Source organism: Helicoverpa armigera, chromosome 10 (genome assembly GCF_030705265.1).
Source record: "Helicoverpa armigera isolate CAAS_96S chromosome 10, ASM3070526v1, whole genome shotgun sequence".
NCBI lineage: Eukaryota > Metazoa > Arthropoda > Insecta > Lepidoptera > Noctuidae > Helicoverpa > Helicoverpa armigera.
The window spans coordinates 5,124,749-5,188,212 of record NC_087129.1 but is presented as its reverse complement, the minus strand read 5'-3'; the positions used below and the strand labels follow the sequence as shown (position 1 = coordinate 5,188,212).

Sequence of the window (63,464 nt, the reverse complement as noted above, 5' to 3'; positions counted from 1 at the left end):
ATAAGTATTGTGTAATCAAGAAAAAGCCACTGAAAAGTGACAATACATGGACAATGGACATACATATTTTTACTGATGAATACCAAAAATACCTATGTTTTTATTTTAATGTCAAATATTATTGAATGTCTCATCATTTTTACTGATGTCTTAGCGTTAATGCAGTGATAAAAAGTGCGTGTCTTCAAACTTTTTCCCATTTTTGTCTTGCCTGCTGCCCTTCCCATATTTCAATATATGTACAATAGTTACATCTAAGGGTTGTAATGTTTATACATTTTAAAACTTACAACAATTACGATGTTAGCAATGCCTAGCAAAATATAGTCACCTTTACAAGTCAGTTGATGAGGTATTCGCTACTGACGATGAGTGAAAAGATTATGAGTATGCGCAAGCGACGCGAACAGATGACCGCTTCTCACGTCTTTGAATCTTTTAAAGACATTAACCGTACCACAAACATTTTTAAACGCCTGTTGAACACTTGTCTCAAAAATGACAGATTATGAAGTTAGAACAAGGTCCGTTTTGCATCCAAATTTTTTAAAGACAAGTGTTCAACAGACGTTTAAATTGTTGTAAGGCCATAATTGTTTAAATTTATCACAAGACAACATTTCTAGCAAGTAACAGCTAGAAATGTTGTTAGCTATCACATCCTGTAATAGTGTAATTTTGGCAGATGTCGTTACTTCATATGTAGTCTTTGTAAACTCGACGATACAATAATGACCGTATTTTTAACGCTGTTTGTTACTTTAATACGCAATTTGAACTGAAGCTGGAATTTCAATAAAATTGTTCAATATATCTGCGTTTTTTTATTAAGCATGTTTTATTTACTATCCTATGTTTCTAGCGCTGGACTTTTCTATTTCGAGAAATAGGTAACTGAAACTTCTTAAAGGACCAAGTAGATTCGATCGAATATTTCAGGTAGGTAATTTCAGTATTGGTAATTTGGGTTCTTCTAATAGTTGTTTTTTTTTAAAACGTTTGAAAATAAAATTATGTTCTATGAGCGAGTAGTTTAAGTAGGAGTAGCAGTAATTTTCATCAATACGATCAACATAAAACATCCATCACAGATTCAAAGCACCCAGTTCTCGGACATCCGCTACGACCATAAATCTAGTACACGAGAACATTTGTTACAAGTCATTAATAAACCCTAATGCGAACCACATGGTATTTACTCGTAATAACTATCCGCTCACTTATCTCTAATGCCTTGGTAAATACGTTTATTCTTCTTGGCATTCCACCATCTTCAACTGCTGGCTCCATACGTAGGTACATTTGTATTTCTCTCCAATTTTATGCTCTGAAATATCCCTATATTTGTATTGTATTACAGTCTATCGAGTAAACATTCCGTTCTATATCGAACAGTGTCGATAGCTCGATATTTTATACAATGTCCGAAATAAAACATCTTGTTAGTAATATTCTTTATAGAGCGCTCAGTGTTGAGATACTAAAGAACACTTGTGTTTTATCGCTATTATAATTCATAATGAATGTTTAGCGTTTTTTGTAGCGTTAGCTCATAAAGCAACATAACCGAAGTAGTTACTTTTATTTATAATAATCCTATTGAGTATTTAAAACTTCAATTTTCTGATTCCATGAAATTCTATTATGCGAATATTATGAAAGCATAACAAAGATATGGAATATAAAGTGAGTTACATCCTTGGATCTTTGGTAGGAGGAATAGTAATTTTATAAAGTCAACAAAATGTTAAACGTACCCGGCGCCGACAGAAAGCTGATGTCGGTCGCCAAATGAAATATTTATAGATTACATTTATTGTACCTGTAGACAAAACAAAACAGGATTATATGCATTCCTCTTTATACCAGAAATATTTGTCTCTCGAAAGCAAATATTTTCTTGTCTAACAAATTACCTGTCCGACTATTCACACTAGAATTTTGATAATTAACTTCATTGTTTTTAATTTAGTAATCACTCTTCCATCCTGTGTTCTAATTCCGTATAATGCGACTGTCGAACAGTGAGTCAGTGAGTCACTTCCTTGTCGGTGCTTCATTCAAGTCGTTCCAATATTGATTTCCCGAATATATCGACACCGAAACTAGCGCTTACGCACTCACGATTACTGAGAATAGAAAATAAATCATATTAGAATTATTGACTGCAGGAAGCCTCTGAGTAATAATGGGAAATACACCAACTTTATGATGTACTTCTTGAATTTATCGGAACTGTTTTAACTTTGTTATTTATTGGCAATAATATTAATGATTTCGTATTAGATCTATTTCATTGGAGTATTAAAAGCTGAATGTATTTTTGTGATGGATACAAACGCACTGAGTGTTAAGGCGAAAAAGTGCTCCATCACATTTTTATTTGGACGATGACTAAATATTCTGTAATTGGAGTTTCATTTATATTTATACGCATTGTCAGAATTCTGAACATGAGTCAGTTTGGTCTCTCTGAACTAAATTAATGTTGGTGTATCCTACCAGTATTTTTAACGTCGACTTGACATCTTTTGTGGAAACTAAAGAATGATTCGCTAGACGGGATTGACGAAGCGTTGAGTGTAGCGTTACATGGAACATTTGGCGTACAAATACATTTTTCTACAGACTCGCAACAATAGACTTTGAACTCTTTCCTCGTGAAAAATAGAACAAGTTTCCTGCGCAGCAATAAAATTAAAGTATCGGTGTACTTTGACTCAATGGAAGCCAGCGCCAAACGACAATGGACGATTCGTCTGAAAGGAATTTTCAGAATACTTTGAATTTTTGAATAATCTTCAAGTTTGAGAAGTTTTGACTTTGACAAATTGTAGTTCTATACTTAGATATTTTTATTTAACCAAGGACGATGTTGTTGCTATTTAGCTTCGTTTCTTTCCTTTCAGTTATTAGTTGGTTGAATTTGTCTTCAGCTATCTTCCGCACCATAAAGAATTTGACAAATGGGATTCGTCCATTTACTAAATCCACGGTGCCTTTAGTTCCTGCAGGGCCAGGGGTGCGACACAATTTGTCATAAGCACAATACTCGCATTCAGATTTGATGTTACGATTCGTCGCCGCACCCTTGCGATTTGCTTGCTTTATGACCCCATTCAGAAAATGTGTCAATTTGTGTTATCCCATGACACTTTTGATGTATTTGGATCATTTACATTCATGGAGTGATTCTCGGCGCTCATATACTTTTGTATAAATCTTCAGAAGTACAGGTGTAACATCAAAGTGTTTGCGCTGGCAGCAAGCGTTTAACATCATTCAGATAACAATAACATTGAAATTAACTACTTCTTTTGATAACTTTTGAAAGGAAATGTCTTTAATTATTCAGTGGAACCTCACAAATACGTGCACTGTTAAGACAACTTTTAATTTTTAAAATAACTTTTTTAAAACACTCTAAATACTAAAAGAGTTTCAAAGTTTTACACACAAAACATATCCGTTGTAAAATCACTGCATGTTATATTAATGTTGTTTAATGTAAACTATTATTACAAACGTTTTAGAAAAAGCAATAAGTATTCCGTGTAAAAAACTCATTGTCAAGCTATTTTATGGTTGCTACAATATGGTTGAGCATATATTTTTAATTGCTTTAGATAATGGCTTAACCTGTAATTACATTCATGGGTCAGTAATTATACACTTACTGGTAAGTCATAATGAGGCAATTCATTTTTCAATAGTTTTATTTTATGTACAGGTTGACTTCAATTGAAAAATATAAATATATGCACTTTACAGGGAAATCTCGACGTTCAGCAAATTCGGTGAATTGCTCTCAGCGACTTTAAAAATACATTGGGTGAGCCAGAATAAGAATTTGTGATTTTACAAATAATGCACTGTTGTAAAGGAAAATATATTATTTTCATACTATTTCTAGGACTGAGTAAGTAGTAGTTAGGTACCTATTTTTAATGTAGCAATATATTGTTTCAATGTGGTCGTTCTCTAGGTATTGATTAAAAACCTGCTTTTAAACACCTTTTATTAACTATAATAACATGTTTATGCTTCTGATTGGAGTAATTACTTAATATCGAACATAAGCGGATATATAGAAGGTTAATCGATTCCTCGTGTATATTTTACAAATTTTTTGCTTGAAGTAGGTACTGAAAAACAGTTTAAACAGACAATAATTAATAGGCATGCTGCTGCAGTTCGAAAAATGTTTGAAAAGAATAAACATTTTCTTAAAATTAATAGGTTTGACTTTGGACAGTGCTGATAGTAATAGAACTATGGTGCAACGTTTGAGAAGGCACTGGAGGTGTTCAGTACACATGCTGTCGCTAGACATTGCCGTTTTTGGTGAAACCATATGGTTGATTATAGGTCTAGTCCTTGGCGCCAGTCTATGGGAAATTACTTACTTACTCCCCTGCCTCACGCTTTGTCTACTGGGAAATTTCAAAGTTTACTACTTTATCCGTCACTTGCAACATGTAAACGAAGCGGCCATGATATTAAGGAACTTGCAAAGTAATGGAAAGCATAATGAAGAAATTGAACGCGAAATGAACAACTGGCTGACTTTTCTATCATCAGTAACTAAGCTACTTCTAACGTTGACTACTCTGGGAGTTCTTGCGTTTGCACTTGGACCCTTTTTGATCACTGGTTCTTACTATTTGAGTACAGGTGAAATTAAACTCGTTTTGCCTTTTCTTATATGGTATCCCTTTGATGAGTTTGATATAAGAATCTGGCCAGTTGTGTATCTGCATCAACTATGGGCTGGTAAGTGCCTTTTATTATTCATCATAAAAAATACAATATTGATACCTACTGAACGTGAGTTACTTGTGTTTAATTTGGAAGCTCTTACAATAATAATCATTTTTCAAGCGTAAGTACGGGAAGTTGTATAAAAATAAACAGATTGAAATAATGTAGGGATTTGGAAAATATGTAGATTTGGAATGATATTTACACGTCTTTTGCGGTGATTGCATTTCGATCGTGTGATCAGTGGTTTATATGAGCTGCCATAATGGTGGATTTATAGCAAAACCGCGACCTCATATAAATCGTTCTTACGGCTTTGTTATTGGCAACCGTTCGACATGGAGAGTTGAAATGATATCGCGCTCATGGAACTTTGATAATTTTGCATCATTATGATATAGTAATATTATTTACCTACTGAAATTAACAGTCGCAGTTAAGGGATGATTACACATAAACATTCAGCTATGTTATTTAGATGACTAAATCTACGAGAATAATGAGTAGGTACGTTAAAAATAAATAATGTTTATTTTTAGCCTGGGTATGCGTTTTCTCCGTTTACGGACCGGATTGTTTCTTCTTTACTTGTTGTACATTTATTCACATTCAATTTCGGATTCTACAAGACAATTTAAAGGAGATAGTCAAAGTGGATGCAAGGAATCGACCAGATGTTACAACTAAAACATTTAAGGCGGAGTTGGTGCAACTTGTTAACGATCATCGAGAACTGATACGGTAGGTATACATAGAGAGAATCTTGTAGTCACTTTCATATACTTAGTAGTCATCATCATCCTCCGAGCCTTTTCCCAAACTATGTTGGGGTCGGCTTCCAGTCTAACTGGATTCAGCTGAGTACCAGTGCTTTACAAGAAGCTGCCTATCTGACCTCCACAACCCAGTTACCCGGGCAACCCAATACCCCTTGGTTAGACTGGTGTCAGACTTACTGGCTTCTGACTACCCGTAACGACTGCCAAGGATATTCAAGGACAGCTTGTAGTACTATATATACATAGCTAGTATACTTAGTAGTAAGGTAGATAATTAGATATTGTAATCATACTTTGACCACACTGTGAAAGCTTGTTATTCCATCATCAGACACCTTGTATACTGTAGAGTCATGCACTTAAAATGTTCTCACTGCACTCTTTGTGCAGTAAGAATGCATTTAAGAATATCTTCTGATACCTAAATAAATCGGTTTAAAATTATCTGCATGTTGACAGTAAAAATTGGTACTTTCGGTTCGTCCGGACATTTATTTAAATCTTCATTTTTTTGAGTCTCTGTGGAACATTGCCAAATGGAGTCAGAACTTCGTCGCCGCTTTTGCTAATTTATTTATTTTGACCCAAACTTTTTCATGGATCCACTTTTTTATTTTTCCGCTAGTTCATTATTAGTTTTACGATTCACTATTAGCTAAATATGAAAATGTCCAAACAATTTTTCAGATGCGTGAATTTATTGGAGATCACATATTCTCGATCAACTTTATTTAACGTTGTCACTAGTTCCCTGATCATTTGTGCTACTGGATTTAATTTGATGGTAAAACTTGAAGCATTTACATTCATTTCCATACTGTTACCTACACGTTATTTTAGAACGCATTTTCTTCTAGGTTATCGAAAACCTAGCTGTAATGGCGCCTTTCACCTCGTTCCTCACATTTGGTTTGCTCCAAGTGTTCTTCTATTGTTACTACGGCGATTACGTGATGAGATCTGTAAGTGCACGTAACTTATATCTCTTTTTGTTCTAGTTTCTGTTCTAACGTTTTGTTATTTCCAGAGCATTGGAGTAGGCGATGCTGTTTACAACAGTCGCTGGTACGAAACAGGAGCGCCTGAGAGAAAATATCTTTTGATTGTTTTACTTCGGTTAGTGAAACATTATTAGGAAATTGTAGATATAAATATTTGGAAGTTAAAATAATGGTTAGAATGTTTTTATGCATAGTTTTATGGATATTATCAACTTAACAGTAATTTACTAGATACCAGTAGCTAACGAGCCACATAAACATTCAGCTATGTAATTAACTTTTATGGGACATTAGACTAACAGTTATTGTCTTTTATTCACTAAACTGAAAATATATAGAGCGTAGTATTATATTTGATGCTATGTTTTTCTTTATGATTCTATTTTCAATTTATTTCAGGTCTCAAAAGCCATGCAGGTTATCAGCTTACGGGTTCACCGATATTAATTTAACAGCATTTACTCGGGTAAGATATTTACATAAGAAAGCGTATTCGCCGGCTATGAAATTGTTATTATTTTCAAAGATGGTAAAATTATTGTTTCACTTTCAGATATTGAGTACTTCTTGGTCTTACTTTGCTCTACTCAGACAGATGTACCACAAATAATCGTTGAGCACAACAAAGAAGAAATAAAATATATTGAATCCAGTTTATTCACCAAAAAAGGTTTAACTAAATTGTAAAAAGGAAATAAACCACTACAAGACCAATGTACTAGAGAAAAAAAAACCCACAATATAGCTCTTGCAGCTAAAATAATCAAAGATATACACAGCAATGAACTAAAATAATAATTAACACTAAAAAACACAAACAATTTCTTCTAATTATTAACACTTTTATACACGTTCGGAAGTACTCATCAATCTCTCGCGACCCGTATTTAACGTCGGCTTAAATTATATATTGCATGCTGTTTCCCCCATACAGACGAGCTCGTGTGTAATTATCCACGAAGCTGTTATTTACAATTTTAAAAGCACTTCCACACGTTTTTAATAACTTGTGTACAGCATGATTTATTTGAATAAAGTGTTTTATAATGTTATCTGTTGCAAATCTCGCGAGCAAACAAAGTTTTTGTTTAAAAAAGTAGAATTAGAAATGCAAACATTAATGAAGTAGAAATTCTTCATTTTAATAAAATTTTAAGCTATATGTGATACAAGGCCTTAAATGTAGGCGTAATTGAACACACTCGCACATAATAATAATAACTAAAGCCCTATGTATATTTACTCTAGTTCCTTCAGATCGTAAGAAATTAAAGAATACTACACGGTAAATGAAAACACCTTTTAATGTTAATTTATGCCTTCAACACTAAAGACACAAAAGAACTTGAAACTGTAAGCAAAATAGCGAAAAGTTTTTGCCACGGAGGTTGAAGGGTTGAAGTGCCTGAATTATCATAAAAGACAGAGTCCTCAAAAATGCTCGAGCAATTTGATAGATGTTTAAAAAGTGTAAACCTTTATTTAAAGTTTCTCGGTTTGCATCTGGAGAGTAAAGACACGAACAGAACTTTTGTCGAACGTTCTCGAAGCCACCGACTTTATTTCGCACACCTTTTCTCTTTGAACCTTGAGGTTGTCGCCCAAGTGCTCTGGGTTTTAGAAGCCGTCATCACAGGAAAAAGTTTTGTGGAAATAACACGTTTGATACCCTGCCTTATTCTTTGCTTAATAAGTAACTTTAAAACTTTATCGCTGTTATACTACGGTCGACATAACAATGAATTCATTGTTACTATGAGAAGTTTGTTGTTGAACCAAATGCAAGTTGAAGAAAAGGAACATCGCTTCAGAAAGAACTTAATTGACAAACATGTTTTGATACTAACAAGTATTTCAAAAAAGATAAGTTACGTGATTGTATTGGGTTTGTTAATGTTCGCTTTGGCCCCTGCCTTTATTATTATACCGCATTATTTTAAAACCGATGAAGTTAAGTTGGAAATGCCGTTCATAGCTTATTATCCGTTCAATGAATTTGATTTACGGATTTATCCTTGGGTATACTTCCATCAAGTATACTCAGGTACGTATATGTTACTTTTAATTAGGTACGTTCTGTTTCTCCTACGTTGAGTGTATTTTAAAGTTTTATTGGATTCTGATATAAAAACAATTGAATGAAAAATAGATTGTAATAGTAACACATTTTGTATTTCAAAAAACCTTTTATAGCACACATATCGACTTTATTTTTTTTTTATCTTTTAGCAGTAATTGCCATGATCATGGTATACGGACCCGACTGCTTTTTCTTCACTTGCTGTACCTTTATTCACATACAGTTTTCACTACTAAATAACGACATGGAGAGAATTGTCACTGAAGAAACACCTAGATACGATAAAACAAAATTCAAAAAGCTTGCTGTTCGCCACATTGAATTGATGCGGTGGGTATCACTACGTTTTGAGAATACTTAACCTAAATATGTAATTTCGTCGCCCACCACAGCTGACGATCTGTGCAAAAGTGATGATCGAAAGCGCTTATATACGCAATCACCTGTAGAAAAAAAGACCACATTTGTGAAAAATGCGTGTGACCCGTGACCTAAGATGAACCAGGGAAGGTTGAAGACCGAAAATTCTGACGTGACCCGTGACCTAAGATGAACCAAGGAAGGTTTCTAGACTAAAGCCTACCCCAAAAGGGATGTTATGTTCGTAATATACATATCTATATGTTTCAGGTGTGTCAATTTGCTCGAGAAGATATTTTCAAAATCGATATTATTCAACGCATTGACTAGTTCAGTTATTATATGTGTTACTGGATTTAACGTTTTGGTAACAGTTTTTCTTAATTCTTTTAACTGTTGTTTTAACTTTATAACAAGTTAACATTTTGTTTTTTATACAGGTGGTTGATAATATTGTGATGATGGCATCTTTCACAGCGTTTTTAATTTTCGGCTTGATGCAAATATTCTTGTATTGCTATTATGGCGATACTATAATGAGATCTGTAAGTAGCTGAACTATTTATCCCTAACCAAGATATTCAACCTAAGATATAGATAACCACACATAATACTTATCTCATACATTAGTGAAGACGAGAATGTTCCTTCGATAAAACATGGAGCTTATGGTAAGTTGTACGGGGATACGGCTACCTTATGATTTTTTATTCAAAGCTCAATCAATTCTGATTTCTTAGCGATATTCTTGTTATTTCGATGGCAATAAAGATAATAATGTGTGTATTATTAATTTTCAGAGCATGGAAGTAAGCACCTCCATTTATAACAGTCTATGGTACAATATACCTGCAGCAGACAGGAAGGGATTTCTCATAGCTATCATCAGGTACTAAGTAAATTCTATTTTTTAGTTTTAATTACCTAGCATTTTTACTGAACTTGTTTTACGTTATTTTCCAGAGCTCAAAAACCCTGTGCATTAACGGCGAACGGATTTTTCAAAATGAATTTGTCGGCTTTTGCCAGTGTATGTAAACCTTTTTAATTATTCATTCATTTTGTCAGATTTGGTACTTTATAAAAAGGTATGTTTGTTTTTCCAGATATTGAGTAAGTCGTGGTCTTACTTCGCTCTTCTGAAAACTATGTATCACCCTGAATGAGAAGATTTACTATGCTTAGCAAGTTTTAATTAAACACTTAAGATTTATAGCGCACGTATACAGCACTATTTGTAATTAGATGAAGTAAATAAATGTTTCAGATAGTCTTCTCGTGTTTTATATGATGGTCTTGTTTGTGATTCAAGTTTAAGAGTATTCTTAAAACTTCTATAGAACAGTTTCCCGTCTGAAAAGCGTGAAGTCATAAACTTGTTCAGCTAAAGCATAGTTAATCGTTCAAAGAGTCTAACATTTTGATATTAAATTACCAGAACGATAACCTTTCCAAGTCGAAGCAGGAAGATGATACTCAAATATTATCGTTTCGTACTATTCCATTGTTTTGCCGTCCGTATACTTTTCGGCCTCGAGAGAATAATACGTTTCTCCTTGTTTCATTTTTAATATAATTTAGGCGGAGCATTCTTTAGATATACATTTCGAAACGTATTCCCGATGTTGCGGAACAAGGTATTCTCAATTCTTATGTAGGTCATGAATGCGGTAGTAGTTACCGATGCGCCAAATAGCAAAGAATCCTAAAGTAGGCACGCCGTCTCTTCTGACAGACAGTAGTAAAATAATGCTAAAATAAAACTGGCCAAATGGCCATTGTGAAAAGCAGTAAAATCTTTGATTTATCGACAGCCATCAACAGATGTCTAAGCCCTCGTAAACAGTTTAAAGAATAGTTTTAGCCTAAAGGAAAGTGTCGTCCAAGAATTTTATGGGGGATCATAAGCTCCTGAACATTCTTCAATTATCTAATCAAATTAGCTTTTTGACAACATCATTGCATATAAACAGAGTACTGTTTCTCCGACTTTTAATATTATGAAATGACAGGGCTTCAAAGATTAGGATGAGCTTTTTGTGCCGTTATTATTTTCTTCACATGAAAAATATTATTAGATTACGTTCACTGTCTTGTATTGGTGAAGTCCGTAACAATTTTTTTTTCGCAAAACAAATGCATATAAAAACATCCAGTTTGTATTCAGCAATTTCATGATGATCGTGTTTCGTTACATATCTCATCGTGTTTCGTTTTCATCATTCCAGCCGTGTGATGTGCGTCGATTAACTCGCATGGTGATAGATAGGTGCGTCCGAGTAATTAACAAGGGCGTGACTAAATTGCCGTAATTGTCACCGAGTACACACGAGTGACGGGATTTGTAATTAAACCACATGTCCGGATACGGTTGTACAGTGGACTGTTGTTTTTGTTTTATTAATAGCGCGTGTATAGTGCAGCGAGGCTTGAGTGTTTTTAATGGCAGAGTTTTATTACGGATTATCATTACCAAAAAGAACAAAATCACCAGAACGGGTATTGATTATACAAAGAATCTTTCAATCGTAGGTATATTACAGGTTTATAAAGCATTTAGTCTACTGTGATTTGTAATTCTCCAAGTTAAAAAGCTTGCCTTTCCGCTAGCCCGATAGAACAGTAATTTAAATCCTATGAATATCTGAATACAGAACTAACTGCAAACTTAATTTATTCTAATTTTTCTCAGAAATTCTGTTCATACCGGAAGAAATTCTGTACGAACCATTTTAAAAGCGAGCAGTTTTAACGATTCACATTCAGCATTGCTCGGAACATTCAGTTTAATTAAAATAAATATTCGCATAAACAACACGTTTGCAAACTTGTCGTAAAATGATAAAAAAACGTTGGCGAAGTTAATTAAAAATTTATGGGCGACCCGTGTTTGTTGTCGTAAACACATGTGTTGTGACTAAAAGAAAGATTTAATATAACGTTGGAGCCGGCGTGAATGCCATTCTACGTATCAGCGCTTAACCAAATGTGGTCGATTTGAATCCTTAAATAAGTCTATTTCTGTGCGCGGTACTAATAAAAAGAGCCCATGTGCTCACAAATGTTGTGTATTTTGACCCCAACTTTATTCACAAAAACCGTATCAAAAGATAATTTGCAATATGTGCCAGGGTCGAGGCATTAACACTTCAGCCTTACTATAGAAAAAGGTTGCCCTCACAAAAAACATAAGTTATTAAAGACCGCTCAGGGAAAGTTTGTTTTTTATTCTACGCTCCGAAAAATTATTGCCGGCTGAACAATTTCACATTTTGCGCGCCCTTTTATTGGCAGACAAATAAGCATTCGATGCGCGAACTACAAGCGGCAAGTGACGTCATAAACAAAGCTAAGATATCTCACATATGAAATAAAATAAACTGACGTCACATTGGGAGTTCTCAGCTTCGAATCCCGTCGAATCCCTGCTCAGTATCATCCCGTTGCGTAAACTCAGCTATCTTCGAGATGTTCTTGTAAACATTCGCTTATACAAATAATGGCTGTAATATCATCAAGTATCGATTGCTACATTTAGGTAGTGTTTTTGTAGTGGTTTTCAAAGTATTTTATGTTTCAATGCTAAAAGGAAAATTATGTTTCTCATTGCTCCACATTTATAACGTAAAACAGTTTCAGAAGTTTGAAATTGCATTCTCGTGGGGAATTCAATTGAAATTGGTATTCTAAATGGATCTAAGTTTAACCAATATGATTTTGCATATTCGTGTTTTCATTGTTCTCAATAGACTAACAAAATATTATGCTGTTGCTGGAGTGTCCCTGATTAAATGAAGCAGGATTCGACCTCGTGACCTTTCGATCGGCAGTCAACACCCCATTCGGCTTAGTCGTTCGACTAGGGAATTGTTATTGCCTATATTATTGCAACAACAATTGCGTGCTCCTAATACGAAAAGAAAAGTTTAAGTATAATAATTATAACATTAACCAATGAAAAGTCAAAGAAGTTAGGGTCATATCGCCCTGAGGTAGGTACCAAACTACGTAGGTACATAAAATTTAAGTTATAAAAGGAATATTTTTCATAAATTAGTCTATTGTAGCATTCATAAGATTTTAGTACATATCCAAACTTTATCAAGTAATAAATTGTTCAAATACGTATATCCCGGAGTATCTAATACTGAAATACGCAGAGCTGCCAGCGGCATGAAAATTAGTTTTTATTAGGTACAAAGTCTGGAAGCCACATGGTTTCAGTTACAGGAGTGTATTAAAACCTTGATTATAAGACTTAATTTAACATTTTGGTCGTCTCCCCGTCTTGGTTTGCAATGTAATTTTCTTGTACATTTTATATTATGGTAACAGCGGGTGTCAAAGCAAAAGTTTCCAATTTAATTATGAACTTGTAAACGCTGACAACTATCATGCTAAGATTGTGGGAACTTTGTTAGTAGCTTAGTTAAAGTTTCTCTATTACGTGGCCGCACAGGGTGCTTCGTTGTTATGAGTTTTCCTTAATATGTGGAGAGGAAAAACTATGTTTCGTATGGGTAAGTTTTTGTTCCTTTTGTAACATTATGAACTACATATTTTTGGTCAAGTATTAATTAATGTGAGTGAAGACTTACAAAAATGTATCGAACTATTCAGAAGGCTGGTATTACGGCTAAAAAGGCTCTCAAGGCAGTCTGTGGTTTATATTTTAATCTATCTTGTTGGCTGGTTCTCTATTTACAAAGATGAAATTAAATTCAGTAATATCACGTCCCACACATAAACTGAAAACATCCCTCTAATCAGTCCTAATGCGTCCTCCGTCAGTCAATCCTTATAATTAAGTTTATATTTGTGTTTTATGATTCAAGTAATGCATATATTATACGAAATAAACTGTTACTGTGTACACAGTTTATTTAGTTAATTTGTAACCAGATTACCGTAAAATATTTTATGAAAGATCTCATTATTACCTACGGTTAATTTTCAAAAAATAAAACTCGATATTCACATTGCATAACAAGGCTAGAATAAAATAATACTGAAGAAGAAATGGATGGATTGTGGCAAAAAGGAGGTGGATACTGAGATCACGACGTCGTAGAGATTTATTGAAGAAAAATACATGTTGCGCTGACCCCGAATAAATTGAGATGAGAATATCCTGCCCCTTTTCCTCTTCGTGTGACAAAAGAGGTTATATAACATGATGATCATGATAGGTACTGATCGCAACGAGTTATGGATTCACGATGTATTATATGTAAATTGAAATTTACTAACCGACTTCCAAGAGAGGTTCGCAGTTTGACCTGTAGTTATTTGTTCGCGATTATCTCACATTTAGCAGAACCCATGTTGATGCGGTTTTCAGAATAGTTTTGCTAGATTAAGGAGAAGATCTTAAGTAATATTATTAAAGTCAGATTTATATTTTTAAAAATAGTTTTTATTTATAGGCGAGTAAACATTAAACTGTGTGAAACTCAATTAAAATAAACACAACAAGAAATAACAAGTAACTTTGGCATTTTCCAACAATCACCAGTATAGTTGATAAAACATAAAGCCAACTGGTTAAAGTTATTAAGCATAATATTTTGGGTTTGGACTCTGTCTACACATTTTGTCTGGACTGTATTTTATAGACATACTAGCCGGCTGCCAAGTTATTTGTAGGGTGAAGGTCAACGTTTAGCCTAACTATGTTAGGACTAATCTCACGGAATGATCTAAGAAACAAACAAGACTTGCTTAAGTGTGGAAATTGATTAGCTAGCCCAATCGAGTAAGTATTTCATAAACATGCGAAGGTCGTGTTATATGTAAGTTTATTGTTTAGAATGAAAAGGAGTTGTTTTTATAGCTTTTCATATTTTTGGTAAAAAAATAAAGAACGCAAAGCTCCTTTGAATAAAATAAATCTGAAAAATATACCGAGGTGATAAAAACATTTTACTTAAAAGGCTTGAATTGCGTTAATAAAATGTTTTAATGAATACTAAAATAAACATTATTTAAATAATGACTTTTAACCGAGAAAGTTTCCAATGGTTGTCTACATTTATCATTTCAGACAGAACATTAAATGAGGTCGCTGTAATATTATACGGTATTCTTCAGCGAAATAAATGAAATATTGTTTTACTTCGTCTTTAATTTAAGAAACAGAAGAAATAACCCGATATTTAGGTACAAGTATGATGATCATTTTGATAAGCATCTTAGTATTAGCTTTTTCCTGAAGACATACATAACATAGCAGTAACATAAATTTTATATCATACAGTAGCATACCTAAGTTATTTTCCCTAAGAAATAACATGCACCTATATTAAGCTTAGTACCTACTAGCGTTTTACAGTTTCTTTTTCTGTAGGTGCCAGAAAGTTGAATGGCTCGTGCAAATGCTTTTAGTACCTCATGCAGGCGGTATCGTGACATAGAACATTATAAAATATTAAGTAATACCTACATACTTAGTAGGAAGTATGATATCGAAAAACATGTACCTAATAGTTTTTTACTCACTGCTCGCATGTTCCTGTAATATTTTTACTAGCAACATAACTGTTTGCGTTTTTGCTATGCTGATATAAAATGTTTCATTCAATGTTGGTGAAACAAGTAAAAAATAAATACTTTAAACTACTTTACCATTCAAATTAGTAGCATAAGTAAATTTAAGACCGTTTAAGATTTATATTTTTAAATGGCCTTCTGCTACTCATATCTATTAAACTTGGTACAGTATACAGACGAATGCATTACCAATAACGATATTTCATAGCTCAATTTTTAGTTTTCACTAAAAATGTAGGTATTTGTATGCAGTTCTCCCTGAAGACGACATTTACATGTTGCTGTACACCGTTTAGCTCCAAATGTTTCGCATTTGTTTGTCAAAGGAAATTTCATTTCCTCTCGCGACCTCTCCTCTTTGAGATGAGAAATACCTATCTTGTTTTCATAAAATGGGAACTCATATTTTTACATATTTGAAAATCTTTGTAATCTTTTAAACAAAGGCATACCCAGACACATATTTGATTAGGTTGTTCGTTACTTTTGCTTTGAAAGGCACTGAGGTCTTGTTTAAGATATTTTTACAGATTTTTTAAACTAATCTATGGATGTGACTCAAATGTGACCAGGATTATTTTGCACACTCACGACCAATTGCTTACTACCGCAAAACCGTCCTCAACGTATGAATACATATGAGTTTTCCTTTTCTTTCAATTTCAAAATTCAGTAAAGATAACACGTTCTTCCATATAAAAAGAGATATGAAAATGTTCAAAATCGAATAACGGTGACTGGCGATATATAGAGGTATCAAAACAATATTGCTTATCATGTTTCCAATTTTCTTGAAATAAATAGTTGTGGCGTCCGAGCGTTGAACTTTAACCTGACGCCAGTAAAAGCGTGGTTATAAAATCCCCACATCGTTTAAGTTCATAATAAAACACTTGAAATATCCGCATAGTAAAACCATTAATCAAAAGGTGATTGTGTGCGTGAAAATTAACTTTCGTACCGTCAGTTTCGTATAAAAGAACACTGTATTTTCGGTTGGCTCGTCATGTAACTTACGATGGGCAATAATGACAGCGAAAAATGAATTTTGCACCCAAACAAAGAAATACGCACCTTTTTCAATGGACTAGGTACTGGTAAACGACTCAACCTCTATGTATTTTCAGTGGGAACGTTACTACCAAAAAAGCTTTCCGGCATGATATCCTTTGCGATTTTATTAATACTAAATATACCCTCCCTTTATGGCTCTATTATACCATAATTTGAAAATACCAAATACCGTTTATTTGCCATTTTGCGTTCATAATTTTGCACTGAATAGCAATTTTGTCGCTGTGCTAAAGCTTCAAAGTTTAGAAAGCTTTTCGCTGTAACGGATGTTTATGAAATAGTGTTATGAAAAGCAAGCTCCCTTTAATTATACGAGTACACGCTACTATGCAGTATGTATCGTGGTTAAACGATTTTACACTCAATGACCGTTTATTTATGAGTCAATATTACAGAGCAGGATAAATACAATCCTTTGGTCTGTGATGGGCTGTGGAAAAATAAAAACATATGTGAGAAACAAAATAAGCAATGTAGGTATGGGCTTAAACATTTACTTCTAATTGGTCAATGAATACTCCGTTCAGTACCTTTATTTCATCTCTAATAGATACTTCGTAATGAACCCAAAACCATTATTAGTATCTATTTTCTTCTTCGTGATTTAGTTCTACACGATGTTAACATGTAACCACATATCACGGGATAATGGTCTGTTCTGTCGTGACATGTACCTATTAATCTTCATCCCCTACAATATTATCTAATTGCAAGGACATTCGTCTTTTCCTGAAATATAATGTTGGCCGAACCTACTTGTGTGTGTGGTTTATCTGTGTGGTCACTCTACTTAATACGCGCATTCGTTGGAGTGGTCACGTAACATTTTTACTTATTATTGTTGATACAAATTGTACTTTGGACTGTACATGCTATATATATTTTCTTAGGCTAGTTTTTTTTAAAGCTTCGTGATCATTGAAGTCGTGAATATGGTCTGGATGTGCAAAATGATTGATGACATTAATTCCCCAAAAAATATGTATGCTTTTCAACTTTTTCAACTATACTCTCTGTACCTCTGTAAGACGGGTCTTAAAAGTTTCTTTTGTAAATAAAATACGTATAATAGTTTACAATGTACGTTAGAGTGCTTGGAAACTTTCGAAATAAATTTTAGTCTCGCGTCTTTGTTTCAGTTTTATTGCGGTTACTTCTCGTGTTAACATTTATGGGGTAACCCAAATGTAACCTACATTAGGGGCTAAGCTCTTTTCAGTCATTCTTGCGAAATCTCCGAGCAGCTTATACTTTTATTTGGTTTTCGGAGAAGATATCTTATCACTACATTGTAAAATAAAGTCGCTTTTTCTGTCCCTTGTACGCTTAAATCTTCAAAACAACGGTTTTCATTCGATTTTTTTTAAAGATAGAGTGATTAAAGAGGAAGATTTATATACATTCAGTAGTGGGGGAATAGTGCTATCCCGTGCGAAGCCGGAGCAGGTCGCTAGCAATATTATATGTATAGGTATCATAAGTTAAGCCTCAAAGGAGGAAGAGTCTATTGATAAAGCGAGCACGTTTACACAACTTAGATTATAAGCCAGGAGTCATTTGCATTATATAGGGTGCGGTATTGCAGCCGATAACACAATTAATCGTTTATCCTGCCGTAAATTGAACTGGGTTTGTAATGTTAATGGAATATTTGAACTGTGAATAGAAATCTGTGAACCCGTTAAATTGAAATGTTATAATTACATGTCGGAATAGGAACCCAATTTTTGTGTCATTGTTCAGATTGATGGCATTGAGTGAACATGAACATGTCATTCAATTAAATGATTCGGCAGTGTTGTTCGATGTCTCATTCATATGTTGTAGTGGAGCTTTTATGAAAATACAGCTGGTTTTAATTACAGTGTGTAACACCGTTTGTTCGTCTTTGTGTAAGCCTTCCTTTACGAGAACGTGAGGCCATGTTATTACAAATTCAAACTACCATATTGTGAGGTTTCTTTGTTGTATAAATTAATTTCATGGCTACACGTAGATAAAGACAAGTTCAATGTTATGAATTCTAAAGTTATGATATCAACTATTCAAAACTGATTGCAGAAATCTTTCTTTTATTTTTTGTAAACTAGATTTATAATTGAAGTGTTTTAGATCATTTTATTTCTCAGAAAGAAATGGGACTAATGCAATTAATTTGTGAAAATGCCTACTGCAATTCCAAGCAACCAGCCATCAAACCTAACTGCAAATCTTGTTACGAAAATGCTAGGAATACATTTTGTGGTGCGGGATTTCTAAGTGTACCTACTCTAATCTGGTCTGACGATTGGCATAAAAAGGATTTCTGTATAAAACATACATGAGGGATTGAAGGATAGATGGTGGCTGTTCTCTTAGGAATTGCAAAAGATACGTCTCTTCAGACAACGAGTCACGTGTTGATAGGACTCGGTATTAGTATCGGGAAAGGGTTTGCTTGTTGTCTACGTTTTGTTGTATAAATCAGAGGACTATTTCGACTGGGTAACATCATTGAGAGTGACGTGTTTGTATAGGAACTTTTCGTGACGCAGAAGACGTGAGTCTTTTTCAGATATATGTGATTATTTCAGTAATAATGCAAATAAATACTGAAATCGCAGTCTGAGTAGAGTAGTAAATAAATTATTTACTATCGATATTTATTGTAATAAAAAGCAAATAGTTACCATTAAACGAACTAAAATATAGTTCGACCTTTGACACTAGAGTGTCCATAAAACAGGACATGAAATAAAACATGAGTTCGTTTCTTACGTAACTATCGTATATGTCCACTGCATGGACGGTAATTCACACAAAAGTTCCAACATCGAAAATTTATGTGCGTCTTCCTGCCAACACAATATAACGTTCCTCCACTGTCCTCGTTTCAGAGCTTAACGACTCGTATCGTATTCCAGAAACCAATTTAGCGAAAAAACGTCAACCAATATACAAATCTATATAAATGATAATCCAGTAATATGTATGGAAATTGTAATATTCCAACTTGTCAAATCAAAGCTGAAAAAAAAGTTCTTGAAATTGCCCGCATCTATCTATCCCTCTTGAAACTTTATTCGCGAAATTCGATTGAACGGTTTGAATAGGCTTACCCTAAAGTTCTTATTTATTCATGAATGAATGATGAGAAAAACTTTCACTACATTAATCAGACTAATGATAAATTATAACTTTTATTGCTGAAGCCATGGACGGAATAAGCGAATCTTAAAAATATACCTAAGTAAACGTAAAGATATTTTAATTGATAATGGTAGCTTATATCAAGATAAAGTTCAGGTACCTATTATGTACAATTGTAATACAAAGAGAGCGTACAATATACAAAAGGTAAGTAATAGTTGTGTACTCAAATGTCAATCAAGGTAATAAAGTCATTCGTTATAACAGGTCGTAACACAACATCCTGTTGGGCGTAGTTTTGTTGCTCCTCTTACATAATTAAACCCAAGTTGAGCACTTACAGAAAATCCCAGTGACGTCTGATATCCAGACCAGTCTTGTGTATGACGTCAAGAGTTTTTTATCTATAAATGAAGAATGCATAATAAATAAGTATAGCTGAATGTAATGTACATATTATTCAACCAGCCGTTTCCCGAGATTTCACTTGCGTTACGTGTTACACACCCCTCACTCGGATAAAATCTATCTAACACAGATACATTTTTTTAATCCGAGCTGATTTCCCGAGATCATCGTATTTAATCAAACAAACAACAAACTCTTTTGTTTTATAGCAGTAGCTTATGAATTTTGTACTTTATTCGTTTATGCAAAACCCTGAAACATTTACATATATCCAACTGATTAACAGTCTTGCATATTCGAGGTAACTAACTATCAGATAACGTCTTAGCATACGTGAAATAGCTTTTATTCTTGTAGCACATGTAGTAGAACATTTATTGTTTTCTAACTTCGTATTGTTCAAACTAATTTTATTAAAGGCAATTCGCTAGACACTGAAATGTTGCTCGGAGTAATTCTAGCATTAGCATTAAATTATTAGTTCTCCAAGCAATCGTCTGTGTTTGACAATCGCAAACACTGCGATCGGGCAAACAGAATGAATTAAAGCTGGATATCTCTTTGTGCAGGTACTTAGTTCACTAGAGAACTAAGCTGAAGCCAAGCTTAGTAAGACTATCTTTAGTGCAAGTATATTCGCTTCCCCTTACCGTAGCTAGAGTGGCCATAATGGCTGGCAATAAGCACGGTAATTGTCACTTTATCCGGGACATTACCACGCAAACTTGGGGGTCGTGTCACAATAAACTGACACGTGGGAATGAAATCCGATGAAACTGTTCCTTGTTCTTGACTTACTTGGGTGTACTTATGTAAATAGGTTCATGTATAAGTAATAAAAAGTGTTTTCTATTATAGATTTTTTTAAAATTATATTATAACTACCTATCATAATTTCATATTTATATAATCGCTAAGCTTTGTCGTCTATAATCGTATGTATAAATGAACTAGTTTGTGTAAAAAATATGATACCATATTGCGGTGTGAGATCAAATAATGGATAGATCTGCAAGACAAACCATTAAAGCTATTCAACTCTTGGCAGCTTCTAAGAGAACATTACGCTATATTATCCTCGTGCGACCTATATTCTGATTCCTGAACTGACAGGATAAAGACATAAATAGCTCAGCTTATGTACTAACAGCTTTAGAGGTTTAATTTACGTCAGTGGCTCGCAATGCAGTTGTGGTTTTTGTATTAGCTGGCCGACACGCCACGCGCGCTTCGTGTCGGCTTTCAGTACTGTGTCACTGGCCGACTGAAAACTTTATACTCGTAAATGGTTACATGTTTTATTGTTTGGACTGAATTTATAATGGAAACACTTTCTGGCCGGGATTGTTGCATAAGAGATTGAGTGAAATTATTTATTTTCATCATTGAGTTGTATTAACAGATGGAAAATACATACAATTAGACCCAAAGTTAGTTTCGTGATTCATGTGAATGTGGACGGACATTCACTGCAAAAATTGGCTTTGTCAGTCACTGGAGAGCGCACCAGCGAAGCTCTCAAAATTAAGCGCAGATCCAAGTCACTGTGGCCGAAATCGGCCAGGATCATATAATATCCTGTATAATATACATTGAAACTTAACGTTAACTTTCCTAGACGGTGATGGAAATCTGTTATTTTTCTAACTTTATTTAAGCGTTTAGTTCTTTTTAAAAATAAATAAAGACAAAATATGAACAGAGTTCGTAAGAGGATCTTGTACATCTAACTTAAGTCTTGTTGATGGAACTTCATTTGAAACAAGTGAAGCGTGTGTGTTCTTATTACCTGTCATCGATGGGATTAGGATAGCAGCCGGGCGGGATACCGTGTCCCGACATTTTGTACGGATAACGCGGGATGAGTGGCGTGACGTGCAATATTATAAGAAAATAGCATTCCAGTTTCTACTCAAAACAGCACTGATCTCATAAAAAATAAGTAATTCGTGAATTATGTTGTTAAATATTTTCAACTAGAAATTTAAATGCCTTAATGATGTGGTAAAAAAATTGATCACATTTTCCAGCATAGTTGGTCTACAGCTGCACGTATTCAGTCTACGCCACAGATCAGACTATCTTTCGAATCTTTCTTTCAGTTCCTAGTTGAAAAGCTGACCTACTTCATATTTTAAAGATTCAGTGGCCTGATATTTGGTAGCGAATAGCTGATTGCTATGTAAATGAATAAATTAAAAATAGGTAAGCAAAATCCTGCAGTTACGTGAAAATTACCGCTGCATCATTAGACATTCATGTAAAAGATCAAACAGAAACTCTTCTCGCTTATGAGAAGTGTATACAAGAAGATTGATGTCCCGAGTGATTTAGAAAATGATAATGAAGACAAATTGCAACGCCTTGGGACAGTACTGGTACACTGGTACACTGGTACAAAAGTGAAGGTGACAAATTATGACAACATTCCGCGCAAAATAAGGTTCCACGAAATGTAGACTTAACGCTTTAATTATGTCTACGCGTTTTATCTTTGCGTTAGTCAAAATTAAACAGACGGGGAGGATTTTGTATAGATATTCGAGTACGTAAATCTGAAGTTAACAATATACTTACATAAATTTATGTACTGCAGGTTTAAATTGGAATGGATTAAAAAACCAATTTTGAAAACTTGCAACGTGCTATTTTTCATTATGTACACAATATGGCAATGTGAAACGTATGATAAACTTACAGGTCGTAAAGTAGTCAATAAACCACTACTCAGTTTACGAAGTCAACGTCTATTTATTTAAATTTAGTCTCATTTGTAAGTACTTAGGTCCATTCAATCTTATTAATCCAGGCTTTGGCAAGACTTAATTAGGTTTCAGTTGCGTTAATTTCAGGCTGACTTTAAGTAACAATTCTGTAATACTCAGTCTTATTATGTCTGTCTCAGTCTCAGTCTGATATCAAAAATACACTTAATTAAAAAGAAAAGAAGAATAAAAAGTTTTTAAGAATCATGATATCGAAAAGACGATACTTTTGTTGAAGTTATTTAAAATGCTTATTATTCCAAAGACATTCGCTTTTAATTTAGGACGTCAATATCAATTTGGAATTTATTTGAGTGACGGTAATTCAATTACTTGCAAAAAGTCTTTCGTTTGAACATTTTCGAATATTATTTTATTGATCTCTTAGAGTATACGCTTTCGCAGTAGACACCCTAGAATCGAGACGCGGTGGGCCCTAGATGAGATAGAGGGACGCATGCTATCAGGACTGGTGGGCTTATTCGAAGGATCGAGAAGTATAGACAAAAGATGGGGAGCAAGACGGGGCCTTTTCCAGAAAATTATCGAATAGAATCTCATTTCAGCAACCTTCATCATTTTGAATTAGACAGTGCCTGACGTATGTCACAATGGCGCATCAAGTGAGACATGCATTATAAGTTTTCTCAGTGAAAAATAGATAACTTTTACTACTCAAATGTTCAATTTTGATGATTTTTTAATGAAAATTTATATTCTAGCTTGCGAGTTGTGTAATTCCGATAAAGTAACGGTCGCGCCCGAGGACTATAATTAGGACGATATTATATAGTGTTGTAGAACATTTTAACTGCGTATCTGTGATACCTTTAGTAATTTCTTATAGACTTCAAATGAACCATATGAAGTAAATAGAATCGCTTGAAACATGTGTGTAATGCAAAAAGATATGGAGTTTAATTTAGTGACAACATTCATCATAATACGCTAAATTAAGAGGGTGAACAAGAATGCCGCTTTCCGCGAATTTTCGACGAGGTAAGTAACATTCGTTACCCGTGTAGCCATAACAGTAACCCTCTCGTCTTCACGTCTTTGAGGCGGTAAATGAAAAGTCGTACGGGTTTTGTTCTCATGAGCGTATTAGAAAGGTTTTTACTTTATGAGCCACGAACTCTTATGCTCATTCATTTAGAAGACGTGGGTGTAATTAGAAATGTTTTTTGTGTATTTACATGATCTAGAAACGTCAGTGTAGAGTTAAAATTGCAGGAAAGTCTACGTACAATTAGAATTATAAATAAAATTCAAAGATGATTTATCAGTAAGCTCGTCTAACTCTTGTTAAGTAAACTCGGCAGCTGTTGTTACAAGAACTAGATTAGTCGCAGACAAAATTGCTCAAGTAAGGACAAAAGCCACTTCAATAAATCTAGCTTAATGTGGCTAAGATTATCCTAACTTAGTCGTGGTTTTCTAGTTCAATAGTCAAAAGGTCTTCTAGCAAGGATAAAAAGTATTACAACAGACTGTTAATGCTCATTCTGTCGTATAAATAATATATTTTTTTATTCAAACCACTCTATAAACAGAATTTATCTAACTTCGCCCTTTTGATCGAAAAATATTTTTTATTCAATTTAATATTTTTTATGTGTTTATATGAAATTGGCAGTCTCGTTTGGTTTGCAGAAATGCTGTTGGCAATAAAGAATGCGAAGAAGAATAAAGAGAATCGTGACGATGAAAGGACTGATGGTGAAGAAGCTGCCCCCAGCAGTACTGCTAGCAAACCTGAAGTTTCACCAGCTATCACGACAATCGTTCCAAAGACTTCTGAAAAACTTGAAATAAAGTCTAGTGAACCTACAACTACTAAAAGTACTCATAGTCGGGATAGTAAACGTTAAACACCCGAGCCCAGATGATGACCCTAAAATGAATAATAGGTTTTTGTGTGATTTTAGTATGCAATTAAATTGCATTTATTAACTTATACAAGAATATTAGATGTATAATGATTAGCTAATCGGACGGCCGCTATGGTTGCAGAATTCGTATAATTAAATACTACGATATATATTATTTGTACGCAAGTTTTTTGTTTGATTTTTGACACACCTAAACTTTACTTCTTAGTAAATATCTCCCTGGAAAAATAGACAAGGTCTATATCAGCGCTTTTCTTCATTAGGCTTTACAAACAATTTGCTACTTTACCCCAAACTTTTGTAGCCTATTTTTGGCCTCACAAATTAGCCAATCATTATTTTGTTTGCCAGTGATCTGTTTCGACTGTAAATCGTAATGGCGGTGATTAGAGAGACAAGGGTACAATTGATCGGACTAGTTTGCCGGCTCGTGTGGCGCGACTCGCGACTCTCTGGCGCCAGACTAGAACGTCCCCTAAAAGGTTAAGTTCAAACATACTGCCTATTTCATCGTCGTCGTCACAGGCTAAAAACGTCCTCTGCTGGTTTTAAGCCTCCGCCAAACAGTGGACCCCATAGTGGGATATCTTTTAGCGTCGGAGATGCTGCTATCCATCTTCGAGCAAGGTATTAGAATATCCGACTTGGTGCTGTATGATGGTTGTAAGCGAACAGTCGAACCTCCCTGAATGGTGGCGTTTTTCATCAGAGTTACGTATTAGAAGTATTTCTTAGTGTAGTTCCGTCTTCACTGCTCAAAGCCATATTAACTAAGTACAGGACATCGTTATCATCTAAGCGAAATTCCCTATTTTTTTCTAGCCACAAGACTGTTATTTACGAAAGATGTGTGACGACGGCCTAACATCTGTAATTTGTTTCATTTGGGTCAGGGGTCGTGTGTCTCCAGCCGTGATAATGTTACCCCGTTTCAAGGTTGTATCCAATGTACATTCAATCAACTAGCAATAGCAAATACTGTGCTTAACCTATGAGGAGACCGTACACCCTTAATATACCTAAGTGCGAAAATAACTGTCTGTCTATCCGTCGTGTTTTCTCGCCAAAATTACAGAACTGGTAAATTCTATTTAGAAGATATAGAGTCCAAGAAAGAACATTTGCTAGTTTTTATCCGGGTTCAGGAAGAAGTTTTCTCGAGACGTGGATGGAACTGCGGGGAACAGCTGGTACGCTTTCATAAAATGTATGAAAAGGGATAGAAAGCGCTCTCAACAGAAATTTTGATGCCAAACTTATAAAAACTGTGAAACCACTGATGAGTCTATCCATATGAGTTCAAACACTACCTCCAGCTGATTTTGTTGTTTCCCTGGAAAGGAAAGTTCTGTCAGATATTTTTTCGTCAGTAATATCGACGCCTCCCACGCAAAAGGTCGGAACACATTTTTTTACAAAAATCGTTTTTTTGCACCATTACAATCATCTTAAATATTATTACGTATTACTAAAATCCAAATTTTGATATCTTCTATAAATAGTGAGTTTTTTAATGGATAATGGTCTTAACACTTAGACTCTTCCGCGCATAAAGTCGCGCGGATAGTTCCGACTGTATGCTCCGATCGATAGGAGCGAGGACGGCCAATCAGAGCGCAGTACCGACGTCGTATGTCAATCGTCGTATTCTAGCCGTCCCACGCAAAACGTCGAAACGTTTATGTTACGACTTTATGCGCTGTAATCATACGTGTAATGTGGTCAGTTACGACTTTATACTACTTAATAATTTATTTCTAGGAGTCGTAACTTATTCTTAAGACCATATGCGAGGTTTAAATATAACAATGAATAAACGTATAAGGACGTATCATAGACATACGGCTGTATGCTCCGTTAAAAAAATAAGATACGATTCTCTGCTTTTCAATTATAGTTGAAAAATCATTAAAATTAACGTACAAACTGCTTCGTTGGTCTAGGGGCCGCGAGTATGACTGCCCGCCACAAGGTATTGGGTTTGATTCCCGTATCGGGCAATATATTATTGGGTTTTTCAATTTCGAAATTCTCATAACACGGAGTCTGGAATAGTGCCTAATGTTCGACAACAGGCGTAACAATGTGATCAATAACTGAGTGGACGGTAATATTCTGTCTCTTACCTTTCTAACCTATGCTTACCCCTTTGGGGAATAAAAGTCGTGATGTTATGTTTGAATTATGTTAATTTTCTAAGTCTATCTATGTATTTGTAACATGTGTAAAGGACAATGCTATTCTTTGTATAGTAGTCGGGCTCAAGTGTTGCCCACAGTAACTGCATGGTGTATTATTATGTTCCATAGGCTTATATTAGGTCCCAGACCAAAGCATTTCGAAATCAACCCCAGGAGTCCTGAGATAAACTGGATTCAATCTTATTCAATATTCTAAAAAATATGCTTACAAACGAAGTCTTAACTATTCCACTTTTATTACCTTAATTGAATTATATTAATTGATAAATACGAGTAATAGTATACGACAACTTTTTTTTAACCGACTTCCCAACATGAATCCGTCGTTTACCAACCGATTTAAACAAATATTTTATGGTTTGAAAAGGTTTACTTCTTAAGTGGTTCCTTTGTCATCCGGTCTAGATATCGAAACATCGGGTGTAATTCTCGAAAATTATAGACACATATAGAGGAAAACTTCTCATTCGGGTATATGTCTTAGATACCACAAAACAGAGGAGGTTAAGGTCTGACCTGAAGATGAAGACGACGGAGAAACGAGGGAACTCCTCAACGGTGTCTACTATCTAGCTCGTATTCTAGAGAAAGTTCTTGATAAGATTTTTCCAGTAGATAGCCCATAGCGCAGGGGTCTTGTAGATTTCAACCGAGAATTCGAATATATTGCGGTAATTGCCTTTTTTTCAGGAAATCAGGGTCAGTTTTTATTAGAAACTAATGCTTTTAGAATTTATTTTAAAATCACAGTAAAAAAAATATTTTTACAGTACTGGATCCTGACAGCCAGATCCTGATATGAATGATAATGAATATGAACAAGACTTATTTGTCAGAAAAGTCTTGTCAGATTAATTTGTCAGGACCTCAGGGAGCGATTTTAAAAATATTTGGATTTCATGTTAAAGTAAAGTAAAGATCCTATTTAACCACTCCCATTTACTGGGAAAAGGGCTCAGACTTTGTAAATTGATTGTTCATGTGGAATATTACAACGTTATCATGGGACCTTCGGGACCAATATCAAAAATATTTTTATTTCGTTTTATGAGTGAAGTAAAGAATCTATTTTGACCACTCCCACTACTGGGCAGCTGCCCAAGAATTTGTAGTGACTATGTAAGGAGAACATTTGAATCGGTTTTCCTCGGGGCCCCTGGCACCGATTTCAAAAATATTTTAATTTCGTGTTTATAGTTAAGTAAATAACCGATCTCAACTATTCCCACTACTGGGTAAATGGCACAAGCTTTATAAAGTGACTGTTCATGTGGAATATTAGAAACACGCTGTATTTATTTTTCCTCCACTTTCTAATGCTTTTTTCTTACTATTTGACTTCATTTCTGTAGCTTTAAACTTGTTATTTATATGGATTTCGACAGTTTGCACGTCGCATATAGTCGTAATTCAAAACTTACGTCGTTATTCGTGTTGTTTAAATCAAGTTTATGAACGCATACCGTCGTAACAAGAAGATACGACCTTTTTCAATCAAGTATAAGGTCGTAAGTAAGAAAAACGGGTTTTTTTCGGTAACTACAATTCTTTTTAATATCCAGCACCTGGGAATAAATTATTTAATTGTTAATTGACAGCATAATGCAAAAATCTCTGTTGAAAATCTTTCAGAATCAATTTTATTATCACCGTATACAAAAAGCGCTCTCCTGTAAAAACTATTTTTTAGCCTTACGACCTTATGCGTAGGAGGCGTCGATATGTTTGCTTATTTATGTAATAATAAATTAAAGGCATTAAATAAAGTTAACGGTCAGGTCAGAGAATGAAAGAAAACTGTTATAATATTTAAAGGTGTTGTTAATACTCTTTTTTCGAATTTAATTTTATCGTTAATAGATGACATTGTGTCATGCTTTGATATCAGTGTTGAAAATTTTTCATTGTTAATTAGTTAAGATTTGTGCATTAATTTGTTAAGTAAATTCGAGTCTAAGTGAATGTATGCTTAAGTAAATTTGTGGCTTAAGTGAATCCGTTTGTTAAGTGTATGTGTAAGCGATAATCCTAGTAATGGCGACAGAAATTCTTTTGGGGGTAGAGAAGCGTCGTCCTTTACCTAAGCTGGTATCCACCTATACCAGAGTTAGCTTAGACCATGCTAGGATCCGAGCTGTTCGTGCCGAGAGGATTTTAGATCGTATATCTTTACGAAGGTAGGTATATTTCTTAGAAATATACTTATGTCCAAGAGATCCTGAGTAATATTGATAATATTATATTTTACATCAAAATAATATTTTCCTTGTTTGCTTAAACGCGTTTATCTCATGAGGTGTTTGTGCGACATATTTTAATTAAAAATAGGTTTCAAACTGTTAAGTGAGTATTAACCGAAATAAGATTCTGTTAAGAATTGCATTGATAAAAACGATAAATAAATAAATTATTTAAAAATAAAAAATTACAACAAAGACACTCCGAGGACACAATCATGTTAACACCTAAGAAAAATTACAACTTATATGATGAAATTGCTTTGATCACCTAAGGAAAAACAAGACACTGGGCTGCATCAAAGAATTTCATAATTACAATACTTATACCTAATTTGTGAGGCGAGTATGTTAACAACGGCAAATTGTGAATGTGTGTAGTATTGCCTTATGACGACGATGGATCATGTAGAACGTAATGAGACCAATTGCAACACATACGTGCAATGTACGTGATGTTGGTATCGTTATAGTGCATACAGACTGCCATTACTGTTGTGGTAAGAGAAATTAGATTTAACTTGTTATATTTTTATTCTTAGTTCTTAATAGGTTGGTTGAAAATAATTTTATCTAAATGAGAGGTTTTCTGTTCGATACCCAGGCCAAGTTCGACATGTTTCCCGACACTAGATCTAACATTCGATCTGGATCTTTTGACAATATTTGACAATATTTGACAATATTTAAGATATTATATTTTAACTGTACCTGAGAGACTGGAGTATGCAGATGGCCGTGAAACAGATTTAGTGGTTGTTTCAAATGTTGGCCTTTCAAATTGACCCACTGAGGATAAGAGGGTTAGCCACAGTTTGTACACAAAATAATGGGAGGGCGGCGATTGTGGCTACCTCGAAGTACCGTGTTAGCTTGTTATCATCAACCATTATGAGAAATGTTGCCATCTGACTGTTTATTTCATGTAGGCTTATCCGACCCTCCAGTCACAGTGAATTATTAGGATACAGGGGGTCAGACACTGCCGAATCTAACATAAAATTTAACGAGACCACTCATAAAAACTAACAAGGTCCATGTATTACTGGTCTTTATTGTATAATATTTAGGGTCTCCGAAAAGGTTTGTTTATTGAACTTTATGGTGAGTTATCACTATTTTGATTTTGTAAGCATGTCTGCGATTTACTACATAGATTCCACATAGCATCCATTATGAGTAGCTATAGCAATTTAAAAAGTTTATAATTAATTACGTAAGTACTACATGCCAAAACAATCATGATACAGATCTTTCAACAGTGACAACTGAGTTTATGTCACGTATTTCAAAATTTAAAAAGTAAAAATATCCTGTCATATTTGACAAAATGTATATTCTCAATGAAAAATTAACATATTTTTAATCAATCATCAATTATATTATATTTTATTGTAATCAAATAATTTTATTTGAGTGAAATCAATAAATCATGATGTCTCAGACTGAAATTCCCAAGAAACGCGCCTTGCCAAGGTTGATGGCATGTATGACCAAAAACAGTTTGGACAATTTTCGTAGCAAAGCTCTGTTCTCTTTAGCCATTCTCGATTCCAACGGCATACGAAGGTATTGTTTGTTACTTTTACTGAAGTTGTTTATTTTGTTGACGGTCTAAAACTATCGGATCTCTAGCTACTCATTTTATTGTAGTGTTGAAAAGTATTGCAATATTTCTTTCAAACTACATGATAGACTTTCATCAGAAGTTGAGTGACCATTACAATATTTTGTATGCGTGATTGTAAAACTAATATCTATACTGTATTGTTTTTTTTTTAATATTATGTGAATACCACAGAAGGTTAAATGATAAGTCTTCAATGTTTTTCGACCTTGTTTTAGGCGAAAATTTCCTTTATACGAGTGCCTAATTTTGGAACTCAAAGAAGCTGGCTATTCAGATTCTTCGGGATATCTGCAAGATTTGATCTACGATAATAAACAGCTGGTCAGCCAGGACGATATAGGAATTGTAGTGGACCTCAGGAAAAGGGACGATTATCTTGAACATATATGTGACGTTCTGCAAAAGGCTGAAAAACAACGCGACAGGGGTAAGTACCGGTTTATGCTTATCAAAAAGTAATGGGGAGCTTTTGCAAGTACCTGCTTCGTTCAGGTGTCGACTAAAGGCTTTGTGGTGCTTTCTATGAAAAAAAAAAGAGTCATGACATCTACATATCACACCGTTCTCATGTCTGCTTTAAAATTTCAGATGTGTAGCAACTGGGCATCTCCTTAGGGCACTTTTTGTAAGCAATAACAAATCACTGAAACTGCTTTGTACTTCGAACAGCACTTCTCTGGAGAACTATTATATTTAACATAATTTATTTAAGATAATGTTATGGTTAATTTATGATGCAGGTAATATAAAGCAGGAGTGCGAACATATACTCGGACTCGCAATGTTCTATGCAGAAAAGGAAAAAGGTATCTTGTGGCTTGCTGAAAAATTCTATCAATTAGCTATTGCTGTGTCTAGCAAGTATCTCGTCGATGGCGGTCGACTGAAAGCTGTCTGCAAATATCACTACGGAAAGTTTCTTTTGGATAAATGTAAGTTTTTAAAACGACATTTCTATACGAAAAAAAAGTAGTAGAGAAACTATGTAGTAGATTCCCCTTCTACATAATAATGTGTCACTGTTAAATTGTTTTTTTTTTGCGAACTATTCTAGTTCCTGGAGCAGATCCAGAGGAACCATTTATGTTGCTGACAGAAGTTCGAGACTCTGCTATCGGAAAGGTTGGATGACTTTCATACTTCCAAAATAATTGTGTAATATTGCCTACTATTTGGTCCTTATGGTTTGCGATATTACAGAATTGGCTCTTGTACGAACCGAAAGAGGAAGGAGAAGAGGCTCCACCAGATACCGTGTTTGGGTCCACTGCCCTTCAGTTGCATAGAGTACTTCTCAACAAAGCAAGAGCGGTGAGGAAGGAGGACACTCCTAAAGCAGAAAGGTTGGCACGCTTGGCTGAGAGGAGAGCTAAAGATGGTCAGTCAATCTTCGATTATTATCGAATTGATTGTTTATAAGCTTAGTTGCGATATATTGGGTATACCAGTTCAGTGCACAAAAATTGGGTTATTGCAAGTTTTGATTCGCTCGGTTTTTTCAGGCTTATTTCGATCTGCAAATTATGTAAATTGATACGCGGCTAAGAACAAAGTTTTCTGTTATGGAAACAGAAACGGTAGGAAAAGTAGTATGACTGTAAATATTTACTTTTAACATAGGTATTCCGAATTCCTTTTTTTCAACAATATTATCATTATTTAAAAATTAATTCCGTAATGTAAATTCTGTATTCATATTTTAAAATATTTTAGCCGGTGAGACTGGCAAAACAGCAGAGGCGATAATTGAGATTGGCATTTGTCAGCTCATGATGAACAATTTGAACAATGCTCAGAAAACTTTTGAGAGGGCGTTCAAAATACATGAGCGGAGCCAAAACGTAGAAGGGCTTTGCGAAGCTAGAATGCACCTGGCTGCAGTTATGCAACGGTAGGAACCTTGACTTGTGTTTTGCTAAACTATATATAGTAGTTAAGTTATTACATCGTATTGAATTATATGGTGTCGACTCATTATTTACCTGTCAGAGTATTTTCGGTTAGTTATTACATCAAGTAATAACTGCTCGAGGAAATCAGTATCATATTTGTGCCTTAATAATATTATTATTTGCGACTAAAAATGTCACTTACTTTTTTTTTTTGTTTTTCAATATTTACACCTATATAGGTATAACTTGATATCTTTTACTAGTAGCAGTGGTAGTAAAAAAATGAGCCATTATTCACATAGCATGTGGACGTAAATGCATGTGAAAATATTCCGTCGCCGATACTTGGAACCAGAATATTCCACGATTCATAAAAACCCATAGACGCGTATATTGATTACATTTGCAAGCCTGTTTATATTGAATCTACGGTAATTAAACTAGTTTAACTGTCATCATGTATGCATTCAAATTATAATAATCAAGAAAATCATATAATGCGATATAATTAAGCTTCTGAATGTAATAGAATTAGCACTTATAAATGCATTCATACGTAGAACAACGTAAATGTTAGTATACATTAATTTTATTTAGATATTTAGCTTTATTTGAATATTTACAATTTCTTAATAGTTAAGTTTTTTGATAGTTGATTGGTGGTGCCTGTAGGATGAATTTCTAAGATAGAATCTACTAAAGAATGACAGAATTTAGGAAATTCTCAATAACTCGACCAAAATCTCGGTGGCTTGAGCATAAATGATTATCTTGTTCATACAGATTGGGAGAACATGAAGCTGCAGCTAAATTGCTGACGGAGATGGGAGCCATTGCCATGGAGCATGGCCTGAGGCGGCAGCTTGGCCGGGCCTTGCACTTACTTGGCGAGCTACATCTGAGGAGGGAGCGCCCGGAGTTGGGCACACAACACTTGGCTGAGGCGTTTCTTTGCTTCATGGGATTTAGGTTTCAGGCAGTATGTTCTGATGCATCTAAGAAGCACATTTTTTTGAAAATTTTGTTTGTGTATACTTAACGCTAATAAGTCCCATATTCATGATAAACTATTGTTTAGCAACATTGCTGATGAGCAACAAGAATGTTGCTGGAAACAAGTGCTTGGTCTTTTGTTATCAACTCTGCAACATGTAGTACTTTCAACAATTCGCAAACATATTGGTACAAGTGTGTTTATAAACAAAAGTTTACCATGAATACGGCTTTAGGCTTTTATAAATGCTCAACAAATGGGAACACTTTGTTAAAACAGATGCAAAGTGAAGACATAGTAGGTTTAGATGAGGTCCAGGATGAAGACTTTGATGCTATATACGTGGGTGAAACGAAAGAAATGTACGAAGAGGAAGCTGAACAAGCAAGACTTATGTGTGCCATTTCTGCAGGTAAACCTTTACAATATTTTTCGTCAGGATCCAAACTGTCGCGTAGATAAATCTCAAGATCATATTTCACGCATTAGACAAAGGTCGTTTGTTTTATTGACAAAAATGTTGTAACGTCCAGGTCAAGAACTAATGGCTTCCTACTTCAATTTGCTGAGGGAAGCCGGAGACTGTGCGGTGGCTAAAATGAAAACGATTGAATGGAAACTGTCGCACGCGCGCTGGTGGGTCAAGCGACGTCATCACGATTTCCTGCCGTGTATGTGCCCCGCACATAGGCGGACTCCGCTAGATGTACTGTGGTACGTATCGTTTTATTATTCACTAATGCATAAGACTATGATGTTACGTTTTGAAATATAGTTAGATATTATGCTACTTTCAAAATTATTTTCGCTTCTCTCGTGTTTTGTTCGATAAATAATAATCGTTTAAGCAGGATTGTAGATATGGCATTGTATCCTATAGGTAAATTACTATGCCTCATACTTAGATATTTTTTCTCTTTATTTATTTCTAGGATTCAAGTGGAGTGCAAGAAGTCGCTAGTGCACGTTTCTATGTTTGACTTCTCCAACGAAGCACTTGGTAGAACATCCACAATTCACGATATCCGTAAACTTCATAGCAGCTACCTTCGTACCATCGACAGCAAAGCAGACATGCAATAGTAGTCTGTATTTCCTACATACTCTTCAAAACCTTACCTTCTTACCGATATATAGATTTTTATAATAATTTAGGTTAATTTACAAATAAAATACTAGATTATATTCATTACAAAGTTTATTTGTTGGTCTCATTCATCGTACAACGTACAACTACAAAAGGGTATAATTTAAATGTCTATTTACAAAGTACTTAAACTTACAGATTTTTTAAATATTATTGAGCAAAACATGCAAATAGTTGCAACCGACATCAATACCTTCCCGTGTGTAAAAGGTCTGCCACCGAAATAACATCTTTCTTGACATTAACAATATGTAACAAAATTATTTTAAACTGTGCTATCTGCACAGTTTTATCAAATGCGAGAGCCAAGCGTCCATATTTACATAGAAATTATAATTAAATTTAGGAATCATGTAATTATTTAGCAGGCTTTGGTTGGTTTGCGCGGGGAAAGGCGCACCTTGAATCCTTCGGCACGCTTGAGGATGATGTCGGCTTGCAGCTTGAAGTCCTCCTCCTTCAGGTCAGAGTGGACGCGGAAGTTCCTCAGAATGGTGGACAGGATGATCTTCAGCTTCAACATGGCGTACTTACGGCCTGCACAAGAAAATATAAATTAGAACCAGAAATCACAACATTTTTACTGATTGATATAATTCCACTATGTATTGTACTCACCGACGCAACTCCTGGGCCCGGCGGAGAAGGGCACGAAGGCATAGTAGTGACGATTGGCAGATCGCTCAGGCAGGAAGTTGTCGGGGTCGAATTTGGTTGGGTTGGGGTAAACGTCCTCACGACGGTGCAGTTTGTACGTTGCTACTACGACGGTGGTACCAGCTGGCACTTGCTTGCCGTTGGAAGCTGTACAAGAGAAATATAAGGTTATAACAAGATGTCTTAATATGTATCAAAAGTAATTACCTAAATAGTAAATAGTACGTACGCAGAGTGATGTCCTGCTTAATTTGACGAGCAATGATTGGCACTGGGGGGAACATCCTAAGGGTTTCCATGAGACACCTTTCGAGGTATTTCATTTCCAAAGTGTCCTGGAAGGTGGCGGGGCGGTCTGAGTCACCGAAGATTTTGTCCAACTCGTCAATAACTTTGTCTTGAATGTCCTGGTGGACTCCCATCATGGAGAGGAAGAAGCTGCTTCCAGCGGCAGTAGTGTCGTGACCCTGAATAAAACATTGTGGTTAATGTATTATTATATATTCTACGGATGAAATCATGATTGTTATCCGTATTTATTTAGAATATTTACCTCAAACATAATGGTGTCTACTTGTTCCTTGATTTCCTCATCAGAAATAACAACACCGCTCTGTGAACTCTCGAGCAGCAGGTCAAGGAAAGCCAAACGCTTCTTCTGGCCAACATCCGCGTCATCAACGTCCAAATCGTCCTTAAGACCAGCAGACTGACCGAAAGACAGACCCTCAACAGATGTGGTTTTGGTGGCTTCGTCAGCGGTTCCGGCGTTGTAGTCGGCCAAGATGGTGGGCCTCTTTCCAGAGTTGAATTCTTCCTTCTTCCTTCGGATAACCTTAAATTTTAAGGAGCATTATTAATACAAGTGCAAGTAGCAAGCATAGTCATTTATATGCTGTTCATTATAATGCTAGTTTATTCCGTTGCCTTTGATGGCTGCATCAATAACAAGTTCCCAGTAATCGAATAGGTCACCGAGTCTAGGGCAACTAGATAATTTGAATTATGACTATTTACCCGGCATTAATGTATGAAGGAATTTACCTTCTTGGTCAGACCGTGGATGATGTCAAGGAGCTTGGTCTGCTTCTTAGCGTAGTCAGTGAGTTTGAAGAGAAGGTCGGGCCTGAGCCAGATCTTGGTGTGTCTCAAGTGCAGGATGTCGCACATCTTCATCACAGCCATAGCGTATTCGAATCCACTTTGGTCCTGGGTGGATTTGCTGACACCCATAGCGGTTTCTATAATAATAAATTAAAGTTATGATAAAAATTGGCGCCATAAAAAACAATTTTATGTTACGTGGTGGGCTGTTAAAATGCGGTTGAAGCATAAATCATGCTCATTTAAAACTCATGTTATAGTTATCATTATGTATGCGGTGAGTAATAAAAGCTGACTGAAAATTACCGCAAATATGTGATTTGAATGCAGATTTGTTAGCGTTCGATCAGATTGCATAAGGATAATGGATAAGAGGAATCGCCCATTACGTTTTATTAAATACACATTCAAATTCGTCGGTGATTCAGAACATTTGGATAGTCTAGCAATAAAAGAAAGAGTTTTTGACCTCCATTGAATTCAAAACGATTGCGTAAGGAGGATAGCAATAAAGGAACGTAACGACTGTGGCCGGGAATGGCGAATATTGGCCATTAGCGCGTGAGCACGTGGGGGGTCGAAACTGACACCCAGTAGTACTACGTGCGCGGTGTACCAGTGCCGAGTGGTACCACGCACGTACCAATGATTCAATCATACTACCATCAACACTCACTGTCAACATTTGTCTTTATGAAATAATGACCTGGGCCCGCTGCTCTTGATAGCAATTGAAATCTTGAAACAAGGTGCATAATATGTTGTAGCATTGAGATTTAAATTGTTGTGTAATATGAATGGTAACAACATTTAGTAATTTTCCCGGTAATATTCTCGGATCGTTGTTTAATGTAAATAAAAATGCTTATAAAAATTAGAGGCTACCCGTCTTATGTCCTATGTTTGCTTGTAAGGCTCTACAGGGTAAATTGTTCTTAATCGAGTTTCCAGTTCCGTTTCCACTTAAGGAAAAACTTGTACTTTTATACTGCAAGTTTAAGCTGTTCTGCACTGCTCGGTATAAATTGTTCCAAGCTATATAATTACACCCATAAACAACACGGATGCAATACATGCTACTATTTAGTGTTCTATTTATCTCAACTAATGACTATTATTATAACACGCAATAAGACTATTGCTAAGCTACGTGATAAGTGTGCATTTGCGTAGTTTGAAAATATAGGAATTAAGTTGCGCGGACGTACTTCTTAAAACCGTATAATGCGATCATGCAATAGTTTATGGATGCAGTGACGGTATCTTAAGTATTGTGTATCGAGTGCTTTTGTATAGAGAGCCGAGTCTATACGTAGGTAATCTTCGTCTCGTAGATTTCGCAAACGATTTAATAGGTTCTCGGGGCATTTGCTTCAAGAACACGGTCTGTTGTCCATGTGAGGGCCGCCGTGTTGTCACAGCGTGGCTGGCTACGTGACATTACATACAAATTGCTCTTTATCCTGCTTTATTTTTGTGCAAACACCTTGAGATTTAAGACCATTTCCACTTAACGCGTTCAGTCTAGTTTCGGGGTGTTTTTTTTGTTCAAGTTAGGTCTTTATGTTTTCGTATGAGCATGTTTTACGTGCATTTGTTTGCGTACGAGTTTGTTTTGCTATCTTTAATCATATTTTATATCCCCTTCACATTTTATCTTTGAAATGCGAATCTAGGCAAATGAACTGCCGATGGTACCTACTAGATTGTAAATTGAAGGTCGTTTGTGAATAGCCAACCAACCGTTTACATTAGTCTGTGGGTGCAGGAATGTTTAGAATTTTGGAGCCTTCGATCGATTGTGTCCAAAAAACCCAATGACTAAAGTGTTATTTTAATCAAGTTGAGAGAGAACTAATTGAATTATCTTAAGGTATTTGAAAATATTTGGTTCATGCTCAGATTCAGGTAATGTTTAAGAGCGTGTACGTCAGCCGCGCGCCATTTGGCCTAAAATTGTACTTTTCAAACCACTGTTTCTCAGTAACTACTTATCCTATAACTATGTTAATTTTTAATAACGCAAGGTAATTTCACTGTCTATATAGTTAATTGAACAAAAAATTCGATTTGTGTAGTTTAAATACTTAAATCCCCCGTAACGTAATATATGTTTTATAAAATTCCCGTTCAGCGTCTATTTCGAAGCTCAAATTGATGTGAAAACAGTGACAAATCTTATCATATATATTTTTTTAATCATGGACAAAACCCCCCTGAATATAGTTAATTGAAAACATTTTTTAATTCAGGTCCCTATCTTTGAGAAAAAAATATTTTAACAATGTCAAATATTGTGAATTTCAAATGCGTTTTTCACCTGCCTGTCTTACTTAATTTAATATATCAATTATTTATTATATTAATATAACTCTTTCTTTAAAATATAAACTTTATTTCATAATTTAATCTTTCGTTATTATTTTTTTATAAATTATTTAAAACCTACTATAAAACGCTGCACGCGAGTCAACTCAAACCAGACCGCCGCGCGGCTTCACAGGGAGAGGACGTGTCGCTCCGTAGCATCGCGTAGGGTGAATGACCTTTGCCGTGGATACCGAGAATAGTGGATATTTTGAGCGCGACCGATACATCTTGATACGTTGGTGAGTATATTTTTTTTATAGTTTAGTTTTTTTTTTATGTTTAATTTTTTGTGTTTGATTAAGGCACAAAATACAACAGAAGTCAATCTCATGTATGTACTTCACTTTTCATGCCTAAACTCGGCGGTCGCGCTAGGGCTGTCAACTGTTTTATGCGCATAAAACTAACGTGGTAGTGGTACTCGTATCTAATTATTTGATTTATTGTTGAGAGTAAAACAGGAAAAATGAAATATAAACCAATAATAATAAAATATTTAATGTGGCATAGGTACAAGAGGTTATTAAACACTTTCAACGGAAATTCGTTTGAACGAGATACAGAACTTTTTCAGAAACCGCAATTTATAATTTTGTTATTCATACATATATACCATAAAACACAATGTAAAACAAAGTACCTCTTTAGTTGCGAAAAAAAAAAATTGTATGTAATGCGTTGGTACAGTCCCTGATCTAAGCTTGCTTCTACCTACAGAAACCTTGATGTGCGAGTTTTATTTCGTCTACCTTACAACATACTCTCGCCATGATCACAAACATTATCAACTCCTACTAGTAATAATCTTTGAGGGTAAGTTGGGAGGTTGGGCCAGAGGCCGCCGGGGCGCTTACCTACCCACCTAACTGTACCTACCTACTGCGTTTATTAAACGAACCATCGAAATATGAGAAAATAAGTAGGTACATACTATAGGTAATACGGCAGGCTAAAAAATGTTTATTGTTGTATTAAAACAACCGTCCACTGAACAATTATAATACGACTTTTTTGTTGCTCCATTATTAGTACTTTTTCTTTTGTTATTAAAATTAAAAATATTACAGTCAAATTGCATTTTTACATTATGGGTATCATATGAATTTTGGGTTTGCTGAGAATAAAAAACTCTAATACTTAAATAATCTAAATATATTAAAAGTAAAAAATGATTTTGCAGACTAGAAACAGCTGACAAACATTTAAATTATATTTCAGACGTAATGGGAAATAAAACCCAGTACTATAAGGGAAACAAACGAAAACACAAAAATTTATCAAGTATGGAAAAAGCAAGGGCTAAAAGGTTTGTTTATCTTATTCTTATAGTCAACCCAGTGCATACCCTTGTGAAAGGACATATCGTATTAGATTAATATATTTTTGAACCAACGACATGTGTGATCTAAGAAAATATATGTACAAATTGGCTTCGACTGGTAGCGGGATATTCAAATAAAAGATGTTTTTTGATGTATTTTTGTTACCTAAGTTAACATCAAGTATGGGACATAAATCGCGGTATTAAGTACCTCGGAATATTTTTTATTCCTTCCGATTTATTCAATTTCTTATTATTATTATAAAATATAACATTATTATGTTCAAAGCATGTTTCTTTGGTATTATTTTATTTTCTTTTATTACTAACTATTTAATTATTAACGTTTGCTTTCAAATAAAAAGTTTGGTGTGCTTACTTCCGCTTTGTGGTTTAAATTCAGGCTTTGTAACAAAACATCAAGAGCTGAAGACATAACAGAAACAGATGAGTGCTCAAAACAAAATGAAGAACAGGTACTTTGAATTTTATTGTAAAAGGCGATTTACACACGACACTCTGCATTGTTGTAAAACTAGAACAACATTAGCCCCGCTTCACCAACGGCAGTGACCGAGGTGCCTTGTATGAATCAGCTTGCTATTCCATCACCGAGTAATTGAATCCATTGCTTTTTTCAGAATGTTTTATTGGGTGCATCTGAAGAAAGTTTTGATATATCAGGTTTGGTAAGTTATCTACCTATATAGGTTATCAAACTAATATACTAATTTTAGTCAAGCTTTATTTAAAATTGCAATTAATTTGCAAAGCCTATAATCGCCCTGAATATTTTTTAATTTTAGGGTTTAATTGCAGGTTATCGAAGCAGCAAATCCAGTCCCACTAAAAACCATTTTTAGAGGCCGTAGAATTATTGATTTCCAGTATTTTTTTGACCAAATTAAAATAATTAATAATCATAACAGAGCAATGGGCTGTAACATAGATAATATGGAAGTCTTGAAGGAGCACAAGTTGGGTTTGGAATCGACATTTGTCATGAAATGCAACATGTGCAATTTAGAACTCCAACTGTTCAGCTCAGATACTTCAAATTGTAACATGAGAGTAAATCATGGTGCTGTGACCGGAGCAATGATGATTGGGTGTGGAAGATCTAATTTAAATGAATTATTAGCTTCCGTAGATCTACCTATACTGGAACAAAAAGTGTATGCTGATTGTCATGATGAAGTAGCAACATGGTGGAAAGCTGCAGCTGAAGAAAGTATGCAAGTGGCTGCGAAGGAAGAAGCTGATGAAGCTATTGCATGTGGTGAGGTCAAAGACGGTATTCCCATTATTACTGTTGTTGCGGACTGCTGTTGGTCAAAAAGATCCTACAAAACCAACTACTCAGCTCCGTCGGGCGTCGCTGCTATTATTGGGTACAGAACAGGGAAAGTTGTTTACATGGACGTAAAAAATAAATATTGTGTCGTTTGTTCCCGGGCAGCGGTCAAAGGTGTGCCCGTTATAAAACACGAGTGTTACAAAAATCATTCTGGATCTTCGACCAGCATGGAACAGAGTGTGATTGTCGAAGGGTTTAAAACTTCTGTTGCGAGGCAAAATGTTATCTACGGTACACTGATCGCAGACGGCGACGCGAGCACTTTTAAAAAAGTTCTCGAAAGCAGGCCATATCCGAACTATCAAGTGAACAAGATCGAGTGCACCAACCATCTTCTCCGGAATTACTGTGGAAAAATCTTCATGCTGAGCAAAGATACCTCAATCCCTCTACATGAACGTAAATTGCTCACCAACGATCGGCAAAAAAGGCTTCGCACGGCAGTCAAATGCGCAATACGATTTCGCAAAGCTCAGAATTTGTCTAGCTCTGATAAGATAATCAAGTTGAAAAATGATATTTTGAACAGCCCATTACATATCTTTGGAGAACATAATGCTTGTGACTCGTATTATTGTAGAGGAAGGACAGGAGAAGAAAACTTGGTTCCTAAAGTCCGGTCTTTGATGACTAAAATTATGACTCACACTGCACAGATCGCGTTCCACTCCAAAAGCTTACTCCATAACGTCACTAACAACAGGGCTGAGCAATTTAACAGTATCGTTGCAAAGTTGGTTGGTGGCAAGCGCATAAATTTTTCGCTTAAAAATTCATATACAGCTCGATGTCATGCAGCAGTTGTCTCTTTCAATTCCGCAAGACCTCAGTACAACATTTATAAATCAAAATTTGACAAGAGTCCAGGTATGTGTATTTAACATAATTTTACCCTGCTATAACACAACAAGGAATTACCTCCTGTATGTTTTCTTTCCAGGTATGTCACTGAAACGAATCGAAATGGCCCGTCTTAGAAGGATACAAAAGGGTAAAATGATTCGCCGCCCTAGAAGAAGATTACATTTTTACGCTGAAAAATGTGACTACGGCGAAGAATGTCAAAGACCAGACATGTCTGCGGATGATTATGAGACTGCGAAAAATATGTTTCTTCAAAACCTTAAGGAGCAGGTAAATTCCAGAATTGTCGCGAACATAATATATTATGTATATGAAAATAAGATTAAATAGACTCATGTACAATGTTTTTCAAGGTCAACAATAGAGAGGAGGTGGAGAGAGACACTATACTTCAGGCGGAAAGCCCACTTTGGCTTGAATTGCGCAGATGTCTGCTCACAGCATCATCGTTCGGCAAAGTGTGCAAACGAAAATCAAGTACAAGTTCTGCTGCCCTTGTCAAAAGTCATTTGTACTGTTACTCTCTTGCCAATGTGAGAAGTATAAAGCACGGAATGGACAATGAGGAAGTTGCCATCCGGCAGCTTGAAAGTCAACTAAATATCAAAATTGACAAATGTGGCCTATTCATTGACGAAGAATTCTTTTTTCTCGGTGCTTCACCTGATGGCATTTTTGAGGAAGGACTTGTAGAAATAAAATGTCCTATATCAGCATTTGAAATGCATGCTGATGATGCCATCAACCAAAAAAAAATTAAGTTTTGGAATTCCAACGGGACTGTCAATCGTCGCCACGAGTGGTTTTACCAAATACAAGGACAGCTACATATAACTAAGAAGAACGTATGTTTGTTAGCTGTCTGGACTGGGAAAGAATTTCCCTTGAAAGTAGAAAAAATCACTCGTGACGACGAATTTTGGCAAGGCCAAATGCAAACTCGTCTCGTAAATTACTATAACCTGTGTCTGCTGCCCGAAATAGTAGACCCACGCAAATCCAGGTCAATGGCACTAAGAGACACTAGGTACTAATTTTTAAGATTCCGAACTTTTTTATTTAATTTTTTACATAATTTCAAAATAAATGTATACATTTAAATAAACGTGGTTTCATTAAAAAATAAAAACTGTGTCATTTATTTACTCAATTTTTGTAACAATTTATAAATAAATAAATAAGTGCACTCGAAAGGACTAAAATTGGTTGCTACTCGCACGCACACAACCAAGATGCTTATGTACCGCATTTCTTGCGTTGAATTACCTATACTTGACATCGCGCGCCGAACGTACACGGTCTTAACAACTTATTTTCATGCTTTCACATATTTTAGTCATCCATAGATTTACACTATTTTCTCGCTAATAACTATTTACTAAATAATATATTTTTTGCTGTACTAATTTCACTCGAAAGGATCAAAATGGTTTGTGTGACTATACGTGAAGTATGATAGGCACGCACACAGCCGCGACGCTAGTCTGCGTGATTTGTTGCGTTGAATTACCTAAAGTTGAGATCGCGCGCCGAGCGTATACGCTCTTAAAGGTCGTTCTGTATTACATTGATTGTAACTTAAGTTACCTACATTCCTCCGAAGATACACTTGAATCAAGTAGGACTACATGGTCAGTGAGAAGATTTAAAATATTCTTATTATAATTATTCGGCGCACGCGCATTTGTCTATTGGTAACTAAAACTGAATGATTCTACGCATGTTTAGTAGCACGTAGGCAAGTAACATTGAAAGCAAAAGAAATGTAATTTTACTATTTTGAATATTTTATTCAAAATACCTACTTGTTATTCGTCAAATCATGTAATTAATTGTGTTTGTTGAATACAATAGACTTTTTTTAAATTTGAATAAGTACAAATAATTTGCTGTATTTTTCCGCCTCATTTCCATTTATTATTTATTGAAATTAAGCTTTTCAATGTTAGACGTATCAATTCCTATTGTCCCCTGTGACAAGGCAAATTTAATCATCATTGTTCAATAACAATTACCTATGCGCTGCGGTCAAAACTGTCATGATTACGTACGTTACGTTTTTACTGCGTAGATAAGAAAAGTTAGGGGAGAAAGGTTAGTGTTAGAGGTAGACTTACCAAGCAAAATCTCGACGGTGCACTCGCTCATGTAGTCGTGGCAATCGAACTCTCCGGCTTCCTTCTTCAGCTTGTTGACGACAGCCCTGGAGTTGGCGTTGAACAGGTCGATGAAACTCTTCAGCACGTTCAAGTGGAAAGTGGGAGCGATCAGTTTGCGGTGAGACCTCCATTTCTGGCCTAAAAATATAAGACAACATCGTCAGATCGCTAACAAGACTCAGATATTCAAAGTATCTAATCGATGCGAAAATAATTACAACTTTATAATTATAGTCCTTTATAGCGGCTTTTAAGTATTTCCTGAACTAAGTTTATGGCTATGTTTTGTTCTTGTTTATGGAGTGGATCTAAATACACCACCTTATAAGTAGACTAGACGCTGCCTCCGGATTTTTGGAGTTAGATAAAATCTTTCCTCAATGAAAACTTAGCCAATTGATATTCTGGAATCGTCTACAAACTTTATTACGGTCTGACGTCAGAAAGCCGGACCGCGACGGTAATGGCTATTGTGTCGCACATTATTATTTTTATTTATTCTGGGTCATTTTTAACAGGTTATGTTTGGTACTCATGACTATTTTCAACCTCAGGGTTTTTTACTTCCTTACGTATATTTTATGATGAAGTGAACTCACCAGTACTGATGAGGAGACCGTTTCCGAGCCAGGGTTGGAAGAACCTGTATTCTTCAGCCTTGTCGATGTGGGTGTGGCTGCTGAGGATCAGCTCAACGTCACGAGGGTCGTACAAGAACACCAGGAGACGAGGTCCGATCCATAGTTTGACAACAGATTCCTTGTCGAATGGAACAGACTTCTCGATGACGTTTCTGAAGATGTCTGTGGAAAGAATTAATATATTCCATTATTTCGTCGTTAATCCCATTCACAGAATATTTTTTTTTATGGTACAACTTTATGATGCACTATAAGACTGTATTTGGAAGAAGCAATCTAACATGACCACAACTTACCATGAGAGCCACCGGTGAACTCAAGTGCGTTTCCGAGGAGGGGAAGACCAGGTGGTCCCTGGAGTTTCTCTGCAAGCTCATACATGTGCCTCCTGGACATACGCCAGTACGCGTACCAGAGGATCAGAGCTGGTACTAGGAGTACGTAGAACAGGCTGGTGGCAGCCCAGGTGCTGGATTGCACCACACTTTCGGCGGCTGCTATGCTCATATTGGCACGATTTTACGTCTGCAGAAAGAAATTAAAGGTTTACTATGATAAATCACATAAAATTACATTTTGAGATTAACTTTGCAGAGGCAGGTCACAAATGCCAAGTTGTGAAATACCCTTAAGCAAAAGCCAGTGGCAAATTCTAAATACACTTTCTACAAATCGATATGAGAATACATTTTTTCATGATTTATCGGAGATGAGAGATTGTTATCTAATTTCTAAGTAATATGTGTTTTAATCAGTATTAGATTAAACAATCCACGACCAAACAATAGTAAACGACATGTCCGGTGTATATTGCATAATCTTCTATTTACTTATAAAATAGTCTTGTGTAAAAAATCAGACTTATTTTAGCCAGTCCAAAAATAGATCGATTTTAAATGTAAATTCGTATTGGTAACAAGGGTTTTTCGTCTGATCTAAATATAGCGTTATCGCTCTTAATTTAAAAGAAGGTAAAGGTCCGTAGGTATGTTTTTTATTTAAATATAAATTCAATAAACTTTAAATTACGGTTGTTCTCGAGATTGGAACTTGTATCTTTGTTATTCGTGTAAACAATACTAAGTCGAAAACTAACAACGCATGATTACTTGTGGTAAGTGTACGCGAATATTGGTTCAGTTACCATAAGCTTACAGGATGTTAACTCCATGTGAACTTAACCACGTGTGTAACTACAATCTTACGAGATAATCCAAGTTGTAAAGTTAAATAACATTTTCAGTACGCATGAAGCTTAATCAAACTAGCATATAATTAAAATTCTAATAAGTCAATAATTTTCAAAGTGCCCATAAAGGTATTAATTATTTGTTGATTATCAAACGTGTTTTGAATTAGAATTTCAAATAATATTACAAACATTAATGCCTATAACTATACAGCAGTACCTACCGATTATGTAGTATGTGCTATTTGCATTTGGTTCTAATCTAACACGTGGATTATTTAATAGATACAATTAAGGTGGTATGTTTAAGTTTACAAGATTATAAAATAAATTGCATATCTAATGTATCTATTGATTTTCTAGTTCATTCTTAAATAAATTAAGATCGCCGCTTAAATTTGTCACACCAGACCTTTTTTATTTTAGTTTGATTCATGCTTTCTTATAATAAGTGAAATGTATTACCCAATATGAATAAAGGCAGAGCTTTTTAATGTTTTTTGTAAATATACAATGACAGACTTCTCTCCTCAAGCATCTATAGAAATGTTCTTTAGATCCTGGATTTATGAAATATTCTATGAAATAGCGATGCTTAAACTGAACATTTTGTCGAACTTTGTAAGTATCCCGTAAAATTGGTACTGTGTGGCTTACACGTTGCGCCATGGTCCACTTCGTTTGGACCTTTACGACAGTTTTATAGGTTTGTGGAAAACACTATTTCCTAGGCAAGCAAAGAAAATGTACGACCTTTTGCGGAGTCTCTTTTTACTTACAACAACGTCTTCAATTTGATAGTGTTAAGTGTAGAAACTGAATGGGGGTTTTCAATGAGGATTTACGGTGTAAGTACGTACTTAAGCGTTCAAACTTTTTAAAGGTAATAACGAATCACATAAATTGCACTAATATCAATCAATTTATCAATTTTTAAGGATAGGTATTAATGAAATTGCTACAAATTTAAACTAACTTGGCAGGAGATTATGTTTTTTTTTAAAATTCGATCGTTTTATTTACACAACATATTTCTAGATAAGCCAAGCACAAAACTACTTTGATTCTTTTCCGCGAAAAGAAAATGAAAGTGAACTCACTTTTGTTAGGACAGAAACAATTAATGGTTTAGAGCTTTAAAATAATTATATTTGTAAACATTTTGAACGTGACCTTGGAACTGCAAAATTTTACCTTTCGCCGATGATATACATATGTATGGATGTTATGGTTATCTCAAAGGTGATCCTATTTAGATCTGGTTTTACCAAGAGAACTCTTCCTCACTACCTTCTACCTGTATCGAACCTTGAACTTGATCACGATTGTATTAATGAATGCAAGATTTACACTTTTTGTTTACCATGTTTAGCAATTTATTCCGCAAATATAGAATAATTTATGCTGAGCATACTATTCATTAGAATGTATAAATTCCTTTACCTAAGGTAATGACGACTTACAAACCTTGTGCTAGCGCACATGAACTTTATTGTATTCTTATTTATTTTATTAAAGTTTAGTTTTAATCAAATTACCTTTTAAAACTAGAAAATGAAGATACATAAAAGGTATTTTCCACGTTTTCAAATTAATTAAGTATTTGGAACTTTAACGTCAGTCCCCGAATAAAAGGAAGCTTTATGATCCCAATGACGCAAATCCTAATAATTGACCGCAAACCGAAATAACTCCAGTTAGAACAAGATGTAAATTGTTACTCCGACTCCCTGGCACTTAATATGGATAGATGGTCGCATCAATCAAATAAAAAAATCTAGATTGCCTTATCTATTCGAATAACGCATTTACTGCGTTGACATAAGGTTTACTGTTGAAGCGTTCTTTTTAAATTAGACTAGTTAAAAAAAATGTATCTACTATAATTATGTTATTGCATGTAGCAATGTGACATACATCTATTTAAAATTAAGTACTGAACAAGAAACTAAGGCACATGCTATCTTTCATGTCGTATTTAGAAAATGAAAGTCCTTGTCCATCAAGGATACAATTTAGATATATTTATTCAAAGTAAATGTTTATTTCACTGTCATTAAATTTAATGTTTAAATTACCCTTGAAAAATAACTGAAGAAAAATGAAAGTGTGAAAAACAGTATTACCTGATTTTGAAAACTGAAACTTTTTTTTCAAAACTGATTTTTTTGATTTCTTATAATTACACTATATTATAAATAAAAAGAAATGGCACCCTACCTTTTTTAAGAATTCCACTAGCGGGGTAGACTATTAGTCCTATCCCCAAACGACACTCACAGTGTCTCACTACAGACTATCTTTGAGACTCCTGCGCAACTGTCTATATACACGCGCGTGACGTCAAATATCGTCACCGCTGGTCGATACTCGTAGGCTTCATTATTATGCAAATCCGATTTAAAAAATTTGCAAAGAAAATTTTGTTTATGTGTAGACATTTTCTGAAACGTTTACCATTATTTTAGTATATGTTCAACGCAATCATGAGTAGGAAGTAAGTTTAGTAGAAAAAAGTGTTTGGTCAAACCATTGATTTACAGCATTCGGTTTAGGTACTATGGTTTTGAGAGTACAGTTTATCACTTGGTACAAATACGTACAATAAATCCATTTTGAAGCCTGCTAAATCCTTTTGAAGTTATTAATACCAGTCATAATCGGAATTAACTTTTGTATCGTAATTATCATAACGTAACTATCATACAACAATAACAATGTACCTTTTATTTTATTACTGCTTACCCAGTGAATAATGGATCTTTAATGATTAATGTCCTCCTAGCCGATTATCGGTTATGAGATTATATAGGATATCATGTAAGGAGATTAGCCAACTGCGCAGGACATATTATAGTGGTAGTGCACTAGCATTTGCACACACACAGGGTGCACTCACTATTCCTTCACTCTCATAGCCTGATGGGACGGCAATCCGACACGACCGGAGAGAGATCAGGTGCAGGACCGCCATTTACGTACTCTCCAAGTTCTCTAATGATTAATTCCATGTATATGAAATGTATGAAAATATACTTTCCAAATCTGAAACCTTTTTTGAATCTTTTCAGATACAAAAAAAACTATTCTATCTAAGCGTTTATAGCATATAAATGCACGAATGATCTTAAGATATTAACAACTGACGATCAGAATTTAGGTGAAATAAGAATCGTGGCATAAACTTCAGGAGCAAACAAGCAACAAAGTTACTGAAATTCTCTTCGTGGAATACCTAGTAAGTCTGGCATCATGCTGTTTTGCTAACATTTTGCTGAGGCATTTAATTAACTCTATAAAATAGCTAAATGACAGAAAAACTAATTATTCTTAATCTTGTACATAACTTATGTTTTCTTATTTAACCCAGACAATTTTGTTTTTAGCAGAAATGATTACTGTTCCGAGACGCGCTATTCATCTTCTACTTACTGTAATAGTAGCTATTTTATTTTTCTTTCACAATATTTTCATTTTCTTTCAACGATGCGCAATTGGAAAAGTTGTAGGTAAAAACCTTACGTATAACTATTTACTTACTATGCAATTCTTTTACGTACAAATGACGCCTAAATTAGCATATGGTAACACATTGAAGTCTTAACTTTTATAAGCAGTTTGAAATAACATTCAACAGATAGGTACTAAGAACTTAATTAATTTTACATTGAAATAATGGATTAATCAGTTCAGTAGAGGTTTTAATATAGATAGAGCTATGTGGAGAATAAAATTTAGGAAAGCTGACCCCACCACCATGTGGGATACATAGCAGGAAGAAGAGTTCAGAGTTCAGTAGATATTTTTGTGCAGGAACTCGTGCGTTATTACAACTACAAGAGATATTATGATTTGTCTCAGAGATGGAAATGCATCTTCGATGCCACCTATGTATTCATAAGGAACGGTCCCCTATTACCATAAGGCTGTCAGCATGCTTGTTGTCATCTAATGGAATAAAATAGTAGGCTCGTCATAAATAACACAACCTTTGTAAGGTAGAAACATTTGTAGGTCCTAACTATTGAAGGTTGAATATACATACATACTTACTTGAAATTATAATGTAAAATTAAAACAGTTATGTACGTGCATTATGCAACAGACTTTTTATCATCTGAAGCTTAGAAAAATTAGTACATAAATAAGTTTTTAGGAATTTTGATTTAAAAATGCTGAAAATTTCTTTTAGCTCTGCAGCTATCTTCTGAAATCACTGTTCTGCATAAAAATTCAGTTTACAAAGGTTTTGTGCAAAGCGAAGCAACTCTCAATGGTCCTGTTAACTTGTAACCACAATGTTCTATGCAAGCCGTTTCAGTGAACCAACAAACAGAGTGGTTGAATAAAAATGCTTGCAGTGGTTTGTTAGGAGTCAGCATTGTTCCAACAGCGTAAAGGTCATCTCACACGTGAACGACACGACACGGTGTAGCTCCAACCTATTGTAGTGCGGATTAACTTGTCATTTGAATTTGACCCTTAAGTTATATCTCATATAAAACATTTTATAACGTCCATATAAAAAGCCAACGGCGGGGTAGCAGCGAGCTTGCAACCACCTAACAAGAGCCGTGCTGCAGCTTCGCCGTACCGTGTCGTTCATGTGTGGCATGACCTTTAGCGTTCGGTTGTTTTGTTGCGTCTGCAATATTCAATGTGTTTGTGCCTAGCAGACTAGCACATTGTTAGGCTCGTTTAATTTGGGCAAAATGGACGCTGGTCTGTGCCGATAGGCGAAGTAATTATAATTATGTTCTTTTAGTACTGTGCTCATGTTAGTGGATTACACTTGAGAGCAAACTATCCGTAACTGAATGAAGACAATTTCGTTAAGAGTGGTTTTCTGGTTAATGAAATAAAACGAAGTGCTAAATAAATGGTAACGAGTAAGTCAAATACCAATTTCATTATATATTAAGATTAAGATATACCTACATGGCATAAAACTATAAGTTAGATTTTTTGAACTGGCCCGTAGTTATTTCAATCGAGTGTAGTAGCAGAATTAAATTACTTTTGTGCTAGACTACTTGTTATGCAAACTTAGTGTTTTACATAACAGAAAAATATTTAATTTGGTTTTTTATTTTGTAAAATTTTATTATTATAAAAGCTTTTCCAAATTATCGGTAGCTACCTGCTCAGTTCAGGTGTTCTATAATCTCCACAAGAATGGTACCAGACTAGTGATGAATCCACTGTCCTGTCCGTGGTTCTTTTAATCATGGATTACTCTTTAACATAGTGGAAAGAGGCTTAGATAACATACAAATTGATGCATTCTGTATAGGTACAATAGTTACTTAGTTTAGGTTTTAAAACTCCTTCTAGGTACCTACTGAACAATAAATTAAACTCTCAAATTAGTTCCACTAAAGTTCATTCCAAATCCGTACAACATTGTACGTAACTGTACAAAACGGACTGTTTTACATTTGAATAAATTAATTAGGAACAAAATAAACATTATTTCGGTATAGGACTGAATTGTCCTAGAACAAAGTTATCTCTATCAATCCAAAACGAATTGTGTAACTTACTCTGGTTTTTTGAGATATTTCAGTTTCGGTATATATTCTATGAAATACTTTTTCTTTTTTTTTAATTCCAAAAGCGTGCTTCAGTTTTTGTCCGTGACGACACGTATAATTGGGTTATATCGCGCTCTTTAGAAACCCTTTTTTCAGGTCAAAAATGTTTTATCAATATTAATACTAATATAATAAAAAAACGAGACTAGAACTAGACTAAATTATATTTTTTTTAATAACTGGATTATACATTTCAACATGAAGAAGTAAAAACCCATATGCAACTTTCACCAAAATAATATTAGTGGTGTTATTTCATTGTTTGTGACATTTTTAGTTTTAAGTTAGGTATATTAAGTAAGGATCGTCACGTATGATAGCAGGCTATAAATTACCAAACCTTTTTTTATGTAAGGAAAACAGACCAACATACGCATGGTCATGAGTATATGTATTAAATGATCGACTAATATTGTGTCATTTAAATTCAACAGTGAAACTACAATGCCATACGAGCCCGGAAAAAACTAAGTTTCGAAGTTAAAAATAAGTTATTTTATTATTCAAATATAGTAATGTACCTTTACTGAAAGAGGCACCTAGGGCTAGAAGTACAAAGTTCCAAACTAACATTTAATGACCTACAGTTAACAATGACATTGCGAAATCAAAATTGATTTATCGCATGACAAAAGGTCACTTTTGTTTGTATCAATAAAATAAGAGTTTGATAGTGGTCTATATAATAGATAGTGACCTACAAATTAAAAACTTCTAGTATTTAAATGTTCTATAGAAACCTGTCCTAGTACTTATATATGTATCTTGTTTTCAGTGGTTGGTAATCGCTGATCATACCTTATCACAATTTAGTTTAATTCGGGTGTTACTTTACAATTTCTTTAGTAACAGAGTCCTTATTATTGATTAAAAATAATAAATTATTCCTCTTGCTTAGGGTGGAGTATGTTTTAAAAAGCATGCTGTTATGTATGAACATGTACAAGTATGTTCAAAGTGATGAATAAGTAATAAGTGCAAAACACGTGTCGTTAAAGTGAAAAACAATGGCAAGGTTTTTTTAATCTTATCATTGAAATAAGGTCGGTTTTATTTTAAATAAATTTTCATTAGCCAAAAAATCACTTTAGCCTTTACGGGCAAAAGTTGATTGGTAGACAGTGACCATAATCTTACTACATGATTAAATAAATCAGTCCTGAAATGACAACACATCTAGGAATTACTCTTAAAAAGAAGGCTTATTTCATACAAGCACTCGACATAATATTTATCAAACAAAACAAAGGCGCAGAACCCGATTACGTAAAGTTTTTCCTTCATTTCCCTAAGTTCACATAACTTTCAGCATACACGTTCTTACTCTAGAGACAAAAGAAGTTAAATAAAAATCACAACCTTTTTTATTTTATTTGGAAATGTCGAGTAAAATAGGCCATTGGGCATGTGCGTGTGGGAACTTAACTCAAATAGGGAGGTACAGATTCTGAATAAAATATATCTAAAATAGAATATGTATAAAAAAAAATCTGATGCTTTTCAAGTATATTTTCAGTTACAAAGGGTGAAGGTAGGTTTCTATAATTTGTTTACGTCACTGAAATACTGTTTACCTATTCGTTTATGTACTGTGCGTGATTGTCAGGGCAAAGTGCACGTTTATTTTTAAAAAGGCTAATGTTGTTTTATTCAGTTACTTCATTATTCTCTTAATTTATGTAGATACAGCATAATAATGTTAAACAAAACGTTACTTCAATTTTCCGGGTAAAGTAACAAGACGTGTAAGGTGTTATAATACTGTGTTATCAGATCTAATGTTTTGAAAGTTCAGAGACATCAGATGTACTGAAAATTGCATATTTTGCGGAGATTAATATTTTATTTCATTCGGACCTGTGGATGAAAAAAGGAATTAATTATAAAAATATAATCAAAAGAGAAGACTTTGTGTTAAATGACGCCGAGTAGCACCGGCTTTTAAATTACCAATCGCTTCTTCAGTTTTGTAATCGTAAGATTTGTTTACTTGTACTTCCTAGATATTTTTACTTTGTTACCTGCAATTTTACATGTTACAACACTGAAAACGTTGTTTTATATATTACGTGTGTGTTCGTATTTTTGTTATTTCTGCACGCTAAGTCGGATGGATTATTTCTGATGAAAATTGTATATCTCTGTTATATGAAACCTTTTTGACGGAATTAGTATTTGCATATAGAGTCAAATATTGCATAGGTTGATAATATAATTGATAGTACGTTTTGATTTTCAATGGTAAGTTAATATTATCATTAACCTTATTGACTTCCGTGACCTTGTTTAAAATTTCATATTATTCTGGTTTATAAGTAAATACACAAGTATACTATATCTCTATCACTAGTTAAGATTAATTCCGAAAGATATGCACACAAACACACATTGTGAATAAGTAGCTATTTATGTAGTCTTTATCTCTGACTGAGCGCTACAATAAGTCTTGCTTTTGTTTATAGAAGGTTATGATAATAATAAGAAGAATTTGCAGTTATAACTGCGTTTTAAGGGCATAAACAAAGTGTAGCATATAACTGTTTTTTCTCCAACTCACTTCTCAATCCTGTATTGTTTATCACGGAAGTGTTGTATGTAAGGAAGAAAACAGAATAGAGCCTAAGAATGGAAATGGGCTTTTTGTAGTAGCATGTAGTTATCCAGGGACGAGGGTTAACTCATGGGAAACAGTTAGTATGTTCTGCTTGATCTACAGCGGTCACTTTCAATGTTTACAAACAGAATTCTCAAACGAATGAGTCACTTTATATATCACCAAAATCTGTCCTAAACAGCTGACCAGATTAGCGAGTTTCATCTCCGTATTACATCGATAAAAATGTCTATAAATAAATAAAGTTAAATTTAGCGGCTTTTTATTCTTAGGTATAATTATTGCTGCGCGTCCGGAGGTACATTTCCACGCTGATGACGTCAAAGCGGTCTTTGGGATTGCCACGCTGCGGTTCTACTGCACTCTGTGGCACTCGTCTCAATCTTGTTCACTGCTCAGTGCATTGCACTTTGATGGAAAGTAACATAAGTTCACGGATCAATTGCACCTTGTAGGAACTAAGATTTTTCTAGGGTTGATTTTTAAAGACTTTGGTTTTAACCTAAATCTAACACATGAACCAAACAACTATAGGATTTGTTGGTTAAAACCAACTTTGAACGAGGTCAAATGATTGAATTTATTTTTGGAATGATGGGTAAGGACCTTTTATTTCATCCATAAATCCATTATCCATTAAATAATTGTACAAAGTTATAGTTGAGCTGTGAAGTCGTAATATATCAATTTATGTAGGCTTCAAACGGTAACCTATAACTTACTGTAGTTTATGCTCTACTTTAGCCGCAGAGGACGTTGCCGGACATTTTCTTGAACAAAATTTATCTTTGGACCTCTTTTATAATACCGCAAAGAAGTTGGTTTTGGTCCCTGCATGACCTGCTATAACAAAGGTGATTGCTATTTATTTATTATATTCATTAATATTCATTTTGAAATATGGATTCAGCTCCTTTTTCAGCTCGTAACTAGCCTTACTTGCGGAGTTCTATCTAAAGCATTCATTACAAAATTAGATGGAGACAAAGTAAAAAGACAAAGAACGTTTTAATCTTCCATAAAGCTGAGTACATTTTTGAACCTTCAATTTCATTTCGCGCTGAAATGAAATTGAAGCCTGCTTCAATTTGAAGGAAGGACTTCAATTTCAAAATGAGGAAGCGAGCTTCATGATATAACCGTACTCACCCAGGGATTTATTTTATGCACGATTATATTGTGTCCATAAACTGACCGAAGAAATATGTGTAAATTCGAACAACAAAAACCATAAATAACCGATTACACGTATTGTTTAACCTTTAAGGTAAGTATTTGTCTTATTTTGGGACATTTGCGGTTTGGGTAAAACCGTAATATAACTGCATACCTCAATAATTTTTCTCGTCAATCTAAAAAGAGTACACAAAGCCTACGGAAAGCTTCCAGTACTTACTTACAGATCAATTTTGATGAAAATAAGTAGGTATGTAATTATCACTCTATAAAAAGAATGAAGTACTAAAAATGAGTTTTAATTTTTGTTACTTACAAGAAGCCGACCCCAAAATAGTTGGGAAAAAGGCTCGAGAGATGATGATGATGACTTACAAGAAACAAAAGAAGTCTTCTTCCAAGTTATGGCTCGTGGATATCGTTGAATACGTACTGACTTTATGATGCAAACAAATGCAGTAAATTCATAAAGCCTTTATTCTACTGCCTGGTCAAGTATCCGTGATTATAGTTTTATGGTCAGACGTGTATAATCGCCTTGTAATTATGAGTATGACTCACGGTGAAGCCTATCTGGTAGTACAATATTCAAGAATTACCGATAGTTCGATGTAATTGAAGCAAAACATCACGCCATACACCAATATGTAAATTAAGGCTGACCTACGGTCACCATTATCATTGAACTGGTTTATAATAACATCCCGAAGGGATCTTTTAAGAATTTTCCATAGAAATTGCAATCTTTCCAATGTAGAATCACCCACCTAGGCCACTTTTGCAAACAAAAAAAGCAGCCAAAATCTTATCAGTCTAAATGCAGGTCGTCGCGGTAACAAAATATTCGGCTGAGATTATATTCATCTAATTGGGTCCAAAGAAGGTTCGACGTATCAGCTGACGTATCTTACCGTATCTTAACGACGTATCTTAACAGAAGTAAGTAATTGTCATTTTACCATATTAAAGTATTCCACTGTTTGTTCTAGACGTTTTATTAGCCTTTTACGAGACAAACGGGAGGAAGGCAAGAGATAAATAAGTTTATAGTGTCGTTGTACCGACCTACTTAATGCGACAGAGATCCTAAAGCTGAAAATAAAATGTAGACAAAGAATGAGAGTTAACAAAGAGTCTTGTTGCACGAATTGTGACATGAAAATCTCGCATAAATTAATACTTATTGGGAAACATTAGTGGTTTATGTAAAGATTCTCTAGAGTGCGGCAACCTTCGGTCTATGTGCCTTTTCAACGATACCCTACCATCACTTTTTTTTTTTTTGTTGGGTTCAGTAGTACAAAAAATATATCAAATTCTAAAACTCCTGTTAAAAATCGATAGCTATAGAAGTAGGTAACACCGCAGTGCAGTTGAAGAGAAAGTTGTGAGGCGCTAAAATACTTTCAGCACTATTCAATGAATTCCAAATTGCTACTTTAAATCTGGGACATTCTAAGTTTTAAACACATTGAGAACAAAAACGTCCTAACTCCCTATACAAGATATTATTCTATAGCTTCGTAATATTTGCACAATAACTGCTCTCACTACTCATCATCACTTTGGGTATAAATACATGATTACAAATCAAACACGATTAATTAAATAAGTACAAAACAAAATACTGGTTATGGATTTAGCACAAGGACTTAGAACGACTTTTGTTATTTGTATTTAAACTTTTGGCACTGAGCCGCCATTACAGGTTATAAGAATTACGAACTTACACGAAACTATCTCTCAGAAGTCTACACACAGGTCATGGTTTGCAAAAGACAATAAAACTCACATGAACCTGAATATTATCTATTTTGAAATGGGATAAACCCGAACGTCTTGCCGGAGGGTACTGGGGTTTATCCCAGTATTTATGCCTTGTGCCTGTATGGACTATCTATGCAAGTTATCTTGGGAAAACTTAAGATATTAGTACCTGTATGTGCTATATCACTCTGCATCGTCTTTAATTGTACAAGGCTTTGATTATTGCAAACCACAGTAAAATGTATCTTTTGACTAGTAGTTCTTAACTCGCTCATACCATAAACTACATAATTTCGTATGTAAACATTTCTGTAACAACATAATAGCAATCATCATTGCATTTATTAAACATACAAGTAATGGGAATAAATAAAAAAATAAACAATTAATCGTTGGTATGGCCTAAGTGAGGTATAATCACGATTTGAATACACGTGTGGGACTCAAACTTTCAATAATATTCCTTAAAACTTTGTTAGTGAATTTATTACAGAAAAACAGTAAAAAATTACCACAAAATTCAGCCAATTCCTGTAATTTTTTACAACATCAATTTTATGAAAGCCAAATCTATTGTTTTTCAATACAAAACATACGTTTTTAATTAGGCACTTAGGTATCTTCGGAACGGCAAGTCATTATAATATAATAAGCATTAAAACTTAATTACAATACCAAATAGATACAACAAACACAGCATTCGTTGTGTGAGTGCTCTCGTCAAACGTCACGAATTTATTTAAAAAGTTAAGCTTGCGTAATGTTTTGAAAGGGAAAATTATGTTCGATTCTCAAAGAAAGGCCATTAAACAGTAAACTTTTTAATATTTAAGTAGATGCCTTAACAAAATAATCATTTTACGTAAAATGATGGCATAATGAGTTACTTATGCTCAGGCTTGCTTGAATTAATCTACCTCTATACTAATATTATAAAGCTGAAAAATTATTTCAGTATTAGATAGCCCATTTATCGAGGAAGGCTATAGGCTACTTTTTATCCGGGTTCGTGCCGAGGTTCCCACGGGATGCGGGTGAAACCGCTGGCACTAGCTAGTCGTAAAATATATGCGTACACTAGCCTTATGGTCTCCTCTTATGAACTCTCTTGTGTACTACTTCTATGAACTCTCTTATGTACTTTCTTATGTACTCTGTTATGTACTCTCTTATGTAGGTACTCTCTTATGTACTCTCCTATATACTCTCTTATGTACTCTCTTATGTACTCTCTTATTTACTGTCTTATGTACTCTGTTATGTACTCTCCTATATACTCTCTTATGTACTGTCTTATGTACTCTGTTATGTACTCTCTTATGTACTCTGTTATGTACTCTCTTATGTACTCTGTTATGTACTTTGTTATGTACTCTCTTATGTACTCTCTTATGTACTCTCCTATATACTCTCTTATGTACTCTCCTATGTACTCTCCTATGTACTCTCTTATTTACTCTCTTATGTACTCTCCTATATACTCTCTTATGTACTCTCTTATTTACTTTCTTATGTATTCCTTTTATGTACTCCCCTTATGGACTCATCTTATGAATGTCTAACTAGAGTTTGTTTATGTTTATATGTTTAGTAAACATTAGCTGTGAATATTTTGTTTCGTCTTTCTAGCTTTTCTTAAAACTTTTCGGAGGCTCGAGGCAAATGGTTTTGTAACTTTTTATCTTTTAGCTGAGTGAGTACGTACTATCACAAATAACTATGTAAGTAAGTAACAAGTTCAAAGAGAAATCATGTTGTGGACTTTTAACTTTAAAACTCAGTTCAAAAATGAAATCCGGGAAAAATCAATTATTATAAATATCATTATTTTAAGCAGTAGTTTATTTGTTTCATTTGTATTTGTGAAAAAAGTCATAGCAAGATTGTTTACCACCGGTCCAAGATTGTCTACTCAAATGAAGAATAGGTAGATATGAGTGCTCGTATTTCTTCTGCACGCTTATTACGATACACATGACATAAGATACAATGAACGCGGAATATTTCATCTAAGCTCCAAAACATATTCTAGTTCCTTCATAGAGAAGCCTTTGGCCTATCCTGACCTCCATAATAAACATTATGGTGTTTCAACTGCATGTACCAAAGTAAATATTAATATGACACGTGTTAAAATAATGACGGCCAACCAAACTGGATTAACTGGTTGTTATAATAAAACTACTATGAATGAATTTATGGCATTCGTCCCTACATTAATAATATCAATCTTAACTTATATCCTCGAGGAAAACAGTTACAAATATTGGCTGATATTGGCTTTCTGTTTACACATGACAGAAAAAAAATACAGAAATTGATGGGGGTTTTCTAATAAAGTTATTACTTTCTGTAATTGATGATGGTAACTTGCAATAACTATGGTCACTTACTACTTATATTAGTAAAGCAGTTACAATGCTATCTGATTGCCATAGAAGTAAGTGAATCGGAACAACTCCTCAGACTGCAAACAATAATAAACACAGTACAAAATAAAAACATAGTATCTGTAGACAATTCAATATTTGCATTGCCACCTCTTTACGCCACAAAAATTACAGACACAATTTAAAAAAAAAAAATCATGTCGCGTTGTCATATTGCGTTGTCCGAACAAAATTTTTATGTGTATTTGACAAACTAAATTAGACCAATTTAAATTGCAATGAATCAAAAAGAAAGGAGAAAGATAAAGTCACCGCCCTATAGGAAAGGGCGTCAGCTGCCAAGTTTGGAAACTCTGATCCCGTCAGAGTCTATAATCGCAAACCTTCAGCCTGTCCAGGAGGAAACAAAAGCTGAACTGGTGGAAGAGTCTCCTGAAAGATATGATTCAAACGAAGCATTCAAGTCCGAAATTGAAAGGTTTATAGAAATATCCAAATACTTTTCAAGCCCACTTCGTAAAACTGCGTCGTACATATGTGAAAATCGCCTCGTATCATACCCGAGCATTTTCAGAATAGAATATAAGCGAGGGACTATGTCGACGGAGCACATCAAATTTTGTAATATTACACTAGAACCGGTGTACATAAGACTTTTCAAACTCATCCCTGATTTGGAACAAGTCAGGTTCACAAACTTGTCCCTATCACGATGTAAGCGGATCCCCCCCGGCTTGTCGTTCAACTTGGCATTTGTGTACGACGACGTTAATGAGAAGCCAGCTTGTAACGCGAAAATGATATTTGTCGCTTCTAGGAAAACATCAACACCTTGCTATCAAATATGCGAAATTGAACTAGACATTGAAGCACAAAAAACCCGCTTGGTCGCTGTTTGACCAAGCTACTTACTTGTCCGTAATTTGGAATTCTAATTTTAGTTAACATAATGTGTCCATTGTTCCAATTTACCTACCTTTTATTTACCATGTTTCTGGTTCTACAGTTATAAAGTTGTAAATAAATTGTCATCATTAAAGTCAATACACCTATACTAAGTCCTTATAATTTAGAGGTGCGTTGGGGTGTCACTTCAATATCACCAATAATAATCTTTTCACTATTGGTTCCAAATAAAAAACCAACAATAGTAGTGATTCAAACAACGCTACAATAGTAGACAATACCTACCTATAACTGAAAATAGGTAAACGTTTAAACCTCAATATTAACCCTGACCTCCAATAGCCGCACAATTAATAAAAATTTATACGTGCCGTACATCATGACATGTGATTTATGCAAATTTTATGAAATTTTGTCGTATACGAGAATACATACACATTTTTTGTCATTGAAGGTCATTTTGTAATGAATATTGCAGCGATTGAGACTTTCAAAATAAGACACAATTTTGAAAGTTTCGGTTTCAATAGGCAAATATGTTGCTTGAGGGAGAATATTTGTTTATTTTCCTCTACTTTGCAAATCTATGCCTGAGGGAAATTGCCGAACTTTAGGTCGTATCCTATATCTTGCGTGCGTCGTTAGAATTACATTAGCATTTCTTACATACGCGACCCAACAAAAATATTGGTACATTTTCAACATTGAAGTACTACGCTAAGCGCATAAGCATCTTCTTATCTGCAGGCTCAATTATTCTAGATTACTATTATGAAACCTTACAAATTACAGCTAACAACAGTATAGTAATTGTAACGGCTGTATACATCTAATCAAATCAAATAATATCGACGCAGTAAGTTAATATTGCAAGTCATTGTTTATGTATGGAAAAAATACCTATCCATCTTTCTACATTGTGAAGCTATACGGGTGGCCTTTCAAGGTGAAATATTAGTAACAATAATTCATTATTCCTTAAAAGGAGTACTGACCCTTATTGGACTTCAAGAAGGAGACCAAAGAAATAATCATAACAGTAACCCATTGTGCAAAATGATAAAGACACGTGGTAGCTACTTATGCTCCTATTTTGGGAAGACTCGGTGGCCCAGTGTTTAAGTTTACGATGCTAAAGAACTATACATACATATACAGCATTTTTTTCTAAACAGTGAACGTATCTATAAACAGTCTTGAATGATATATAATTTTCGACTATTATTTTTTAAGCCCTCAAATAAAAATCAAATAAAATAAAATGGAAATCGAAACTTGCTTTACCGTTAACAGAAAAAATATTGTCAAGCATAGACTAGTCAGGCTCGCATTCATTTTTTTTTTTGTTAATATAGGCATAAGCATGTCGGCACAAGCCCGAAAAAATACAGCTATATGATCAGCTATTAATGAACAGATTATACGAAAAGTGTAACATATGAAAACAAATAACTAAAGCTAATAAAATCGCTCTTTCTGACGCATATATGACGCGTAGCTCAGATCTTTCCGATTGACGTCATATCGGGACCTCGCCAGCCTAAGGTTGATTATTGTCATTATTTATCTTTGTTTTCTTTAAACCTAATGCTTCAATATGGATAAAGTATATAAGAATAGTAATCCGTTTTGACTCTTACTCAAGCTTAAGATTTGACATAATCTACAAAGTACCTACGTCGTGGAAAATTTAAGTTCTTTCATACACTTTTTCCCATACTTCTGATCTTTGGTTGACCTCTCATGCCATAGTTAAGTATGTATATTTTCAACATCAAATGCGTAAGACCAAATATGGCCTATAAATAGTCCTAAGTTGTTCTACATTCATGAGTTAAGAATACCATGTAGATATGCAATGGTAAAAAACAAAAACAAAATAGCTACACATCAAAGACATAAATAAGGCCAAGGTCTTCCAAGAACTTTATATTCCATGACCGGTGATTTCCATAATAATATTAAAATATCTTTCCTTTTTATGATAAAGTTTTACCGCAGTAAACACAGGTTGTGTATGTCCTACGAAGAATGTGACACTCGATATGAATCCTAACTAATATCATAATACTAAAGAGTTTGTTTAAATGCGCTAATCCACTGCACAGTTTGCAAATAGTCTTTCATTGTTATATAGCCCGTTTATAAAGGAAGGCTGTATGTTACTTATTTTCCGGCTACGCGAAGTAGTTTTCGCGGGATCTGGTGAACCCGCAGGCAGAACCAAGTAGCTCCATACTCTTTTACTAAAAAAGGTGGTGTGTCCCTTAAAATATGCATTCCATTCTAAGAAAAAACAAACGATCCACTGCTGGCAGGGTCAAAAATAAGATCCAAAAGAAACTGGATTTTGGGGTTTGGGAAAGGTCATTTGCAACCAAATAACGTCTGATGAACGATCCCTGTTCAAATGTTGCGAGTTTCCTACAAGCTTTTATCCCTGTATGAATATTTTC

At 34.6% G+C, this 63,464-nt stretch overlaps 6 protein-coding genes across 10 annotated transcripts in view; 5 read left to right on the top strand and 1 right to left on the bottom strand.

Annotated features, from left to right (window-relative positions):
- LOC110377315 (potassium channel subfamily K member 18) overlaps nucleotides 1–813 on the top strand; it is a 15,654-nt gene extending 14,841 nt beyond the window's left edge. For all 3 annotated transcript variants that reach the window (XM_064036580.1, XM_064036581.1, XM_021336161.3), the window contains one exon: nucleotides 1–813. This exon is cut by the window's left edge and continues 1,398 nt beyond it. The gene's annotated coding sequence lies outside the window, so the exon portion shown is untranslated.
- Nucleotides 814–4,181: 3,368 nt separating this feature from the next.
- On the top strand, nucleotides 4,182–7,165 carry LOC110377320 (odorant receptor 4). The gene is made up of 7 exons (XM_021336165.3): nucleotides 4,182–4,773; nucleotides 5,301–5,502; nucleotides 6,228–6,324; nucleotides 6,398–6,502; nucleotides 6,568–6,656; nucleotides 6,941–7,007; nucleotides 7,095–7,165. The coding sequence occupies exons 1-7, from the start codon at nucleotides 4,182–4,184 to the stop codon at nucleotides 7,149–7,151; spliced, it is 1,209 nt and encodes a 402-aa protein (XP_021191840.3). The 3' UTR covers nucleotides 7,152–7,165.
- Nucleotides 7,166–7,948: 783 nt separating this feature from the next.
- Nucleotides 7,949–10,251, top strand: LOC110377321 (odorant receptor 4). Its single transcript, XM_021336166.3, has 7 exons — nucleotides 7,949–8,585; nucleotides 8,771–8,951; nucleotides 9,252–9,348; nucleotides 9,422–9,526; nucleotides 9,782–9,870; nucleotides 9,945–10,011; nucleotides 10,088–10,251. Exons 1-7 carry the CDS (start codon nucleotides 7,979–7,981, stop codon nucleotides 10,145–10,147), a joined length of 1,206 nt encoding a protein of 401 aa, XP_021191841.3. The 5' UTR covers nucleotides 7,949–7,978; the 3' UTR covers nucleotides 10,148–10,251.
- Nucleotides 10,252–28,875: 18,624 nt separating this feature from the next.
- On the top strand, nucleotides 28,876–34,875 carry LOC110377303 (uncharacterized). Of its 2 annotated transcripts, none has more exons than XM_049840778.2 (10): nucleotides 28,876–29,176; nucleotides 31,082–31,293; nucleotides 31,607–31,798; nucleotides 31,921–31,988; nucleotides 32,067–32,244; nucleotides 32,580–32,757; nucleotides 33,542–33,737; nucleotides 34,032–34,164; nucleotides 34,286–34,466; nucleotides 34,685–34,875. In XM_049840778.2, exons 1-10 carry the CDS (start codon nucleotides 29,034–29,036, stop codon nucleotides 34,833–34,835), a joined length of 1,632 nt encoding a protein of 543 aa, XP_049696735.2. In that variant the 5' UTR covers nucleotides 28,876–29,033; the 3' UTR covers nucleotides 34,836–34,875. The 2 variants fall into 2 exon arrangements, with proteins under 2 accessions (XP_049696735.2, XP_021191812.3); XM_021336137.3 differs by lacking the exon at nucleotides 28,876–29,176 and adding an exon at nucleotides 30,545–30,805.
- A 57-nt stretch (nucleotides 34,876–34,932) lies between these two features.
- LOC110377302 (cytochrome P450 4g15) lies at nucleotides 34,933–48,936 on the bottom strand. Its single transcript, XM_021336134.3, has 9 exons — nucleotides 48,782–48,936; nucleotides 45,669–45,897; nucleotides 45,331–45,534; nucleotides 44,690–44,869; nucleotides 36,601–36,797; nucleotides 36,110–36,391; nucleotides 35,786–36,023; nucleotides 35,518–35,703; nucleotides 34,933–35,436 (listed from the first exon to the last, which is right to left on the bottom strand). The coding sequence occupies exons 2-9, from the start codon at nucleotides 45,877–45,879 to the stop codon at nucleotides 35,261–35,263; spliced, it is 1,674 nt and encodes a 557-aa protein (XP_021191809.1). The 5' UTR covers nucleotides 45,880–45,897; nucleotides 48,782–48,936; the 3' UTR covers nucleotides 34,933–35,260.
- On the top strand, nucleotides 39,055–44,117 carry LOC126054273 (uncharacterized). Of its 2 annotated transcripts, XM_064036505.1 has the most exons (6): nucleotides 39,055–39,269; nucleotides 40,249–40,336; nucleotides 40,993–41,040; nucleotides 41,171–42,575; nucleotides 42,649–42,842; nucleotides 42,926–44,117. In XM_064036505.1, exons 4-6 carry the CDS (start codon nucleotides 41,285–41,287, stop codon nucleotides 43,604–43,606), a joined length of 2,166 nt encoding a protein of 721 aa, XP_063892575.1. In that variant the 5' UTR covers nucleotides 39,055–39,269; nucleotides 40,249–40,336; nucleotides 40,993–41,040; nucleotides 41,171–41,284; the 3' UTR covers nucleotides 43,607–44,117. The 2 variants fall into 2 exon arrangements, with proteins under 2 accessions (XP_063892575.1, XP_063892574.1); XM_064036504.1 differs by having other exon boundaries at nucleotides 40,249–42,575.
- Nucleotides 48,937–63,464: the final 14,528 nt, after the last annotated feature.

Excerpts from the sequence above, each read along its gene's own strand:
- LOC110377320 (XM_021336165.3), top strand. The coding sequence starts at position 4,182 with ATGCTGCTGCAGTTCGAAAAATGTTTGAAAAGAATAAACATTTTCTTA. Across the intron at positions 4,774-5,300 it reads TCTGCATCAACTATGGGCTG|CCTGGGTATGCGTTTTCTCC; the intron begins GTAAGTGCCTTT and ends GTTTATTTTTAG. Across the intron at positions 6,325-6,397 it reads CTACTGGATTTAATTTGATG|GTTATCGAAAACCTAGCTGT; the intron begins GTAAAACTTGAA and ends ATTTTCTTCTAG.
- LOC110377321 (XM_021336166.3), top strand. The coding sequence starts at position 7,979 with ATGCTCGAGCAATTTGATAGATGTTTAAAAAGTGTAAACCTTTATTTA. Across the intron at positions 9,527-9,781 it reads GCGATACTATAATGAGATCT|AGCATGGAAGTAAGCACCTC; the intron begins GTAAGTAGCTGA and ends ATTAATTTTCAG. Across the intron at positions 9,871-9,944 it reads TTTCTCATAGCTATCATCAG|AGCTCAAAAACCCTGTGCAT; the intron begins GTACTAAGTAAA and ends GTTATTTTCCAG.
- LOC110377303 (XM_049840778.2), top strand. The coding sequence starts at position 29,034 with ATGGCGACAGAAATTCTTTTGGGGGTAGAGAAGCGTCGTCCTTTACCT. Across the intron at positions 31,294-31,606 it reads TGAAAAACAACGCGACAGGG|GTAATATAAAGCAGGAGTGC; the intron begins GTAAGTACCGGT and ends TTTATGATGCAG. Across the intron at positions 33,738-34,031 it reads TGGGATTTAGGTTTCAGGCA|ATGCAAAGTGAAGACATAGT; the intron begins GTATGTTCTGAT and ends TTGTTAAAACAG.
- LOC126054273 (XM_064036505.1), top strand. The coding sequence starts at position 41,285 with ATGGGCTGTAACATAGATAATATGGAAGTCTTGAAGGAGCACAAGTTG. Across the intron at positions 42,576-42,648 it reads AAAATTTGACAAGAGTCCAG|GTATGTCACTGAAACGAATC; the intron begins GTATGTGTATTT and ends TTTTCTTTCCAG. Across the intron at positions 42,843-42,925 it reads TTCAAAACCTTAAGGAGCAG|GTCAACAATAGAGAGGAGGT; the intron begins GTAAATTCCAGA and ends ATGTTTTTCAAG.
- LOC110377302 (XM_021336134.3), bottom strand. The coding sequence starts at position 45,879 with ATGAGCATAGCAGCCGCCGAAAGTGTGGTGCAATCCAGCACCTGGGCT. Across the intron at positions 44,870-45,330 it reads CGGTCTCCTCATCAGTACTG|GCCAGAAATGGAGGTCTCAC; the intron begins GTGAGTTCACTT and ends TTATATTTTTAG. Across the intron at positions 36,392-36,600 it reads TCCACGGTCTGACCAAGAAG|GTTATCCGAAGGAAGAAGGA; the intron begins GTAAATTCCTTC and ends TTAAAATTTAAG.